Consider the following 71,597-nt stretch of genomic DNA (forward strand, 5'->3'; position numbering starts at 1 on the left):
AATTGCTATATATCTACACAAAAAAAAATAAAAAAAAAAATAAAGCAATTTAGACAAAAAAAAAAATATTTTTCATACAAATGAATTAGGATAGCAATTCATTCCTATAACTTGAGTTGCTAAAGAATGAGCACGTTTGCCTAATTTATAAAAATACTAAACAATGATAAATACAAGCTTCAAAGTTACAACAATGCATGCGTATATCTACACATTAGCTATTAATTTGAGCAATTATTTGTTTAAATTCAAGCAACGATAACATCAAAACATATAAACGATCCAAACTATATCTTCAATTGCACTATATAATATTTAATGTTCTAATTTAAATAATTATATATCAATCCAGATATTCTTAATATATTACAACAAATTCACGGGCGAAACCATATCTTTAATTGCACTATATAATATTTGAGTTATTACTGAAAAAAATCAATCTTTAATCACGGTTAATTGTATGTTACTTTTTTCCGAGTCACCCATCCTGATAGTCTGATAGTTTTAACTTTAGACGATGATGGATAAAATTTCGTTACTACTACCAATGTCGTCTAGTTATAAATAGATTTTCAATAATGTATAATTTAAGCCATTGATATTATGTTTTTTTTTTATATACAAAAATGACAAAATTGCTATATAGCTGATCTACATAGAAAATATATCTTCCATATAAATAATTTATATAACTGAGTTGCTAGACAACAAGCTAATTAGCCCAATTAATACAAATTATAAACACTGATACATAAAATCTCTAAAGTTGCAACACCGAATGCGTATATCTACACGTTAGCTATTAATTGGGCAATTATTTATTCGAATTCAAACATTGATAACATCAGAAAACATAATCGGTGCAACTCAATTCTTCAATTATATTATATAATATTCGATTTTATAATTTATACAATTGTATATCGATATAAATATTTTTAAAATTTTATAACAAATTTATTCCGTGCAACGCACGGGCGCAAATACTAGTTTTATCTAAAAAGCTTTTTGGACTTTGTTTTCTTTTCCTAGGGTTCCAAGCTCCAATCTTGGGTGGACTTTTCCGGTCAACGATTAGAAAAAGTGTATGTGCAGCAGTGCAGGCAGCTTCACCGTACCCTCCTCTTCCTCCTCCCTTTTTCCAACTAATACTCCTCAATGGTGATGTGGTCATATCCACCAACGCCGAAGCAACTCTCTCTCACACTCTGCGGTGTCGCACTCGGAATCTCCTTCATCTGCGCCGGCGCTTACCTCTCCTACGCCAACATTGGCCCTCAACAAGCCCGCACTAAGGCCCGCAAAGACTACCTCAAAGCCCGTCTCAGAAACCTCCTCCAAGATTGATTCATTGCTCTCTTGTTCTTACTCTCCAACTCTTTGGCTTTCTGGATTCGCTATCTTTTGACTGGTAATTTTTAATTTTTTTTTTATAATTTATTACTTTCTGCTGTTATCGGAGTCGGTGTTTATGCGTAATTATGATAGTTTGAAATGAAGGTTTCATATTTTTTTAAAAATTTTTTATTTTGGTTTGCCCCTTTAAATGTTTTCCCTTTCTGAAGTAGCGAAGAATAGATTTGCTGGTGTTTGGTATTGTTTATATTTGATCTTCTCTATTGGATTGAAATGTGTAAAGTAGTATGAATTCAAAATTACAATATGATGGAATTAAGATGATGACATTTCTAGTCTTTCCTGTTGATTAAATGCCTTCTGGTGGACATTGATTTCTTTTTGTTTTTCAAGTTGCAGATAGCTGTTCAATCTTTTAATACTAATATTTATTGTTACTTCTACTGAAGCAACTGTTTTGAGGGCTGAACTTTTGTTGTCAAAATTATCATACCTCCTTGAGTTTTTGTATTCCAATTGGTGCTTGTGGTTAAAGATTGCAGTGGTGCAGTCTTGTTGCTTTGTTCACTATCATAAGCTATTGTGACAATGTGACCTGATCGAGTTGTTTATGTATCTGTTAAGAGACCCACATTTGAAAAAATAATAATAATAAGAGAGAACATATGGGTTTATAAGGTCATGTGTTAAGACTAGCTAATTGATTAAAATTATAGCCTAGCAGAGTGACCTTGACCCAATCTTAGATTATAACAGTATCCTACTCAGTGTTGTAAAACCCGCCTAGGCGCCCCTAAGCCAAGGCAATTTCAGCCCTAGGCGGCTTTTAGTCGGCCGGCCGACTAATTCTCCGACTAGGCGCCGAGTTGGGCACCTAACTCGGCCAAGTGGTTTTTTTTGCCTGCTCAGCTACTCCTCTTTTATATTCTTCCAAACATGTACTCAACTAACCATCTAACATATGTAGTTGACTAGTTTGGAGATTATAACAGTAACAACTTACAGTCCTAAGTGGAAAAAGTGGAGACGATATACTCAGATTACTCTGCCGCCTAGGTGCTCTAGCGCCCGACTAGTACCTAGCGCCTTCTGCAACATTGATCCTACTTCACATATGCTAAAATATGAAGCTTGACATTTTTTCCTATTTGATTATGCTGGCTTACCCTCTTACCCAGCTTGTGAATGTTGCTTTGCTTTGCTATCTGATTGCACTTCACCAGTCTGTTTGTCATAAACCGATGATATCCATTTGTACCATGTACCAGTATTATAGGTCCGGACTAAATGATTCCTTGTTTTGGGCAGTCTTCAACAACAACCAATAATCATTTGAGGCCTTCGGCTTTAGATGGTAAGTTTCCTGATGATGAAATCTTCGTGTTGCTCAATTTGTGCTACTCTTAAACAATCCAGCATCTTACTCATATTTCATAACTAAACAACAGGGTATTCTGTGGAGAACACCCCGCAATCTGGTGTGCAAATCTCTCCTACTGTCAACCTCAGACGAGCTTATACTCTTGCTGTTCAGACCCCCTCCTTTGGTGAGATATGGACCAAGATTCACCAAGAAATCCCTTCTGAACAGAATGTGGACGTATCGGAAGTTGATGTCATTGAGGAACCTCTGCAATTAGAGGAAGTACTTAAACCAAGCCGGGAAGATGTAGAAGAAGCACTTTCTGATATTATTATAGAGGACACTTTCACCAAACAAGTTGTTAACTTCTTTAACCACAGTGAGGAGACTGCCCGGAAATGTCTGCTTCTCTCTGAAAGTGTGCACCGTGCTCGCCACTTGTATGCCCCGCTTCACAAACTTGTTGATATCCTTCCATTAGAGCGTGAGACCGTTGCAGATTCCCTTTCTCAAGATCAGTGCGATTTGGCTTTCAAAGTCTTTCTTCAATTTGACAAACTTGACAATCCGTTCCCTGGCATAGACTCCGACAGCAGCTTCAATGATATGCATGCTTGCTACTTCCGGCTGAAGGAGCAACTTGACCTCCGTATAGAACATTCCGGCTCAAAGGTCCACCTCCGTCATGCCACCAAAGTTTCCGCCATATGTTTGCTCGTAGCTGCTGTCGGAGTGGTCACATGTGCTATTCTCATAGCTACTCCCGCTCTCATTGTTCTGGTTGCTACCCCGGCAGCATGCCCTCCTTGCCTTCCTTTGAAGATAACGAAGAAGGAATCAGCTCATCTCGGGCAGCTTGATGATGCCTCAAGGGAAACTTTTGTCCTCGACAATCACCTCGAAACCCTTGATTGCCTGGTTGATCCTTTACGTAATTCGGTAGAGGGGTTTAAGCGTGAGGTTCGGTTTGTGCTTGAGAGAAGCAAGGACAGTTTTATCATCCAGGATGTATTGAAGCAACTGCGAAGAAAGAATCACAAATTCCTTGACCAGCTGACTCGTCTTGAGGAGCACTTGTGCCTCTGTTTTGCTGCAATAAATCGGGCTAGATCTATCCTCCTTAATTATTTACTAATTCATCAACTTCAATTTTCATAGCTGCTTATTGATCACTTCAAAGTTCCACAAAAGTTATCTTCCATCTTAACATATGCTTAGCACCTTCTTCCTTTGTTATTGTAACTGTTAGTTTAGATTCTCAAATATTGCAGTTTCACACACTCAAGGAGCAGCAAATAGGAATCTCTGTCTCACACACACAATAATGAAATGAAAATACATGCACATGGCCCCAGTGGTCCAGTGATTGAGAAGGTACATTTTTTTTTTTGGAATAAAACTAAGCATTCATTCAATAAGATCAAAAGTTAAAACATTACAAATGATAGGGGAGGGTGGGTGAACCACTCCAATTGATCAGGCGTAGAAACAGACTGCCTAGCTAACGCAGATTGTTTAGTGGAAGATTAAAACACATAGGTTTTTAATATCCCTAAGAATGAAGTGAAATGAAGAATCCCCTTTGGTAGAATTGATGCCTTGAACAACTTGGAGGGAATATGAACTTTGTCAAAACTATGTCTTTTAAGCCAACTAAGTGCCTCTCTCACTTGCTTCGATTCCCTAGGAGAAAAGACACATCTCCATTGAGTTTCTTTCGCTGCAACAAACTCTCCAAATTCGTTCCTAAGCACACGACCAAAACCCTTGTTGATAGCCGCATCTACATTTAATCTGAGAAGACAGTGATCATCACAATCGATCGACCTTCCTCGCTCTCAGATTGTCTTTGGTAGGTAAACGTAAGTTGCAAGCTAGCTTGCCATAGGAAAAATTTTTTACCTTTGGGGGAAGCTTCAGCTGCCAAAATTTGCTCCATCATATGCTTGACGTAGAGGGCTTTATAGCAACATTTAAATAATTTTATCTTGAGTGTTCCAGCATAGGGAAATGATATGTAGTAACCTGGAAGTTGTTGTCTGGTAACAATTTCTCCCTCCAAATATGAATTACGGATGATGTCATGTGTTTCAAGCAAGCTATTCCATATATATATATATATATATATATATATATATATATATATATATGATGGATTTGCCCCTCTTCTAGCTTCAAGGAAAGAAGAATGTGGATATATAGTATCTACCTTTATAGATTTTTGGAACAAGAGAATCAGGCTTTTGGATCAATCTCCACGGTTGTTGGCAAATTATGCCCGGACCCGTGTCCACATTGAATTGTGGACACGAGCCCAAAACGACGTCGTTTTTAAAAAAAAAAACGCGTCATTTAGTTAAAAAAAAAAAAATCGCGCGCGTTTTGCCGTTAACGGCGTTATTTTTTTTTTTGGATTATGAATGTACAGTTATGTCGTTATGAATGTACAGTTATGTCGTTATGAATATACAGTTATGCAATTATGAAATTATGAACACAGAGCTCTAACATTATGAACTTACAATTATGAACATATATAGTGATAAAATTATGACCATGGAGCTTTAAAATTGTGAATATAGAGCTTCGAAGATTATGAATGTACAGTTATGGAGTTATGAATGTACAGTTATAGAGTTATGAATCTACAGTTATGGAGTTATGAATCTACAGTTATGAGATTATGAATCTACAGTATGGAATTATGAATGTACAGTTATTGATCAAATTATGAACAAAGAGCTCTAACATTATGAACTTACAATTATGAACATATAGTGATAAAATTATGAACATAGAGCTCTAAAATTGTGAACATAGAGCTTCGAAAATTATGAATGTACAGTTATGGAGTTATGAATGTACAGTTATGGAGTTATGAATGTACAGTTATAGAGTTATGAACGTATAGTTATGGAGTTATGAATGTATAGTTATTAACATATAGTAATAAAATTATGAACATATACTCTTAAAATGAAGCGGTCTGAAATTTAAAAAAAAAAAAAAAAAAAAAAAAAAAAAAGGAGATAACAGTGCCTAACGGCACTGTTACCCGTGTCCAGCAAGCATGCTGGACACGGGTCCAACGCATAACGATTGACGGTTGTTTGCATAGGCCAAGCAATTTTTGGAAGCCCTAACCTCACCATTTTTTTGGGTAGACACAAATATTTCCAAGACTTCCAATGAATCCCCCTGTTAGTGTTTCCACCCCCTTTCCACCGGTATGAATCCATAACAGATTCAATATCCTTTAGGAATAAGGATCAACTAAGTCATCGAATTGCACACAATAATGTAATTAGGTTACTGAAGCAAAAAATAAAATAAAATAAAATAAAAATTATTAAAAAAAAAAAAAAAAAAAAAAAAAAAAAAAAAAAACTACAATTGAATTCCTAAACTAACCAATTTCATGCAATTAGTCCAATTTGTAGATTTTTCAAGTTTCTAGCAGGTCACTCTTGATTTAAAATATTTTTTAAAAATTATTATTTAAAATAATTATTAAAAAAATAAAAAAGCATCCCTGCCGGAGACGAAGAAAGTTTCTTCGTCTTCGGCCATGGAGACGAAGAAGGTTTCTTCGTCTCTATGGCTGGAAGTCTCCGGCGGAGACGATGCTTCCTCTTTTCTTGTTTTTTTTTTTTTTAATTTTAAATAATAATTTTTAAAAAATATTTTAAATTAAGGGTGATATGTTAGAAACCTGAAAAACTTACAAATTAGACTAATTGTATGAAATTTGTTAGTTTAGGGATCCAATTTTAGCTTTTTTAGGTTTTGTGACCTAATTGCATTATTGTGAACAGTTTGATAATCTATTTGATCTTTATTCCTATCCTTTATCCGGCCTTTTGGTAATAGAAATACCCACATGGCATAGGAAGGAAGTGCTTGCACAACCGTCTTTAACAAAATTTCCCTGCATGCTCTTGAAAGGAATCTTTGGTTCCACCCATGGATGCGGTTGATAATTCTTCTTTTGATAAAACTCATAATTTCCTTTCTATTTTTTCCAATAATCGTAGGCATTCCCAGATAGTTTCCTCCACCTCCATCCCTCCTTATTCCCAGGATTTCCCCCCTGTCACTTTCATCAACATTGCGACTGAAACACAAGGAGGACTTCTCAAGATTGATACACTGCCCAGATGCCTTTGCATAAGTCCTTGGGGGATGTTTGACATTAGTAGTCTCTTGGGGGTTGGCTTTGAAGAAAATATAACTATCATCTGCAAACAACAGATCACTGATTGAGGGGGCATTCTAGCCACTTTAATTCCATGCAATTTACCCTCTTGCTCATGATTTTTAAGCATAGCACTGCGACGCTCAGCTACACTGATAAAGAGATAAGGGGAAATAGGATTACCTTGCCTAGGGTCTCTTCTCGATTTATAGGACCTATTTAATCTCCTTTATTCAGCACAAAATACTCAACCGTGGTAACACATTTCATAACTAGATCAACCCATCTATCTGCAAATCCCAACTTTAGCAAGATTTCACGCAATAATGATAATTCCAATCTGTCATATGCTTTGCTAATGTCCAATTTTAAAGCCATATACTCATCTCTTCCATGTGTTTTCCTTTTCAAAAAATGTTGCATTTCATATGCAATCATAATATTGTCAATAATTAATCTCCCTGACACGAAATCACTCTGACTGTTCGAGATGATTTCATCAAGCAATATCTTTAGTCTGTTAGCTAGCGCTTTGGCAAGAATTTTATAGGCTACAATACATAGAGCAATAGGTCTAAGGTTTTTTAGGAATCAAAACAATTTGAGTTATGTTGAGTGTCACGGGGAGCTGCCCTGCTCTAATAAAATCATTACATAACTGCATAATGCTTTCCCCTATAAATCCCAATACGATTGAAAAAATTCAGGATTAAAACCATCAAAGTCAAGGCTCTTATTAGGGTGTATATCAAAAACAACCTTCCTAATTTCATTTCTGGTGAAATTCCGAAAGAGTGACATATTCTGTTTGTGAGTGATCTTAGGAGCTTTCACTGGTAGATTAGAAATTGGGCTCCTAGAGTAGACTATTCTTCTTGAGACCCACATATTGAAAGATATCTTAACAATCTTATCAATGATTCTTACATCAAAAGGTTTGAGTAGAAATTGAGAATCAATCTAGTAAAGTTTATACATATATTAGTGTGAAATTGACTTAAAGAAAAGTTTCTAAAATTATCCCTTTAAAGTGCTTCATTGTTGTGTGCTTGTAAGCCTGAGAACACGTCACTGGGCGACGAACAGGGCTTGAGGGGCAAGTAGGAGATTGGAAAGCAAGACATGGAATTAGGAAAGTAGCCAAAACATGCATTCCTGGCTGGAAGACGATGATCTCCCTATGGTTGCAAATGGACTAAGGTAAACAATGAAACAAAGCAAAAGGTTGAAGAGTTCTGGAGTTCTTCCTCTCCCAAATGTCATTAGACAATTTTCAGATTACAAAACAAATTATTTCCAGAAAATTCTAAACCAATAAATACCTAAGGCCAAAGCAAAAGGTTGAAGAGTTCTGGAGTTCTTCCTCTCCCAAATATCATTAGACAATTTTCAGATTACAAAACAGATTATTTCCAAAAAATTCTAAACCAATAAATACCTAAGGTCAACGGTAACTTTAACGTAAACTTCCACAAAATTAGGACACTCAAACAAACCTAACAACTTAATGAAAATAAACCGGAAAAGACTAATATAAATAGTTTAGCTTCTTATTACATGCGTCAGTGGTAAGTCCTCCCTTTTGAATGCATCATCACACCCCTCCAAGTCAACAAGCTTGTCCTCAAGCTTGAAATCCGAGAAAAGTAGCCCAAAATGGTCCAAGGGCTCCCCGGAAGCATCTTCAGGAACCGCGCCAACCCAATGGACTAAAACTTCCTTGACTCCTATGTTCAACCTGGATTTGGACACAAGGTGAGGTTAGAGCAAGACTCGACCATCGTGTAGTGGGGGCAATTCAGGAGCAACGTCCGGTGGGTTACCCTGATAAGGTTTCAGCAACGACATGTGAAAGACATCGTGAATCCGACTAGACGAAGGAAGCTCGAGCTGGTATGCGACGTCACCCAGGCGCTTAAGTACGCGAAAAGGACCAAAAAAACTTCGGCAAGAGCTTGTGGAACACTCGACGACTGACCGAGAGCTGACGATAGAGATGTAGACGAAGCCAAACCCATTGCCCCACCTCATATACAACCTCGTAGTGCGTGCGATTGTAGAACTTAGCCATACGTACTTGGGAAACCTGAAGGTGGTCCCGAACCAAGACCAAAAACGCATCCCTGAGTGCAATATCTACCGCGTCAAGGTTGGACACACCGATTCGTAGGACAAGAGACATGGAGGGTCGCGTCCCTAAACAACACGGAACGGTGTAGTCCGCAAAGCCGAGTGAAGGATGTGTTGTAACAGTATTCGACCCATGGAAGGCAGTCAATCCACTTCATCGGCCAGTCTCCAACCATGTAGCGTAGTTCAGGTTCCTCCATCTATAACCGAAAATGCCACATTTGCCCCACCCCGATCAGGTGGAAAGCCGCCAAACAAACATAATTGCCAGCTGGGGTGCCCTGCTCACAATGGTGTAGCCAAAGGGGTCCTCTTGCTCATCGAAACGGGGGAACTCCAGTCTAGTGAACTTCAGGGCAGTGGCAGTGGTGACAGGATAAGGTGGTACTAACACAACCTCCGAGAGGAGGCGGTGCGTTGTGATTGCTGGAAGCGACTACAAAACATCTATCAAAGCTCATCTTGGTCTACCTTCATAGCCTCAACAATAATCTAAAGGCTCTGGACGACATCGGTAAGAACGCGTCACTAGGCGACAAACATGGCTTGAGGGGCAAGCCAAGGGAATGGAGGAAGACTATGATCTCCCAAATGTCATTAGACATTTTTCAAATTAAATACCCAAGGCCAACGGTAACTTTAACGTAAACTTTCGCAAAATTAGGACAATCAAACAAACCTAACAACTTAATGAAATTAAACAGCAAAAGACTAATATATATAGCTTAGCTTCTTTTTGCTTGCATCAATGGTAAGTCCTCCCTATGAATGCATCATTAATCTTTGATTTTTAGGTGCTTATTATGGAGAGAAGACTTTGGAACAACCTGCCAATGAAACGAATTATGTAGGCTTGTGATTTTATTTACAAGGTGGCAGAGCCAATGCTGTCTGTAGTTACTTTTCACCATTTCCATTTTCCTTGCTTTCAACCTAACCTCTACTCCAACTTAGACATTATAGGAATAGGAATATTACTCTTCTCACACAACCAATACCAATGGAAAGACCAAAATTACAATATACCCAAATATGTAAACAATGTTGAACTTAAAATTGAATTAGCACATAAATTTATGATCAATCATATCCATCATAGCACTTAAAATTGAACTAAATCCCTTCCACAGCCCACAGGACACAATTGCATCAAGAATTAATATGATTGTACCACACCAGAAAATCAACTGAAATATCAGAATTCAGCTGATAAAGTAAAGAATGGATATTAATATTGGGAACTATAATACAATACCCATCAAGCACTAGCACAGCTAGATAGGCTATTTAATGTATAGTTCCCACCACAGGAAAATTATGGTTAACTTTCTCAGGAATTGATTCATGAAGAAATATTATAATTCAAGGCTAATTATGACAAGTTAAATGAAAATAGAAGATAAGAGGTATTCTTAATTTAGCAAAATCAAACAGTTCCACCATTCCACAAGCTACAGTATCTGAAAAATATAAAAATTCGCAATCAAATCTCAACTGTTGTCTAGATATTCAAAGCATCCTTGATTGTAGATTCCATCCACATGAATGAGTATAAAGAAGGAATCACAGCCTCCTTCCCCTTCTACCACCCTTTCTACGAGTACTGTCGGTGGGAATTGGTGTGACATCCTCTGCAAAACGAGATGAAAAAACTTGGGTTTTTAAATTGTTCAGAGTATTACACTGTAGTGCACCAAGTCCAATGCTAAGGAATAAAAGATCATAAGGATAGTTGCAATACAATACACTACATTGACATTAAACAGTAATGCATAGTGAATTCACCAAACACAGTCAATTATGTGAGATGCAAGTAAGAGCAGCTTTAAGGATTATCCTAGAAGCAAGGCAACCACTGCACGCATAAATTGAACAAAGGGAGTGAAAAAATATGGTAGAGTATAAGAAATTTATACCTATGCGGCCAATTTTCATGCCTGAACGAGCAAGGGCTCTCAGAGCAGACTGGGCACCGGGGCCAGGAGTCTTTGTTTTGTTCCCTCCTGTAGCACGAAGTTTGATGTGCAGTGCAGTAATTCCAAGCTCCTGACAATATTCAGATGTTTAATCAGATTGCAAGTTTATTTAAGCATAATAATAATAATAATTAAATATTAGTCAAAAAACTTCATATTTAGAAAGCCAAGCAAATAAAACTGACAAGGTAACTGAAAATTGAATGTTACAGGATACCTTGCATCGCTGAGACACATCTTGTGCCGCAAGCATAGCAGCATAAGGAGAAGATTCATCTCTGTCAGCCTTGACCTTCATGCCACCTGCAGACAATAGGTAGAAGTGCTCAACAAAATTGCACCATACAAACAATTAAAAAACAGAAGTACTAGGCCACTAAACAAACAAACAGAGCATATAAAACTAGAACTTTTTAGTTTACATAGCTATTGAGAGAAAATTAACCATGCATTTTACTTCCATAGCATAGATTCAACTCAGAATAACAGAAATAATTCTAAGTTTCTAACAAATAACTAAATAAAGAACTGCAGAATCACCAGCATGACTACAGACACACACTCAGATCAAAAATACAGAAACAAACTATTAACTATTAAAACATACCAGTAATACGGACCAGTGTTTCTCTTCCAGACAAATCCGTAACATGCTGAAGAAAAAAAAAAAAAAAAAAAAAGTAGCAGGTCATAAGCATAACAAAATTCTTATTTGTTTCAGTTTTTTTCTAAAAATTAACAAATGCGTCAGAAAACTTACAATGAACGTATCATTGAATGAGGCAAAAATGTGAGCAACACCAAACACCAACTCCCCTTCTCTTATGGCTGGTCCGAGAGTGACATTCTCCTCCTTGGGCTCCCTGGTCTTTCTCCTCGACTACAAACCCAATAAGACCAAACGACATCACCAATCGGATAGCAATAACGAAGAACAAATTCATAAGTTCTCAAAAAAGTCTACCTAGAATGAAAATCTCAGCAAAGTAGTTGAAAAGGTGAAATTTCGCGGGTAGAGATACAGATTCAAATTACAGATCAACGACAGAAGTAATAATTTTGCAGCGAAAGTGAAATCTAAATAACAGAAAAACATTTCATGCGGATCGAAATGGCAAGAGGGGAAAGAGTTACCATGGCTATGGCTTTGGGTGATGAAGAAAGAGCTGAGCTGCGACTTAAAGCTTGGAAAAACCCTAGAGCTGATTCCAAGTGACAAGGCTCGGCGTTTATATATCTAGGGTTGTAGAAGATATACTATTCCTGGGTCCGTATTACGGGTTATATAAAAAGAAACCTCATAAAAAAAGTCGCATAATTCCTCTACTTCCAGAATGTACGTGGGCTGAGCCCATTAACTTTCCATTGTTATATGGGCTAGCTCCAAATCTATTACGCACGCTGTTTGGATACCCTTAATTCGAACAATTGTGGATTATAGTGCACACAAGTTTTGTATAGACCATATTTTGTATACTGTAAAATATATAATATTGGAGTTAATACTTATTTTGATCCTCTGACTATTAGGGCAAATTATGTTGTGGATCTGTATGCACCATGCATGGTGCATACAGATCCACACGACGTCGTTTTAGCCTAATGACGCGGGGTTTTATAAAAAAAAAAAAAAAATTCCGTTAACGGCGTTTACTTCCAAATTCCTTTTGAGTTTGTTTCCAAGTTTCAAACTCGATCGTTGGCAGTTGTTCGCTGTGGTATTGGCATTCGATATCACCGGAATCGCGATCGCAATCTCAATCGCATTCGCAAATCGCAATCGCAAATCGAAATCGGGAATTACAAAGTGATTGATAGATGGAGGATGGAACAGAGCAGACGAATTCCGCAGTTGATGATTGGCATTCGATTCAAGGTGATCTTGTTATTGTTTTTGCAATCGTTCCTTTTGGTTTTTTGTATGATTATGTGATTAGCAGTGATGTTTGTGTCTAGAATCTGCAAATAGTTGTGCAAAATCACGTAAGTAATTTCCATAATTGTGTAACAACAATTTCAGAATTTGAAAACAATAATTCCATAATTTCATAACTATATTTCCAGAATTGCATGTCTATATATTCAGAATTAGGGGTACTCTGTTTTGGCAGTTTGTTGCAACTGTGTATCCAGAATTGTATAACTATATTTCCATAATCATATAACTATATATACAGAATCTGTAGACACTCTGTTTTTTCTGTTTGATGAACTGTTTGAATTATTGTTCACCATGTCTATATAATGTAGTTAGTGAAGGCATTGTGGATGGTTCAGTAGATGTTGATGGATCTTCATCAATTACAGGTTTATTCATAGTGGTTTACCTTTTAATTAGCAAATTATGGTTAGGAATTATGTGTTAATGGAAATGGTTATTATTGTGTTATATTTGCAGTTGATCAAGATTTGGTTGGTTTGGTAGTAAGTAATGCTGATGAGGCTTTTGAGGTGTATAACAGTTATGCATATACACTTGGTTTTAGTGTGAGGAAGGGTCATCAACGATACAAGGGATCTTCGAACACAATTCAAATGAAGAAATTTTGTTGTTCTAAGGCTGGTTACAAGGCTAACAGTGGGGTTAAGGCTTATTCCAAAATTGACACAAGGACAGGGTGTGGAGCGTTTGTTCAATTTGACGTGGGTGATGATGGGTTGTGGACAGTTACGAAACACGAGAAAGTGCACAATCACGAGTTATGTGTGTTCAACAAGAGTCATCTACTTCGTTCACATAGGAGTGTCGGAGATAATCAGCTCTTATATTTACAAGGTTTGAAGGACAGTGGTGTTGCATTGGCAGATGGTATTAGGTTCCTAAAACACCAATCGGGGGGTCCCCTTTAGTTGGTTTCACCAGTAGAGATGCTTATAATTCAATGGCTGCGGATACTGTCAAGCGATTGGATGGAACGGATTCTAACTCTTTAATTGAAATTTTTAGGAGGAGGCAGTCTACCGAGACTGATTTTTTCTTTGATTTTGAACTTGACTTGGATGCAAGGTTGTGCAGTTTTTTTTGGAGGGATGGTCAAATGAGACGAGATTACGAGGTGTTTGGGGACTTGTTAGTGCATGATACGACATATCGCACAAACAAATACGATATGATTTGTGCCCCTTTCGTAGGGATGAATCACCATTGCATGAATGTAATGTTTGGATGCGGGTTTTTGATGAACGAGAGGATAGAATCGTTTGTGTGGTTGTTTAAAGTGTTTTCAAGATCAATGGGTGGCAAGTCTCCACAGACTATTATGACAGATCAATGTGCAGCTATGGCTGCTGCTATATCTAAAGTGTTTCCAACATCACGTCATCGTCTTTGCATATGGCATATCGGTGAGAATTCAAAGAAGCATATCAAGACGTTAAGGAGCAATAAGGATTTCTTGGATATGTTTAACTACGTGTTGAAATACACAGAGACCGAAGCTGAATTTCAATTCTATTGGACAAGGTATGTTAGTAATTAATCGTTTTTATTGCATTACGTTTGTAATTATGGATGTATAGTGCATCAATTATGGATATATAGTATTTCGATTATGGATATATAGCAGTGGTGGTGTCTGGAAATGTAGTATATGGATTATGGATATATAGTATTCCGATTATGGATATATAGTATACCGATTATGGATATATAGCAGTTGAACTTACTGGTAGTGTCTGGAAATGTAGTAGTATGGATTATGGATATATAGTCTATCAATTATGGACATATAGTATTCCAATTATGTATATAGAGCAATAGAAATTCTGAGTATGTGTTAGATGTGGTGATGCTGCTTGTTAATATTCTGCTTCATAATCATTTGGGATTTTGTCTTACCATTTTCAGGTTGGTGACTAACTATAAATGTCACAAGAATACTTGGTTAGAAAAGCTATATGACTGTAGGGAGAAGTGGTGTCCAGCATTTAACAAGGACTATTTTTCTGGGGGCATTCTATCATCACAAAGGAGTGAAACTACAAATCATTCGATTTCTAGAAGGTTGTCCAAGACAGCGGGTCTTTGTGATTTCTATTCATCGTTTGTAAGCGTAATTTCTGAATGGAGAAGTAAAGAGAACGGTGAAGACTTTCGGTGTGCTCAAGGGGTACCCGCTATGATGATGGAGCATGTGAAACTTCTTTCACATGCTAGAGAGGTATACACGATTGAGATATATTTTCTGTTTGAGGAACAATTCATGAAAGGCAGTGCGTGTCATCAAGAGATGGTGTTGAATGATGGCCGTCAACAGAAGTATCACGTGTGGCGGCCAGATATAGATATTATAAGGCATGAGGTTAGTTTTAACGCAGCCAACTTGGACATTTCTTGTAGTTGCAAGTTGATGTCTGAGTTGGGAATTCTATGTTGTCATTGTATACGCATTCTTCACGTACATTGTGTTTCTAGTATTCCCGACAAATATATACTTAAAAGATGGACTAAAAAGGTTATTGATGGTAGGAATGTCAACATTGATTCTATGGTTTATAATGTTGGTGTTCCTCCATCAATTTGGGTGTTCGATATTAGTAGAAAATTTCAAAGATTAGCTGTGTCTAGTCAAGATAGCAGCGTAGCGAGGAAACTGTGTGACGAGGCTGTTGATGATGTAAAGAAAAAGGTTGAAGCCGAGGTTGGGCATGTGCATATTGAAGAGTGTGGTGTTTCATCTTCAAGTGGTGGTGTTCAAAATCCTTCAAGTCGGAGATTGAAAGGTGAGCGTAACAAAAGGAGGAGTGGTGTTATTGAAAAGAAGTACAGTCTTGCAAGGGGGAGAAGGAGTGCTGCAAATAAAGCTGCATTGAGTACAAAGGGTGCTGTTCAGTCTTTGGTGTTGGAAAACATATCCAAGCTTGCTGGGGATGGATACCTTGTACATCCAAGTTCTTCAAGTTCAGATTTTGTTCAGTTTAGTAAGGGTTTAGATGACAATGTAGGTGTAGATTGAGAAATACAAGTTGTTATCATTGATTTTATGCAATTATACAGTTTTAGTTTTGTAATTCTGGATATGTAGTTTTGCAATTTTGGAACTGTAGTTATGAAATTATGGAATTATAGTTATACAATTATGGAATTGTAGTCATGCAATTATGAAAGGTATGCAATTATGAAATTATAGTCATTCAATTATGAAAATATAGTTATGCATTTATGCATGTGTAGTCCCCATTGTGATGGAATTTGTAGTTATGAAATTGTGGTGTATAGTTATGCAAGTATGGATGTATAGTTTTGCAATTATGGTATTATTGTTACGCAATTATGGAACTATAGTTATGCAATTGTGGAATTGTTTATATACAATTATGGAATTATAATTATGAAATTATGGAATTATAGTTATGCAATTATGGAACTATAGTTTTGCAATTCTGGATTTATAGTAGTCATGCAATTATAGATTTGATACATGAAAACAAAAACAAAAACAAAAAAAAAAAAAAAAGTAAAGAAAAGAAAAGAAGAGAAAAGAGAAACAGGTGCATAGATCAGATGTAAATTGTTATTTAGCTATTAACATCATGCATCTACATTCACAAAATACAAGTCACATTGTCAATGTAGTTCACAAAAACTTTCTAATTGTTTAGAATTCAGTCAACATGTTGAAGAATATTCATTCAATTCTTCTTCGAAACTCTTTTGGCCGCTTGCAGAACCTCCCCCCTGACTTCATTCATTCTCCACTTTATGAGGTTCGCAGCATATTTCGCTCGCAATTCACACATGAAGCTTGCCTATAAACAAAGAACATTAAGTAATTAGTCATTCGCAGTTTTATTTATTTTTTAATGTATTTTGAAACTATAAAATGTATGGTAGTCTTACATTCAAGCGCATATTTTTCTTGAATCCTGGCTGCCAGTCTTGTAGAGTCCCTCGGAATGTCTCCATATGACGGAGTACATAGATCCCGCAATCAGTGACGTTTTCAGTGTTTGCCCAGTCCAACTTAAGGTACTTTATATCAACTTTTTGCAATTTCACATACAAGGAGTGGCACTCGGCCTTAAGGTAACCACTGAATGCTTCAATCTGGTCAGAAAAGTTAGTTTAGTGTTGATAATGCTTTTATGTCAATAGATAGGTAATGGTAAGAATGTCAAGTTTTTTTTTATCAAAATTACCAATAAGTGTGGGCAGTTGCCATATTTGTCCTTCTCCGAAACACCAGCTGGTAACTCCTTGTTGTCAATGACCTGTACTTTATGTTCTTTCACATTGAAGCAGACCAAGAAGTAGTGACCATGGCGATGAACTGCGAAAAATATCTAATTCCAATTCAAAGTTAAAGCAATGTTAGTATTTTTTTGGACATGATAAAGTCAAATTGGACATGGGTAATAGAACTTACCAGATCTGCATCACTGATGTCTAGGTTCCCGAAGCTGGTTATTTCATAGCTCAATCTCTCATTGAAATTCTTCATTTTTATGTGAGTTGGGAGATCCTTCATCCACTGATCATTGAGATCAATTTGAAGCTGCACATACAAATGCAGGAATGGGTAGTCATAATCCAAATAATATTTGTTGAAAATGTTAAAGTTATACATACAGAGTTATATATATATACATTTCCAGAATTGTACAACTATAGTTCCATAATTGGATAACTATAATTCCATAATTTCATATCAATAATTCCATAATTGCATATAACCAAATCCATAATTGCATAAGTATAGTTCTATAATTGCATAACTATAATTCCAGAATTACAAAATTATAAAACCAGGGGTTCACAGGTACACATCCAGAACTGAATAACTACATATCCATAATCTAAAAACTATATATTCATAATTTGTGAACACTTACATGTACTAGGGTGGAGAAGTAGACCCGCTTTGTCTCCCCAACCGCACGGGGCATGTTCAGCAATGTAAAACGTAGGGACCAGACATCTAGGAAGCTGCTCAGTAGCTCACCGTTGCACATAGTTGCAAAATCATCCCTTGTGAAGTAGTAATCACCATATTTGAACAATGTCTCTCTACAATACAGTAAATAAATAAATATAAGAACATAAATTAATGAATAAAATTTAAGTAAAATTGGTGGATGGAAACATACCCTCCCGGGTGCTCACTTGAGGCTTCCAAAAATGCGTAGTTTGAAAAAACCTTTTCTTTGGGAGTTGCATTATTGATGGAGCCTTTGTTCTTATTCCAATATGGTGACCTCAAATGAAGCGGGATGTTCCTGAATTTGCGCACAGGTCTCTTTCTCACAGTAACATCCTCAACATCAGATTCACTTTCATCCATAGCCCTGTTGTCCAGAAAAAAACAGAGGCAGTTCATAACCCCACAAGTATAATTCCAGAATTGTATAACTACATTTCTATAATCTATAAACTATATGTCCATAATTTGAGAAATACATATCCATAATTGTAAAGAAATCAACGTCACTAGTTGAATAAGAATATATTCATATAATCAAACTTAATATTCATAATTATTGATGAATTGAAAACCATATTTATAGTCTAAATCTGCATAAGAAAGCAGTAACCTACTTATCAAATTCATCAATCTCAGCAGCAGTTTGGGCAGCAGGGGTAGTAGGAGTGGTGGACTTTTCGAATGGCACTCTGATTAGCAATGGAGTTGCTTCCTTCTCTGTTGATACTCCTGCACTCCTCACAATGTTATCCACCAAGGTGTCCAAAGGCTGCTGTTGAGATGGTGGTGGGGTTGGTGTAGAGCGTCCAAGTAGCTCAAATGATGGGACTTCTATTTCCATTTCCTTTCTTGTTTTTTCAAAAGCTGCTACCAGAGAATCAACTGCTGATGTGAAGCTCTCACTTCCGAAGAAGATGTCATCCAATTGCGAGGCAGTTGGGCTAGGAGTCGGTTGAATTGTGCTTGCAGCACTCAGCATTGTTGATATTCCTGAAAAAGCCCTCTTCATGATTTCAACCGGGACCCCTTGCTTGCCAATGTCAGACATGACCTGACCGAACTCAAGGACATCTGCTGTAAGCCGTTGAAGCACATTTGTTACTCGGTCAACATTTGTCAGAGGCACAGATGGAGCTGGAATAGTTGGTGTAGCAGCAGGGCTGGACACTGGCCTTGGTATTGCAGCAGGAGGAGGTGCAGGTCGGGGTGATGATGTAGATGCAATGGCAGTAGGTCTCTGAAATCGAGGGATAACTTTGCCCTTACCAAAACCCCCTGATTTTATCTCAGCCGATACTCGCTTGCGTACAAGGCTTTTTGTCCAAGCTTTTATTGCTGGGAATGTGCGGTTGACGGTCATGCCTCTGAACTGTACTCGGTCAAAGTAGAAGAGCTTCAAGAAGTACAGAAGAGTATGTTAAGGAATTGAATAACTACATATTCAGAATTGCATATCTATAATTCCATAATTGCATAACTATAATTCCATAATTATAAAACTAGATATCCAGAATTGCATATCTATAATTCCATAATTGCATAACTATAATTCCATAATTGGATGACTATAATTCCATAATCCATAAAGTACACATCTATAATTGATTAACTATAATTCCATAATTGTAAAACTATTATTCCATAATTGGAAAACCACAATTCCACAATTACAAAACTACACATCCATAAGGGCATAACCACACATACAGAATTGCATATCTATGATTCCATAATTGCATGAATATAATTACATAATTAGAACATTTTATGTATAATGGGATATTACCAGGATGAATACCATTGGACCTCCAAAGGATCTGGTAGGAGAGTCTTTGTAAATGTCATACGAATCAATTAAAGAATTGTACGTGTACTTGCACCAATTAAGTCTTGAGATTGACCGGATGTTGAGCAATGACTTGATAACTCGATAGTTGGCATATCTTCCTGTATTTCCCCGGAGCAGAGATGAGACAGCAAACACCACAAAGTCTCTCTTGAAGGCATCTCCATGGTCACCTCTCCTGATTATTTCATCAGGCATCTTTGTTGTTATGGGTGACCCTGACCTGACATTCCATCTTTTCCTCCACTCAGTCAGGACCTTATTATATGCAGCTGTAGAATTTTCCTCACTCTTTGTACCTTCCTCAACATCTCTCTTCCCCCGGGGGAGTCCCAAGATGTATTCAACATCCTCTTCACCAACATGTAGATGGTCACCATCCAATATGAAGTCTGATTTGAAAACATCAAACCTTTGCAGGAGATACTCAACAAGTTGTGAGTAATTGCTTGAAAATTGTAGGTGCAGCAGCCCTCCAAAACCCATATCAATCACAGCATCCTTTTGGTCATGTGTTAGACGCTGGACAAGGTCATACATTTGCTTGGGACCCATTCGTGTACTGAAGTAGTTCACATCAGGGTCCCGTACTCTCTCTTGCTTTTGTGGTGGTGCCCTCTTTCTTTTTACAGCTGCTGGTTGTTGCCTTGTCGAAGGCTCTGCTTGATCTTCCTGGGCAGGGGTGAGTTCAGCAGCTTGTGAGCTCAATACTGCTCTGGTTGTTCTCTTTTTTACAGACTTCACAAATTGACCAAGTGTAGAATCATCTGCCACACCTGACTGATCCATTTCTGCAAATAAAAAACATCAAGTGAGGTTAACAGAGTACTATATCCAAAACTTCATAACTACAATTCCATAAACACACAACTATACTTCCAGAATTGTAAAACTACAATTCCATAATCTCATAAGTATACCACAAGGCAAGTTATGCTAAAAAGGATTTGAATGCAATTTGGTGCACAGAGTAAGGTTCACAGAGTAATACATCCAAAACTGTATAACTATAATTCCATAAACGCACAATTATACTTCCAAAATTGTACAATTACAATTCCATAAGCATACCTACAAGGCAAATTATGCTAAAAAGGCATTGATGCAGTTTGGTGCACAGAGTAAGGTTCACAGAGTACTACATCCAAAACTCTATAACTACAATTCCATAAACGCACAACTATATTTCCAAAATTGTAAAACTACAATTCCATAAGTATACGCACAAAGCAAATTATATTAAGAAGGCATGAATGCAGTTTGGTGCACAGAGTAAGGTTAACAGAGTACTACACCCAAAACTGTATGTCTACAATTCCATAAATGTACAACTATACTTCCAAAATTGTAAAACTACAGTTCCATAAACTTATAAATATACTCATAAACCCATAATCATAACCATGCACGTTAATAATCAAATAACTATACATTCATACAAGATTAAACAGTATAAAACCCTAGTTTAAAATTTCATAAATATATACTCAAAATGAATGCTTGTTTTGTGTAAATGCATTATGTATCAACGTAAAATGCATTTATACCTGTTATAGGATGATGATGAGCTCTGGTTTACAGAGAAAACGCTGTTGAATTCGCAATGATCGGACGCCGGCGACAATAGCGACGACGAGTGTGTTTGAAAGCTAGAAAATTCTAAAGAAATGGTAAGGAAATGGAGATGATTGAAGCGTTTACGGAGGGTATCGTGTTGGAGAAGGAATGGAGTGCGGGAAGTGAAATGCAGTGGAGAAGAAACGAAGGAGCATTGTTTTATTTAAAAAAAAAAAAAATCTGATTGGTGGAGTGAAACGGTGCCACTAACGGCACCGTTACTCCCTAAACGACGTCGTGTGGATCCGGATGCACCAAGTACGGTGCAACCGGATGCACAGCATAACGTCTCGACTATTAGTTAATACTCGATTTAGTCTCAAAGTATTAAAAGTATCCAATTTAATCTTTTAACTTTTAAAACATTGCCCAATGTGATCCTCCGTTAAAATTGTTTATTTTAAAGGGCATAAGCGTCATTTTAGTTGATAATGCACATTATCCTCATCTTCCTCATCGGTGTCCCATCTGGTGCCACTCCGGCAGACTGACTCTGCCCCTCCAACAGAGCAGGCGCAGCCTCCTGGAGCGAAGCAGAGACCAGTCCACCATACTCAACACCTCCAGTCCTCAAATTTCCCCGACTCAGCTTCAATTAGCACCATCGTAGGACCTTTGATCCAACAATCCTCTCTGCCGCCCCCTCCTCCTCCGGAGGTCTTCGACTGTTGTTATATGGGTAAAGCCAAGGTCGAGGTATTTGTGTTCTGAAGTGGAGGAGCAGCGGCGACCGTCACCATTATCCTCCCGTTGGATCAAGGAGAACCTGGAGATCCTGTCCCTTCCGAAGCCTGCGACTGCACCTCTTCGGCTCTTCGTCGTCTTCCATCATCAAAGCCGTATCTATATCCGCCGGAGGTAAAGACTATCGCCGATCTGATGATTGGTTGTCGAGAGAGAGAGATAAAGAGAGAGAATGGTATTGGCGTAGCCTGTGACGGGCCTGAGATAAACAAGGGTTTAGTTTGCTCGCCGGAAATTAGTGTAGCTTTGGCAATGGACCTTTGATCAATCAACGCTGGGAGCCAAGAAGTGACTTAAATTAATTATTATTTATATTACACATTTTTAAATAGATAAAATGAAAGTTTGAATTCGAACAAACTCCTGGAGCGAAGCAGAGATCAGTCCACCATGCTCAACACATTCGATAGTCCACGATCGCCGGAGGGGCCTCCAACAATGTTGACCAGAGGAAGAAACAGGTTTGGATCAAGTAAAATGACTTTTTTGCCCTAAAAATAACAGTGGATAAACGACAATTGTAACGGAGGACCATATTTGGTGTGATTTTAAAAGTTAGAGGACTAAATTGAGTACTTTTAATAATTTGGGACTAAATCGAGTATTAGCTAATAGTCGGAGGACTAAAATAGGTATTAACTTTATAATATTGTTATGATTCACATAACACGGTGTGAACCATGATCCACACAATAATTTGTCTAATTCAAGTTAATACCAAATTTATGGGGTGTTTGGTTGGCATTGAATTGCAATTCATAGGTCCTCTATGAATTGCAATTCGGACTTATGAATTGCAATTCATCCATACAAAGAAAAGGGAAAAGAAAAGAAATGACATATTTGTCCTTGAATGTTATTATTAATATTATTACATGAGGGTATTTTAGTCTTTATATTACTTCTCCCATTTCTATTCTGGATAATTCTATTCTTCCCTACCAAACAATATAATTTTAATTCATACTTTATTCCCACCTTTTTTTTTTTTGAAAGCAAACCAAACTGGTAGAATATATTAAAGGTACTAGTTCTTTTACGCACTTTGCGCGAATTGAATAATACCCAATAATTATTTTTAAATAAGCATTTCAAAGTATATCAATGCAATATTATATCGGAGATGTTCATGCATAGGTAAATAAATATTGAATTTGTTTATTTAAATGGGTAATTTAAAGTATATAAATTCAAAATATAATATATGAGAGATTGATTATATTGTCACTAAAATAAATGTTTGCAACTTTGTAATAACGCTAGTCTAAATACTTAGTCTGAAAACGATAGTCTAAATAAATACTAATTTTGGTTTAAATTTCTCTAATTCTTCTTAATTCTCTTTCGGGTAGTATTGTCATTATCTTCATCTTCAGTACATGTCTTTTTTTTTTTTTTTTGATTGTGTGTCATGTTCAATTGGGTTACTGGTGATAACATAGATGGATTCATCGTGCAATGAGATTATGGTGTAGGAAGCTTTAGATTTGCCTTGTTGTGTATATGATGAGATCTTAGTTGTACTATTAACTTTTTATCTTACAAGCACCTATTATTGATATTTCGTAGTGGTAATTTTTTTCTACATGTTTCATGCGTTGTGAGATGTGTGTCGTAGGTTATCATGTGAAAGTACTGGACAAAATATTTATTATATTTGTATAAAATACTTGGTAAATAAATATATATAACATATTTTGTATTATAACTTTGATATTTAATTACAAGATAATGTAAAAAGAAGATAATGGACAATGTAGTGAATATAATAAATTAATAAATTTGAAGGTAATGAATCTTTGAATTGTAGAAAATAAAGATAATATAACTAATGAAATTATATCTCTTTTTAAATCTTTTTATAATGAATAATTTTTTTTTTAAATAAAGGCATTATAGATATCTAATTCTAAATTAATTAAATACATATGTATTATTTTTTGTTGTAGCTACTAATTTATTTAATTTAATAAGAGTAATAAAGTGGCGTATATACTTTTCATCAACAATAATGAAATCATTGATTTTTTTTTACATTCATTGTTGAGACAAATTGTTTTGAGAGTTTGTCAATGATAATTGTTACAATTCCTGTTAATGGAGGATGATAATAAGTAATTCAAAATATATAGTTACAATATATATTGTTATAATGATATAGTAAAAATTAACTTACAAATTTCTTTAGAAATTTTCATACATTGATAAAATTTTGATATGCAAACTTGTTCAATTGGAACCAGTGGGATGTCAACATTGTCAATTCATTGGAAAACGGTCCTACCGTTTTAGAGTCTAGGTGTAATTGTATTTATGATCAACAACTTTGTAGATAGGTCGCGCAGGTATGACAATGATGTAAGAACAATTTTGTCCAATAAAAAAATAATAGTATAATATTTGTAAAGTAATATACAATTGTACCATTATAAAAATACATACAAAAAATATTAATACCATAACCATCTAAATCATACGAATAATGAGCAAAAGTGGCTAAAATAGATCTACACTCATCAATAGTGAAACCAACATACGAGCGAAACGAAACACTTATTCCCACTTTATTCTTTTCCTACCGAATTACAATTCATTTTCCTCTTAATTCCTTCCTTCCAACCAAACACCCTGTTAGTCTTTAACGGGGTAAATTATTGTGTGAAACATAACAAAAAGTACATTTTTAATATACTAAAAGTATATTATTCGTATACTTAATGTAAATTATACAAAATAATATACTTTTAGTACTTAAATAATGTCACAATATACATTTTTAATATACTAAAAGTCTAAAAGTACATTATTTGTGTACTGAATGTACATTATTTGATAATATGGTCCACAAAATAATGATTGGTCTTTGACTATATTGATTTTTCTTGATTTAGTCTTTTTTTTAAAAAATAATAATAATTATTATACACGTCTGATGGCACTCGAACCCACAATCGTCTATGTGTTTAATTAGGTCCTTGACTTCGATAATTTTATCCAATTGAATCTTCAATTGTTAGAATCCATGACTAATTTGAGAAAAATCACTATACTCGAAAATTAATTAAATTAAATTAAATAAAGCCACTATAGTCGAAAACTAACTTAGATAAAACTATTATAGTCGATGATTAAATTGAGTATTAATAGAAGTGAATAATTACTAAGCTATCGGAGGATTCAATTGAGTAAAACCATCAAAGTCGAGATCTAATTAACCATAAAAAAAAAAAAAAAAACTCTTTTAAAACTAAATAAAAAAATTACTATAGTGACTAAATTATGTACTAATTCTTTGGAATAAGGGTCAAATAAGCCACTCAACTGGAACAACAAACTACAATTAGACCATCGAACTAAAAAATAATGCAATTAGGTCCCTGAACAATACAAAATCAGGCAATTAGGTCCAAAGTGACATGTTTACCTGAAAGAGCATGTTACTAATTTAAAAAATAATTTTTAAAATAATTTAAAATAAAATAATTAAAAAAAAAAACTAATTACCGGAGGTTCATTTCCATGGTTGCAAACCTCCAGTGGTGAATTAGGTTCGTCTCCATAGCATTAAACTTTAAGAATACATTATAAACCATCAAAGTCGAGGATCTAATTAAACATTAAAGAAAAAAAAAACTCTTTTAAAACTAAATAATTTTTTTTTTTTTACTATAGTGACTAAATTAGGTATTAATTCTTTTAGGGATGTGCATGGACTGAGCCCAGTAAGCTTTTTGAAGCCACTACGCGCGCCGTACATGGGCTCAGCCCAATAGTCATTAAAGAATAGGCATAATGCAGTGTAAAAATGTACAAAAAAATTGACAGCTGTGGGATTTGAACCCACGCCCTTTCGGACCAGAGCCTAAATCTGGCGCCTTAGACCACTCGGCCAAACTGTCTTGTTGTTGCATTGTTGGTGAATATAATAGATATATATTTAATTCTTTTGTATGGATAAATAGGAAGGAACCAACCATTATGAAAGCTTATATTTAAAAAAGCCCGATGATGGGTTGCTAGCTGGGCAGCTTCTGAGGGCATCAGCTTGTGTTGGGAACTGGCAGTTGAACACTGTGCAGATATTGTTTGGTGGATCTACATTAATGTAGAGATGAAGTCATTAACTTTTTTTGCAGGTAGGTGGAAGCTTGAAGAAGAAGACCCCCTTGTGTACTTTGCTATAAGAGCTTCCGACCCCCTTTTGTGTGGATATCTTGTATCTTAGGGCAAAAACTGACTTTAGAAGATATTCTTAGGTGGTTTTAGCTTTGGAAGCCCATTCTGGCTTGTGCTATGAATGGGGGGTCTTGATAGGCTCCAAGTATGGCATACACTCGGAGTTGGGAGTGCTTTTAGCTTGAGGGGATTCATAGGTTTAAAAGAAAATGAGAGAAATGTAAGGAAATTTGGAGGAGGGCGAAACAAGGGGAAAATGAGGAAAAGGCAAGAAAAGAAGTGGATTTGAAAAAGCAAAAGAAAAGGAATTTTGATAAGAAAAGAGAAGGGAGGGGTGAGATAGTGGATACCCATTGCTTAGGTCGGGGCCGTAAAGGCTCCCCGGGCCTAAAATACGGTACGCCGTGCCGTGGGAGTCGGCCTTTGGCCTAAGGGTGGTGGGGAAGGGATCCATTGCTCCTGTCGGGACCTCAAAAGCTTCCCCGGATAAAACATAGTGCGCTATGCCGAGGGAGGTTGGTCTTGGGCACGAGGGTGGAAGGAGGTGAGTGCTACCGCTTAAGCCGGGACCCGTGAAATTCCCCTGAGATTAAAACACGGTACGCCGTGTTGGTGGGGATGGGTCTTTGACTCGAGGGTAGTAGGGATAGGATAGGATAGTTGGATCTCCATGAGCTTAGGCATCGTTCCCATCACTGTGGAGCCTTTTACAGACGAGGTGTGTGGATGTGTTGGTGAGGGTTGGGCTTTCAAGGCTTGAATTTACCTTTTGATCTCTTTTGTGAGCCATTTTGGCCTTTGATTTTGATATAGTAGACTTAGATGGTTGGGAGCTCTACACTTTGATTGGGGGGTCACTTTTGGGCCACCTCTTGTATATATTTAGATAGTTGTTTTGTTTTGTTATGGCCGAAATGGCCAAGGACTTGATTTGAGCTATAGTCCACTTTTGGGGCTATGGCGTATGCTTGTAGACTCTTAGTTTTGAAATAGAATAAATGCACAGTTGATTTAAAAAAAAAAAAAAAAAAACTATAATACCACCATTATGATAAAAGGGCATTCAGAGTCAAGTTATTAGTGTACAATACCCAGGTAGTATAATCTAATGACACATTCCCATTTTGAAGGTACAATTCAACTTTAAAGTAGTAATTCCATTGAAATAAATTAAGATACAACACAATGATTCTCTATTTCCTAATCAAATGAATTTATTCGAGGATCATGCTCGCTTGCCATCACCATCCCAATGCAAAGGCACAATCGCTTGTATATGTCATTCAAGTTTCTATGTTTTTTTTTTTTTTTTTTTTTATAACAAGCAACGTTAAGGGTTTACGTGGTTCGTTGGGCAAAACAGCAATCAAGCAAAAGCTAAATCGAATTGAGGGGTGAGGACGTTGTAGATAGAGGTCATTTCTCATCCTACTTTGCCTTTTTTCAAAGAGAGTGGGAATGTGACGGTCAGGAAAGAGAAAAAGGAAATTGAGAGATTTTTTATTATTTTTTTATGAGAAGTTTCTATGTTTTCCTTATAAAAATTTATAATTGTAAATTTATATTAATAAATGATTACTGTAAATTTTTATTAATACAATGTAATAGAGTTAGTAGTATTCTAAAAAAAACGATTATTAAGATAAGTATAATTTATTTTATATTGTGGATACATTATTTTTATTAATTTTGATTTAATAATATTATACCTTAATTATAAAAAATCTACATAATAATTTTAGTATTAAATGTCATACAATAATTACCATAAACAATGTTTAATAATTGACATATTCTATTAGGCAATAAAAATAACTATTATAAAATCTTTTGTAATATGGACACATTATTTTTAATTATTTCAGTTTAATAATATTATATCTTATGTATAAAAATTTGAAATAATACTTTTAGTACTATTGAATATTGATTGACTAACAATTATTTTAATTAGTAAGACAATTAATAGGTATTTAGCTATAAAAAGTTTTCAAATATATGAATTATACATATTAACATGGAATCCATTATTAAGACAATTATATATTTTTTTTTGAGGAAAATTAAGACAATTATATTAGGTAATCTAATTAATAATTTACTTTTTAAATTATATCATCATTTTAATAATGAATATTTTCTTAAAGTATATACATAGAGTATGGTTATCAATATAAAATTAAAAGTGTGTGTGTGTGTGTGTGTGTGTGTGTGTATATATATATATATATATATATATATATATATATATATATATATAAATTACCATAATAATTACACCGAAAAAAGGTAACAATACATAATTATTAGGCAATGATATTAATAATTAATTATTAAGACAAGTATAATTTATTTTGTACTAATAATATTATTATACTTGTCTTAATAATTAGTACAAAATATATATATATATAATACTATTAGTACAAAATAAATTATACTTGTCTTAATAATTAATTATTAATATCATTGCCTAATAATTATGTATTGTTACCTTTTTTCGGTGTAATTATTATGGTAATTTATATATATATATATATATATATATATATATATATATATATATATATATATATATATATATATATATATATATATATATATATATATATATATATAATTGTATAATTCATATTAGGGAAAATGGCACTTTTTCCCCCTATGTTATATGCTTATAGCACTTTTTCCCCCTGAGTTATTCATGCATCCACATTTGCCCCCTCAATTATTATAAAAGTGGCAATTTTTCCCCCTGATAATATTAAATAGACATTTTTACCCTTAAATACATATTTTATTTATTTCTCTTGTTCAACAAATTATTGTTTATACGTAGGGATGGTCACGGTTCGGTTCGAACTGAACCGAACACTATAGCAATCAAATAAAAAAAAAATTCGGTTATGATTCATAACATAACCCAATATTTGGGTTTCCGTTTATTAAAATTGTGAAGTGGAAAAAAATAGATTCTGAACCGTGAACCAGAGGTTCAAATCGGAACAACTACTAGCAATAGCTTAAAATTAGAATTATAATATTTGCAAATAGTGTATGTTTTTTTCGCATTTATATTGACTCTCACATATAAGTATATATAATCGCGATTTGGTTTTTATTTTGAATCGTTGTTTCACAATTTCGGATCCAATTTGAACTGTTGGTTCAAACATTATTTTAAAATTTTATTTTTTTATTTTTAAAGTATTCTAAATTCAACAATTAATGTATTTTATTTTTTCAAATTGTGGTTATAATTTGTTGGAGAAGTAAAATAAAGGAAATATTTATTTTAAGGGTAAATATGTCCATTTAATATATCAGGGGGGAAAATTGCCACTTAAATAATATAGGGGGAAAAAGTGCTATAAGTATATAACACAGGGGGAAAAAGTGCCATTTTCCCTTCATATTAATATTATTGAGGTAAGAATTATAGAAATGATAATTTACTAAATATAACTATGGTAACATTTTAATTAAAACCTAAATGATTTCAAACTTACCATTGAAGGATGTAAGAAAAAATATTGTGTATGCATGTACATGGTAATAATAATGTGGAAAGATAACAGAAGTTATAACGGCAGGGATATTTTTGTCCAAAAAATTATGTAGTATAACTTTTATAACACAAGGTACAAAAAAAATTAACGAAAAATATGAACATAAACCAGGGGTATAACCTGGATTGAAGCTTATTATGTTTATATATATATATATATATATATATATATATATATATATATATATATATATATATATATATATATATATATATATATACAATTTTAATAAGAGCGAATAATGTTAGGCCCTTAACTGGAACAAAAAAATGTCGGTACTAATTGTTTCTTAAAATGAATGGTTCATATTATTTTGATTTTGAACAAGTTTACACATCAAAATTTTATCAATGAAAACTTCTAAAGAAATTTGTAAGTTAATTTTTAATATATCATTATATTAATATCTATTATAACCATATATTTTGATTTATTTATTATCATCATCTATTAACAGCAATTGTAGCAATTGTAATGGACAAACTTTCAAATTAAAACAATTTGTCTAAACAAGGAATGAAAATTTAAAAAAAAAATCACTGAATTTCATTATTGTTGAAGAAAAGTATGTACGACACTTTATTACTCTTATTAATTAAATAAATTAGTAGCTACAACAAAAAATAATACATATGCATTTAATTAATTTAGAACTAGATGTCTATAATGCTTTATTTATTAAAAAAAATTATTCATTATAAAAAACTTAAAAGAAATATAATTTCATTAGTTATATTATCTTTATTTTCTACCATTCAAAGATTCCTTACTTTCAAATTTATTAATTTATTATATTCACAACATTGTTCATTGTCTTCTTTTTTACATTATCTTGTAATTAAATATCAAAGTTATAATACAAAACATGTTATATGTATGTATGTATATATATATATATATATATATATATATATATATATATATATATATATATATATATATATATTTATCTATTTATTTATTTATTTACCAAGTATTTTATACAAATATAATAAATATTAATATTTTGTTCAATACTTTCACATGATAACCTACGACACAAATCTCACAACACATGAAACATGTAGGGAAAAAACTACCACTACTAAATATCAATAGGTGTTTGTACGCTAAAGAGTTCATATTACAACTAAAATCTCAGTCATATACACAGCAAGACAAATCTAAAACTTTCTACACCATAATCTCATTGCATGATGAATCCCTCTATGCTGCTACCAGTAACCTAATTGCACATGACACACTACCAATAAAAAAAAGGACATGTACTGAAGATGAAAGCAATAACAATGCTACCCAAAAGAGAATTAAGAAGAATTAGAGAAATTTAAACCAAAAGTAGTATTTATTTAGACTATCGTTTTAAGACTAAGTATTTAAACTAGCGTTATTACAAACTTGCAAACATTTATTTTAGTGACAATTATAATCAATCTCTTATATATTACCTTGCATTTATATACTTTAAATTACCGATTTAAATAAACAAATTCAACATTTATTTACCTATGCATGAACATCTCCTATATAATATTGCATTGATATACTTTGAAATACTTATTTAAAAATAATTATTGGGCATTATCTCATTCGCGCAAAGCGCGTAAAAAAACTAGTATACTAATAAGAGCCCAAGAGAGTTAGGCCTATAATGGGTAGAAAAAATGGCGATCAATTTTTTTAATCAAATGAATGGCTCAGATTGATCAGATTGTAATTTTTTTCTTGAGATTTCCTAATTTATCCTTAATGAATATGATTATCCGTTAACTTTTCCGTTAAATATTATATTTTCTGTTAGTTCACCGTTAACTTACTCATTGATTTTAACAAGAAAATCTCAGGTTCGAACCTCATCCCAATCAAATTAAAGTTGGCATAATTAATACTCTATTTTACTCTTATTAAATTAATTAATAATTTAGTAGCTACAACAAAAAATAATACATATGCATTTCTTTAATTTAGAATTATGTGTGTACAATGTCTTTATTCAAAAACAATTATTCATTATCAATAAATTAAATAAGAGAAATAAATATTTCAAAAAAAAATAAAAAAAAATAAGAGAAATAATTTCATTAGTTATATTGTCTTTATTTTCTCCAATTGAAAAAATTATTTACATTCAAATGAATCAATTAATTATATTCACTACATTGTCTATTATCTTTTTTTTGTGCATTATTTTTAATTAAATATCAACGTTATAATACAAAATAATGCTATATATTTATTTACCAAGTATCTAACTCTATAATAAAGCAAGAAGTTTTTGGCAATACTTTTTCCCGCCCATTTGATACTACGACGTTTTGATATTGTATCATAGATAAATATCCAGCTATTTTTTTGCACGTGTAATGACATTATACATTGGGAATCTGCCTAGCCGTTTTGATATACAAAACCATTCGTATTCAACGAGCATACAATCCTTGCTTCGCAAGGAGTTCATTTAATGTAGAACTCTTGGTAGTCTAAACTAAATCATTATCATCATCGGATAACAAAAGCCTAACTAAAGAGATGCATGCAGTATGTATATATATATATATATATATATATATATATATATATATATATATATATATATATATATATATATACACACACACACACACACATAGAGAATACGTAGAGTTTAAATCTGCATCTTAAACATTGAATGAGATCTTATATTTCCCATAAAGTGACTCCTGGTCATATCCTTGCAATGTTCAAATCTTCACACTCTATAAATAATCGGCTTCTTGATGCAAAAAACCCTTCTGAAAATCAGTTTACTGTCCTACCATTTCAAATCAGTTTGGGTTGAACAAAATGCCTTCAATGTTCATTGCTGTGAAAAACATCAAACCTGAACACCAGCTAAGGGCAATCAGGTGAGAGCAGTACGGGTATACGAAGTGCTTGAGAAAAGGGGAGAGGGTCAGACCAGTAAGAGTATGGAAGTGTTGTTCCATGATGAAGAGGTACTGTTATTTTTTTTTTCAATGCTATCATATTAATGTTATCTACTAATCTAAGCCTATTTCAAATCCTCCTAAATTATGTTTTTTTTTTTTATTGGTAGGGAGACTACATTCATGCCACCATTCTGAAAAAAGATATTGTCAAATATAGAGAAATATTACAAGAGGGCAAACTGTTTGAAATTAAAAACTTCATGGCTGCCACAAATTACTATGTCTACAAGATTACACAACATGAGTTCATGATAAAATTCAACTATAAAACACAAGTGAAGGAGATACATTCTATAGGCTTTCCTTTAAAAATGTTTCGCTTAAAGAGTTTCATTTCTTTGGAAGATCCTGCCGATGTTAATGACAAGGAACTTATTGGTACTATCTGTACTTTTGTTAAGTTTTTTACTATCTTAATAAACTTAACTGCTAACATCTTACTGTATTTATTTCTAAATTAGCAGATGTTATTGGTCGGCTCATTGAGATCTATAATCCTATGGATAAGATTATAGGTGGAAAGGCAACAAGACTTATTGACTTTCAAATTGAAGACAATGCGTAAGTTTTACAAAAATCTACTTTGATTCAATTTGAACTGATTACTGAATTTAGTATTTACTACAATTTTTTTTTATTGATTGGATGTCAGTGAGAACACCCTGACATGTACACTGTGGAATGGACATGTATCTTCTCTTATGCCTTATTACAATAGTGATTCGAAAGAACCACTTATTGTAGTCATTCAGTGCTGTCGGGCTAAAGTGGTTAGTGGTGAGTTTCTCTATACTGTTCAGTCTAATGTTTATTACTTAGTCCAGATGTGAGACTAATATATGTATGATTTTTTTTTTTTTTAAGGTGAGGTGAGAATCACCAGCTCATATGATGCTACCAAGCTTTGGTTCAATGAGGATTTTGAGGAATTCCTAGAGTTCAAGTCAAAGTAAGTAGACCTAATTTAAGTCCTATTATTGATATTCATCTACTGTAATTGGTCAAATAAAAAACATTTTAGAAGGCTCTATACTGTAATATAGATTTTATATAAAAAACATATTTTTATCTAAATTTTAGATATACTGTAATCTACTGTAATAAACATTTTAGATAACAAACATTTTAGATAGGTCTATACTGCAAAAGAAATAAGCCAAATAGGATTTTTGACACAAATGTTTTATAAATTCAGTAAATTTTTGGCATCAGAGTCTATTTTCATCACATGCCATTTTCTGAAAAGAAAAATGTTACTAACAGTCTATTTATACTGTAATACTGTAACAGTTACAAGCAATTAGTTAGAAAAAAAATTTAGAAAGCTCTATACTGCAAAAGAAATAAGCAATAGAGGCATTTGCTTAAATGTTTTATAAATTTAGTAAATTTTTGGCATCAGAGTCTATTTTCATCACATGTCATTTTCTGAAAAGAAAAATGTTACTAACAGGCTGTATACTTTAATAATGTAACCGTTAAAAGCAATTAGTTAGGATTTTTTTTAAAAAGCTCTATACTGCAAAACAAAAAAAAAAAAAAAACAAAAAAAAAAAAGAAGCAATAGAGGCATTGTAGTCAAGTACTGGCATCAGAGTCTATTTTCATCACATGCCATTATCTGGGAAAAAAATTTACTAACAGGCTATACACTGTAATTCTGTAACAACTATAACCAATTAGTTAGAAAAAAAAAAAATTAGATGGCTCTATACTGCAAAGGAAATAAGCCAAATAGGTTGTTTAGACCCAAATGTTGTATGCTTTTAGTCAAGTATGTGCATTAGAGTCTATTTTCATCACATGTCATTTGTTTTAAAAAAAATGTTAAGTATGTTGCAAAAGAAGTAAGGCATATAGGCAATTTAGTCACAAATATTTTATGAGTTTAGTCAAGTTTGGGCATCAGAGATTATTTTCATCACATGCCAGTTTCTGAAAAATAAATGTTAGTATAAAGATTTATAATAATTCTTATTCTGCATCAATTTTTATGAAGGTTGAAATTTGAAAATACTCTAATGAGAAGTCTTAGTACTGACACTCTGCACTCACACTCTACAGGTATTAGTGACTTTAAAAATGCTTCTGTCATTGTCACTAACTGCTATGATCTTAAGAAGATTCAAGAGGTAATCAAAAAACTTGGCTAGCTGCTCGTACTTAAATTATATCTCACTTCTTCGGTTAATTTATATAACTGTTAATAAATCTATGTGTATATTATAGGATGGGGAATACTATGTGGCTGCAGAGATTTTGGGGTTAGATTGTGAGGATGGGTGGTACTATGTATCATGCATGTCACCTGACTGTAATAAGAAACTTAAAGAAGATGGAGGATCACTCATTTGTACTAAGTGTCACAAGCCTTATACTCAGGGTACAGTTAGGTATAAAGTGGTTGTAATTGCTCTAGACAAGAGTGGAGATGTTCCACTATTACTTTGGGATAGAGAAGTGGCAGAACTTGTGGGTATCCCTGCTTCGATTTTGTATCAAAAATACAAGGAGGTAATTTTTTTTTAATCCTATACAAACTTTATTCTAGAGGGTGTAATGTTGTTAAGAAGTTATTAATTTACAAACTACATAAACAGGTTGATGTTGAAGTACCACCTGAGTTGGATGCTATTGTGGGAATGAAAATGTTGTTTAAAATAGGTTTTAAACAGGCTCTAAAGAGGGGTAATAATTATCCATTCAATGTGTTGAGGCTGGTCAAGGAAGAACAATTGCTGAAAACCTATAGTGACAGATTTGTCGAGCATCAAGAGCAGGATTTAATGTCAAGAATGATTGAGGAGGAAACTAACACTAATGCAAATTCTGAAGTAAGAATTTCAAACTAAACGTCTTAATAAGTTTAGTTTAGTTTTTTTTTTTTTTTTTTTTTTTTTTTTTTTTTTTTTTTTTTCATTATGTGGCTGTTTAAAATTGATAATCCTTTTGTTAATAACAAAAAGACTCGATGGGAGAGGAGGTTAATAGTCCTGCATCTGTGCATCCCTCTCAAAAGGAAGTGGATGACACTGCTGACAATTCTAGAACTATTAAAAGGTCACTTTTGGATGAGTTTTCATCATCCAAAAGTAGGAAGAAGTTGAAGGAATCCAACATCAAGAAGGAAAAAATGTAGTACTGTTGTTCCCCTTTTATGATCTAGACATTTTAGTATTATGTATTTTTATAATCATGTGTTGTCCTACTTATGAAACTGTTGTTTTTATATTATTTTCTAAGGTTAGATTGCTTTTTTGATAATATTGTATAACTGTTTATCACAATTTTATATTAACTACTGCTATTAGAACATGTCTTTCAGTTTTCTTAATTTTTATTTCAGGTGATTTTCACACAAGGATGATCAGGGAACAAGATATTAGAATGAAGACATCTGTTACAAGTATTGGCAAGGAAGGAACACTATGTATATGTAGTTTTGTAAAAGTTAATTGCCTAAATAATATACTTCTCCTATTTTGTAACATGAAACAACAAAGCAAAAAAATAAATCCCCTGAGAAAGTGTTAAAACTAAGTAGATATAGCCTGAAAAATATATCTAACTTCATCCAAGATAACTATGCTAGGTTTCAACTATATCACTTATGAAAGCTATTTTTACTGTTAGGATACTAACCTTAGAAAACTTTTCAAACTCTATTTGTACCAGTCCAATGCACATTATGTCCATGTTGATTTCCCTGTGAAAATATAAATGTCCAGAACACCACAACCATCAATATAAGTTATAAACCAATCTTTGGAAGTTAAGTATTTGGAAATATATTGCACTAAATAACTAAATAATAAATCTACTCACCCTTACTTCATAAAATCCCTTACTTCTGAAGAATACCAAGCATAAATTGACTATTATAAATACATTCTTGAAAACCTGTTTACACAAAACAAGTGTAGATAAACGGACAAATGAATTCATTGATAAAAATAATACTGAATTAATAGTTTAAAATTAATGTTGCAATATACAATTAACTCAAACACATCGAATTCCATTTGAGTAAAAAAATATTTGGATCCCAAAGCAATTAATTTAGATTGCTTAGCACATTTTTTAAAGAAATCTTATGTTGCATAACAAGTAAAAGTTGTAAACCGAAAAATATAAACAAAGTCTAAAAAAGTCCATCAAATTAAGTACAAAACCAATCTCTTAACCTAAAGTAATTGAAAGTATATTACACTAAGAGGTTAGTAAAAAGTTCTCAAGTTTTGTAAAATGTGGAACATTAACATGAGAATATTAGGTACTAAAGAATGGTGAATCTTCTAAAAAATCAGATTAAGTAATGTCAATGGGATTAAGTAAAAAAGATTGCAACCCAAAGCAATTAATTTAGATTGTTTAGAAGAGTTGAACTCATTTTAAAACACTGTGAATGAATAACTATTGGCAATACTTAGCACAATCTCAAGCAATACAGCCAACCAAATATATCATGCAAAATTATGTGAATTGGAAGTGAATGCAACCCAAAAAATTCAAATAAGCAATGAATCCCACATAAATTATTTTTATTTTGTATTCATCCCACAATCAGTTCCACTGCAAATCTCAAAACCCAAAAACAGTAAAATAGTCTAAAATGAGCACAATTACTGAAAACTATTCTATTCAATTCAAATAGGCTAAAACCAAACATATTGTATCATCTAAAGCCCAGCCAAAGAAAAAATTCAATGATAATTTTTCTAAGTATTGCCTTACACAGTGCAATGAAGCAAATTACAAACTCTACCATTATAGGCATAAAAAGGAAACAAAATTCAGAAAATAAAGGTCAAATCGTAACCTAATCTCTTAGATGACAGAGCTGCCTTCGTTATCTTCTACATGCTTGCTTAGGAATTATTGTTTGCAGAGCTTAGATCTATGAAAATACAAACAACACCTAATCAAGATCGATGTGCATGCATATTGTTAAAAAACTCATAAGATTAAATCGAGAAAATTTTAACTAATTTTAAATTGATAACAGTGATACCTAAAAAATGTTGGTGATAATGAACAAAAAATCGATTTAATATCGTAAAATAATATTTATATATACACACACAAGTATATAAAATATTATTTGATATATATATATATATCACCATGCTTATATGCATGAATATCTACGGAAAAGATATATACATATCAACCAAATGGAACTTATAATCCACAGATTATAATTCCAACCAAACTATATCAAAAGGAGAGGATTTTTGCTTAGAAGCATAATCCAAAACCGAAAGAAGGAAAAGATGGCTCGTGAGTCAAGAGACCACTCTTTCCTTAAAACCTTATTTGCCACCTCCCAAAAGTGCTAGGAGCGTCGTGGCCTAGGTTTCCCAGGATAAAACGCGCTACGGTTCGACGTTTAAGCACCCAAACGACCGAACCCGGCGAACTAGAGCAAAGCCTTGAACACAGTTAGGCTTAAGAAAGGAGTAGAAGCAGAAGGATTTTGAAGCTTGAAAACAAAATTTCGTGTGTTGTGTGCTTGTTCACTCCATTGCTTAAATTCTGTTTTCCTACTCCCTTCTTATATAGGGTATGAAGGATTCAATAGCATCATTATGGCATTAAAACTGATATTAAATCAGTCTTGGTAACACCTGAAACAGCCAGCCCCATTATCATAGAGTTAAATTCAGATTTAAAGTTGGAATTAATTAAAAATTAATTCCGCAAGTGATGAATTTAATCTCACACTAGACGGGTTGCAGAAACCGAACATAAGCACAACTCTCGTGCTAGCTCCTTTCGGCCAAGGCTGAACCACGGCTGGTGCCTCCTTTCGACCAAGGTCGAACCATGGTTCGTGTGGTGTTACTTTCGGCCTCTCAAGGCCCTGAACTCACACGAGAGTTCGGTTCCAGCGAGCTGCTCTCTTTCGTGCAGCATTTAAGTGACTTTGGAAAAATGACACCGAACTTAGCCCGCAAGGCCAGCCAATTTCCGGACGACATTCGTGCCCGCAAGCGCCGGCGCACACGAGCTCGAGCTTGAATCAAGCCTTTTCGATCTCGTTTCTAGTTGCAATTTGATTTACACCCCCCCCCCCCCCAGCGCGAGAGAGCCTCTATGCTATACAATTCTACAAGCTCCAAAAGAGCTCTTGTATAAAAGGGGGGTCAAATCCTCTTTCCAAACCAATGTGGGACAAAGCTCACTTTTCCCTTCATTTTTCCAACTCAATGGGTCCACTTTGAGAATCAATATCTCATTCACCCATTATCCATTTTGAGCATACAATATATCAATCTCTTCGTCTCACTACGAAGAACCCGAATCCACTTTGACCCGACCTAAATCGGAAGTGGACCCCACCAATAATTGTACCACAAAATAGCCACTTAAAATGTCATTTTAATGCTATTTTTCCAACAATCCCCCACATGAATGAAAAATTGATTTTCAGGTTATTTTGAAATCGGAAACAACTGTGTTCAAACGGTCGATCCCTGCATAGGATAGGTAGGGAGTCAATATACCCTTTGAACCTTCCCTTGTGAAGACATGTTTACTCTACTGGCTGTACGGTAGACTGCGATGTCTTTGAACCGACTGTCGTTTGTGTAGACGATGACATATCTCACACAGGAACCTCCCAACCATGCTCTGTTCTCATGAGTGTGCCCATTTTGGTCGTGGGTCACCGTTCCTGGTTCTGCGAGAGTTTCTAAAGAATTGTGCCCAACAATTCTCCTTTGAAGCGACCCTCACTTCTCTCTTACATAGGCGATTCTTTCTCGAGTATCCCGCATACTCAAGAATCATTAAAGCATCAACATGCTAGCCTCGTGCGGGAGTCACTGTTTCTAACAAGGAGTGGTAGGGAGTCCGAGACCCCCACAGTGACACGCTCCGTTCCATAATTTAGTTATCCCATTGAACCTAGGTATCAGCTAGGTTGGATATCCACTATAGAACTTTTAGTCCAAGGGCTTTAGACCCATTCCTCGTTCCAATTTCTCAACAACCATTTGCTTACCCTCGGGTTAGTGAGTTAGCGACCGCTACGTTATCTTTTGACATCACGTAGTCAATAGAGATAACCCTCGTTGTGAGAAATTGTTTAATGGTATTATGTCTACGACTTATAAGTCTAGACTTACCATTCCATATCTAACTCTGTACTTAACCAATTTTGGCTTGACTATTGCAATGCACACAAATTGGAGGTACGAGTTTATCTCTAGGAACATTCCCGAAAAAATGGCATAGCCATTCGGCCTACTCGTTCGCGACACGAGTCTAAGGCTCTCAGCTTAGATCCCGTCGGATCTTAGCTATCACAAATCATTTCGAGAATTTCCATATAACCAACTGCACTGGCCTACGTAAACACATAGCCTTTAATGGACTTAGCGTCCTTTGATATCCGTGCTACACTTTCCAAGTGCAACTAGATATCCCACGTAGTGCAGTCCAAAGTCACGAGCATACCTTGAGTATCTCATAACTCTCACTATTGCCTTCTAGTGCGTAACACTAGGGTTACTCGTATGTCTACCGAGTTTGTTAACCGCTAAGGCAATATCCGGCTTAGTACAACCCATTTGATACAATTATACTACCAATAATCTGTATGTATTCTCAGTGAGAAATACAATTTTCGTGATTATAGGCTAGTTGTACGTTAGTATCTAACGGTGTCCAAGCCACTTGATTATCATCCTTGCAAGGATTCAATCAACTCGGTGAGATTGGCTAACCACGAGACCATACGATCTTCTCACGATTTTAATCTCGAAGATTAAATCTGCCAAACTCACACCTCTCATGTCAAATCTCAAATTTAACATGTTTCTGGTAGAATTGATCATTTGATCGTTACTACCCACGATGAGTTTATCGTGTATAAACAAACAGTGATATCACCGTCTATCGTACGCAATACGTAGACCCACTTGTCACTTTTATTTATGCTAAACTCGTTGGTCATCATTGCATGATCCATGCCAAATACTAAGGCAATTGTTTCAAACCATACAATGATCTCACCAATTACACACTTTCTTTTCACATCGTGGAACCACAAACCCTCAGGTCGTTCCATGTCTACTAAGAAAGCGATACATCCATTTCGATGAACTTCCAAGTCTCGTTAGACGGCTATGGCAAGTATCATTCCAATGGATTCCATTCTCATCACAAGAGAACATATATCGAAGTAATCGTGGCACTCGCGTCGCATGTAATCTAAAAGTACAAGCCTGGCCATTTTACTTCAATATAACCAATCGGTTTTATCTTCCGACTAGTGATCCACTTAGGATCCCGAGGTTTTACAACCTGGAGGAAGAACATCCAGTTCCAAGTATGATTTCCTAAGATAGAATCTACTTTACTCTCGGTAGCCTCTCTCGGGTTGGTCCATCTATAGAAGTCACCGCTTCTACATACGTTCGAGGCTCGTTTTCTAACAATCATGTCAGAAAATCCAATTTATTTTCTAGTAAACAAGTTAGAATATGCGCATCACATTCTAACATGTACATCAGAAAATATGGACCAAAGGATTTTTCAATCCTAGCTCTCTTGCTACGTCTAGCTTTGAGCTCGGGTTCTCTTTCACACGCTTCAACCATAGCTACGCCGAAAGTTCCTTTCAACGTGCTAGGTCCTTTATTGAACCTTCACAAAAATACATCTTCAAAGAACGATGAATTTCTTGATTCAATTTATTATGTTCTTATGTACATCCAAACTATAGGACTCGTGTACTAGGAATCAATACGCACCTTTGGCAAGACACCCCCACATTTCAGGTATTAGTAGGAAAACTTCCTACGTACTTATAATTCGTAAGAATTTCATGTGGGTAACCTTATTTAAAAGGTACTTACTTGTCCAAAGCATTGTCTCACCCCACATATCTTGAGGTAGACCCGAACTTATCAACGTCTTGATATTTATGTTCGGCAACAACGTTCGATTGAGGTGAATACCGTACCGTACGCTCGAGTACGACACTAACGCTTGCGCCGAAATCACCAATATGTGTTTCATATTCACTACATCAATCGTTAGTAACCGCATTAATCCACAATTAATTTGGTTATCCTTTTATATATTCTTATAAAGAATAAACATGTGCTACATGTTAGCACATCTCGTAGGTGCGAACAGATCGGCACTTACGAATCCATTCGGGATTGACCGAAAGGCCACAAACCCGATTTAGTGCTTCCAAAATTGAAGCAGGAATCAGTGCTTAGTAATGAAGCACGAAACATGCTATACAAAGCATGAATCATTGCTGTCAAACTAACGCACCGATTCAAAAGCAATCTCTATTGCTTTAAATTATAAACTCACAGCAACATTCGGTTGCTTAATTTATAACTTCAGTGCTACCTAGCACTAGGATTATTAGTTAATTACACAATTAACCAAACCTCCTTTCGTGCTAATCACATAGCACTTTTTATAATGCTAAATTTAATTAGCCACATACGAAAGGATTATGCTAAGTAGATTAGCATTAAGACCAATCATAATCCAGCACCTTTATTGCTATTACCAAAGCACCAAATGCTTAAGGTTTCAACACTTAAAGGTGCAGCCACCAAGTGGCCGAAAGTGCCTAATTAAGCACTCTACCTAGTGCTTAATAGCACTGTTACAGTGTTTTAACTTTAACTTGCACTTCAAAGTGCTAAATTAAATTACACTTTCCATTAGTGCTACAAAAGCACTATTCACCAAAACACAATTTGTCTCAAATTAAATATACTAGTATAATTTGGAATTTTTGATCAAGTTAATTATAACACAATTAACGAGAACAAATCAACCAAATTTTCCGACTAGTTGAATTAAGCTTATATAATCATTATCAAAATATTAATTAAAATATTCAACACTTGAGCTGTGACGCTCACGATTATATAGCTATCCCAATTTTTGACAAATTGATCCTTGAAATCCTTATGGTTTTACATGAACCAGAACCGAAGTTCTCTACAGGATTTCAACCATGTAACACGCTTGTTACATTTTGTTCTGGCCGTTAAGCCATTTAGGCATTTTCCAAATAATGCTACGCGATGCACTACGCACCCATGTTGAATCATTTTATACATTTGACATTATTCTAGCAAATAATTCGTATGTACTATGATTCAATAGCTCAATGGAACAATTAATTTTTTTTATTCGACAATAAAAAAAATGTATCCCAAGGATACTACAAAATTTATTTAACAAATAAATAAATAGGAAAAATTACATTAGAAACCAATTTCCATTATTCCTATGTAGTAGTCCTTCGAACCCGTGTGCCTTGTTCCATTCTCAACCGTCCACTCTACAAAGGGTGGTCCATAGCGCACATCGGGGGTACCTCGGTTGTGACCTCACTCGTCCAACCATCCACACGTTTTAAACATAGCGAAATTATCCTTAACCTTTTCACCAGGATGACGGTTCGCTTCATAGTGACATTTCTCCTTCTTCTCATAATCTTCTTGAAAGCTAAGCTTCCGCTTAAGTTTCCTTTGATTACGGTTGAAGTCATTGGTCACACTACCATAGTCCTCAGACCATGTAGTGGTCACACCATCATAGGATCCTTCGTGGCTTTTAGCTGATCCACTAGGCAACACAATAGGTACCAATTGTGGGCCATTAGCTACAGGTCTACCGGTTCGTGAACCAACGTTCTCTGGAGTACCATGTGTGTCTTTGCAACTCCCATGGAAATATCATTTCCAACATTGCTGCTATCAACTGGCATCACGGAATGTGCAACATCATTGCCGTTCCGACCACTTGAATGTGCACCACGAGCAACATTCACGGATCCAATACTCTTGGAATCCATCGATTTGTTCATTATAAAAAATAATAAAGTTTTAAGATTGTTGGGGATAATGAACCAAAAATTGATTTAATATCGTAAAATAATATTTATATATACACACACAAGTATATAAAATATTATTTGATATATATATCCGAAATATATATATATATATATATATATATATATATATATATATATATATATATATATAGATATATATATATATATATATATATATATATATATATATATATATATATATATATATATATATATATATATATATATCAGATCACCATGGTTATATGCATGAATATCCACGGAAAAGATATATACATATCAACCAAATGGAACTTATAATCCACAGATTATAATTCCAACCAAACTATATCAAAAGGAGAGGATTTTTGCTTAGAAGCATAATCCAAAACCGAAAGAAGGAAAAGATGGCTCGTGTATAGGTATAGGGTTTTTAGCGTGAGTCAAGAGATCACTTTTTCCTTAAAACCTTATTTGCCACCTCCCAAAAGTGCTAGGAGCGTCGTGGCCTAGGTTTCCAGGATAAAACGCGCTACGGTTCGACGTTTAAGCACCCAAACGACCGAACCCGGCGAACTAGAGCAAAGCCTTGAACACAGTTAGGCTTAAGAAAGGAGTAGAAGCAGAAGGATTTTGAAGCTTGAAAAAAAAATTTCGTGTGTTGTGTGCTTGTTCACTCCATTGCTTAAATTCTGCTGTCCTACTCCCTTCTTATATAGGGTATGAAGGATTCAACAACATCATTATGGCATTAAAGCTGATATTAAATCAGTCTTTGTAACACTTGAAACAGCCAGCCCCATTATCATAGAGTTAAATTCATATTTAAAGTTGGAATTAATTAAAAATTAATCCCGCAAGTGATGAATTTAATCTCACACTGGACTGGTTGCAGAAACCGAACAGAAGCACAACTCTCGTGTTAGCTCCTTTCGCCAAGGCCGAACCATGGCTCGTGCCTCCTTTCGACCAAGGCTGAACCATGGTTCGTCGCCAAGGCCGAACCATGGTTCGTGGAAAAATGACACCGAAAGTTGGCATAACTTAGCCCGCAAGGCCAGCCATTCGTGCCCGCAGGTTGAATCAAGCCTTTTCGATCTCGTTTCTAGTTGGAATTTGATTTGCACCCCGCCCCCCGCGCGAGAGAGCCTCTATGCTATACAATTCTACAAGCTCCAAAAGAGCTCTTGTATAAAAGGGGGGTCAAATCCTCTTTCCAAACCAATGTGGGACAAAGCTCACTTTTCCCTTCATTTTTCCAACTCAATGGGTCCACTTTGAGAATCAATATCTCATTCACCCATTATCCGTTTTGAGCGTATAATATATCAATCTCTTCGTCTCACTACGAAGAACCCGAATCCACTTTAACCCGACCCAAATCGGAAGTGGAACCCACCGATAATTGTACCACAAAATAGCCACTTAAAATGCCATTTTAATGCTATTTTTCCAACAAAAAACCCTAAATTAAAGTAACAAATTAAGATCATACTAACCTTGAACGAGAACACTAGCTTCACTTTAGTAAGATTTCAGCCTCAAAATGAGAGACATAGCAACGATCTTGGCCAGAAATGAAAGAGATTAAGATGAAGTCGTGATAGACGGATCATAAGGATCTAGACCCGATTTCCTAATCTTTGCAATAGTGTAATAACAAGAGATGAAGCCGAGACAGAGATAGCAAAATGGTCTAGATCCATGCTTGTGATTGTGTTCTAGATTGAGAGAGATAGGTTAGGAAGTACGAGAGCGTTTCCACCGCTGAGAGCATCTCTTGCATTTCATTTATGAAATAAATAAACATTATATATATATATATATATATATATATATATATATATATATATATATATATATATATATATATATTTAGTTCATTTATATAATAAATATAGATAAATATTTAAATAAATATTGAAATATAGTGCTAGATGTTTTATATAATATATCAATTTTTTCTTAAATGATCTTTTATTAATGTGTGGTCTATGGTCCACCAAATAATTTATCTTATAATGTTAGCGTAATTACAAATTTATGTTGTACAATAGTCAAATTAATTATGTTATGTGTACTTAATTGATAAGATTGTTACTTATGATATTTCATTTTTAATTATAATGTTATTCATGGTCCACACAACTTTGTGGTCCATGGTCCACCAAATAATTTGTCTTGTAATGTTAGCCTTATTTATAGCAATTACAAATTTATGTTGTACAATAGTCAAATTAATTATGTTATGTGTACTTAATTGATAAGATTGTTACTTATGATATTTTATTTTTAATTATAATGTTATTCAGGGTCCACAAAATTTTGTGGTCCATCGTCCACCAAATAATTTGTGGACTAAAATGTTACCCTTATTTATAGCAATTACAAATTTATGTTCTATCTTAACCTAATTAATGATGTTATGTGTACTTAATTGATAAGATTGTTACTTATGTAATTTTATTTGTAATTATAATGTTATTCATGGTCAACACATTGCCTAGGCCCATGATCCACCAAATAATTTGTCTTATAATGTTACCCTTATTTATAGCAATTACAATTTTATATTGTACAATAGTCAAATTAATTATGTTATGTGTACTTAATTGATAAGATTGTTAATTATGTTTTTTTTTTAAAATTATAATGTTATTAAGGGTCCACAAGATTTTGTGGTCCATGGTCCACTAAATAATTTGTGGACTAAAATGTTACCCTTATTTATAGCAATTACAAATTTATGTTCTACCTTAACCTAATTAATGATATGTGTACTTAATTGATAAGATTGTTACTTATGTTATTTTATTTGTAATTATAATGTTATTCATGGTCAACACATTGCCTAGGTCCATGGTCCACCAAATAATTTGTCTTATAATGTTACCCTTATTTATAGCAATTAAAATTTTATGTTGTACAATAGTCAAATTAATTATGTTATGTGTACTTAATTGATAAGATTGTTAATTATGTTTTTTTTTTAAAAAAAAATTATAATGTTATATTGTATATCACAGAAAATTCTTCCTCCAATTCATCATCAACAAATAATGATGCTCAAGGTACAGAGCAAACTACGACAAGTATTCGTACATGATGTTCTATTGGAGGGTGTTTGACACAGAATATTACACCAATGAGTAACATCACTAACGGTAAATCTCCTACAATGTAGTGATATACATTCATTGTGTCTTTAAATATCCTTATAGTTTTAATTCGTATAAAATGTTTGTCAAATGAATTTTTTGTATTATAGTGGACTAAGATATCTGTATGTTAAAATATTATGTATGTTTACAGTAGGTTCTTCCAAGACACACATAAGCTCAAGCAATTGCCAGCGCTTTATTTTTAGAGAGTTCCAAAAACCAATATCAACCATAACAACGTCTTGCTTAACGGGTAACTTCCTATACTCATATGTTATATAATTTTTAATATTATAAAGTCAAATATAATTTTTAATTTTATTATTGTGTTCAATATAGGTTGTAGCTCCCAAGATAAAGTAGCAATGCGTCAACCATTACATAACTCTCCAATTGAAGACGATCATGTAATAAAAAGAGTCTATCCCTTTACTTATTGAAGCACCCAATAATGGCATAACAGGTAATAATAGGAACTGTTTCTTTTACAAACGAATGCTAGCAAAGTAAGATTGAAGACCTTGCCCAATTAATATTAATTTATATTAATTTTAGTCAATTCAGATTTTGATATAGCGATTGATGATGTAAGGCAGAACTCCGATATTGGAACATCCTCTGGTGAAGCACATGGTATGTATCAAAGTTTCATACCTAATATGGTTTTCCACATTTTATGGACGCCTATTAAAATACCAATTTGTTTGCAGATGAGTATTGTGATTTGGGTGATGCAACCAATATTTGCGTCCATTGTGGGGCGTTGTTTTGGTTCGAAGAAAGGAAGAAAAATTATTCCACTAAAGGTTCACCGATGTTTTCGTTGTGCTGCAACAATGGGAAGATTAAGTTGCCGGCGAATACGTTGCCATCAAAAGGTATATTTGATCTATTTTTCGGCAATGACGAATTATCAAAAAAATTTCTCCAGAACATCAGAACCTACAACAACATGTTCTGCTTCACATCAATGGGCGGTAAAATAGACACGAGCGTGAACAAGGGAGGCGCACCACTTGTTTTCCGATTAAGTGGACAAAACTATCACCTAATGGGCAGTCTCCTTCCAGAAGAAGGCAAAGCACCGCATTTTGCCCAGTTGTACATATACGACACGGCAAATGAAAAGAACAACCGTGTAAATGCTGTGAGGTAAACAAGCTGCCGTTACTACACTTAACCTACGATTTTTTATTTACATACTTATCAGTGCAAAGTTTTCATTCGTGTAGGGGTAGGGGTGAGCAAGATGACATTCATGTAGAATAGTGAATGTCATTCAGAAGGAGCTCAATAAAAATAATGTTTTGGTTAAGTCATTTCGGATGGCTATGTCTGAGCTTGATAGTAACCCATGCGCTGAAGTCAAAATAAAGTTATTGGGAAAACGCACTAAAGATGCAAGGACATACAATCTGCCGCAAGTGTCCGAAGTAGCATTGGAGATCTGGATACTAGTATTGGTGAGCGTGATATTGTGGTTCAAGCTAAGGGTGGGCAATTGCAGAGAATCATTGAATTAAATCCTTCATACCTGCCACTGCAATACCAACTGTTGTTTCCATATGGTGAAGATGATTATCGGGAAGACATTGCATTCTCGAACGTACTCGGCAACCGTTTCGCTGGTGGTAGACAGAGGATTAGCCCCAGGGAGTTTTTTTGCTATCGCATTCAGACTAGAGATTCAACTCCGAGTACCATTCTATTTGCAAAGCGGTTGTTCCAACAGTTCGTTGTCGATGGATACACAATGGTTGAGTCAGGAAGACTCATTTATATTAGGACACACCAAAAAAGCCTAAGGTGTGAAACATACAGTGGGTTGACTGACGCTTTAACAAGGGGTGAAGTCAACCCCGCAGCACAAGGTCGAAGAATAATACTACCTTCAAGTTTTACAGGCGATGCTCGATACATGATACAAAACTACCAGGATGCCATGGTAATATGTAGATGGATTGGATACCCAGATTTATTTATAACATTTACATGCAACCCAAAGTGGCCAGAGGTCCAACGTTTTTTAAAAGATCGAAGGTTGAAAGCAGAAGACCGACTTGACATAATTTGCCATTTATTCAATATGAAGTTGGATTCCTTGATAGCTGATTGTCGAAAGAATAAACTTTTTGGCTCTGTGGCGGGAGGTAATCTTTTTGTTTAATTTTACATCAATGTCTTTACAATTAGCATAAATTAACTTCCCTTTATCTGGTTATTGCTATTATGTTGCAGTTATATATACAATTGAATTCCAAAAGCGAGGTCTTCCGCATGCTCATATATTTCTTTTTTTGGAGAAAAATAAAGAAGTTAGTCAAGTGGTTACTCTAGACAAAATATTTTCTGCAGAGATACCAGATGAAAAGACAGATGTAGAATATTACAAAGCGGTAGAGGAATTTATGATGCATGGTCCATGTGGAAAAGCAAGGAGCAATTCTCCATGTATGGTAAATGCACGATGCTCAAAACATTTTCCTAAGAGATTTGTTGAGAGTTCTACATTTGATGACGATGGTTACCCGGTATATAGAAGGAGAGACAATGGCAGTATAGTTACAAAGAACGGGATCGCGTTGGACAACAGGTATGTGGTACCGCACAATAGACATTTATTGCTTAAGTACAAGGCTCATGTAAATGTCGAGTGGTGCAACTAGTCACGCTCAATCAAGTACAGTTCAAGTATGTTAACAAGGGTCATGATCGGGTAACAGCCGAATTCTACAAAACAAGCAATGATAAAGGAAATGGGAAAGCCATAGATGAGATTAATATGTACTATGACTGTAGGTACATATCCCCATGTGAAGCGGTCTGGAGTTTGTTTGGTTTTGATATACAGCTTAGGGCTCCTTCAGTGGAAAGGTTAAGCTTTCACCTTCCTAATCAACAGAGTGTGGTATTTGCAGATGATGATCCTGTTGAGAACATTGTTAATAGACCCACTATAGCACAGATCATGTTCTTGGAATGGTTTGAGGCGAATAAGACATTCCCAGATGCAAGAGAGCTTACTTATGTTGAGATGCCAACGAGATTTGTTTGGAAGAAAGACCTTAGAAAATGGCAGCCACGGAAAAAAAGGTTCTCAATCGGAAGGATATTCTATGTCCCGCCAGCTACTGGAGAAATCTTTTATTTGAGGTGTTTGTTGAATAAAATACGTGGCCCTACAAGTTATGCAGATATCAGGACTGTAAATGGTGTCCACTATGTCTCATTTCGAGATGCGTGTTATGCAAGAGGTTTAGTTGATGATGATAACGAATATGTTGATGCAATAGATGAAGCCAGTCATTGGGCGTCAGCAGATCAATTGAGGAGATTATTTGTTACATTGCTAATGAGCAGTTGCATGGGTAAACCGGAAATAGTTTGGTATGCTGTGTGGCCACATTTGTCAGATGATGCACAATTCTAGGTCCACACAATTGCACAATAGAGGTACACATACATTCTACAAATTATTTTTGTTATATTGCTAACACAATATAAAGTAAAATTTAACGTAGGCATCTTAATTAGTATATGTTATATAACTTATGCAGATTTTGTGTTGACCGAATCTCACAAGATGAACTTTGCTTTAGTGGAGATTGAAAAACTATTATCTATTCATGGTAAGAGTTTGAAGGACTATCCTGAAATGCCTACGGCAAATTTTGCGGCCTTAAACGTTATATCAAACAGGTTAATACAAGAAGAATTAGCATATGACTGTATGGAACAGGAGAAAGAGAACCAGGAATTGGTAAGGCAATTAACCGAAGAGCAAAAGGTCATATACAATGAGGTGTTAACCGATATTGATCGCCAAACTGGCGGGTTATTCTTCGTTTATGGTTATGGAGGGACTGGTAAGACGTTTTTGTGGCGAGCATTGTCCTCCGCGTTAAGGTCTCAGAGTGAAATAGTGTTAAATGTTGCATCTAGCGGCATAACTTCGCTTTTATAACCAAATGGCAGAACTGCACATTCTCGGTTTGCCATACCGATATCTATTAATGAAGATTCCACTTGCAACATAAGTCACGGCAGTCAACTAGCAGAGCTTATTGTGCAAAGCAAGTTGATAATATGGGATGAAGCTCCAATGATGCACAAATTTTGTTTTGAAGCCCTAGACCGAACTATGAGGGATTTGTTGCGCTTCAAAAATCCAAGGAGTTATGATATGACATTTGGTGGTAAAACAGTTGTTTTCGGTGGTGATTTGAGGCAGATTTTACCAGTAATTCCGAAGAGTACCAGACAAGATATTGTCCGGGCAAGCATTAGCTCCTCATATCTTTGGAAATTCTGCAAAGTATTTAGGCTAACTAAGAATCTACGCCTGAGAAATGTACAATCACAAATCGAGGGTAAAGAGATCGAGGAGTTTGCAAAATGGATAGCTAATATAGGTAACGGAACTGTTGGTAATCAACGTGATGGTGAGTCAGATATTACAGTTCCAGAACATTTATTGCTGAGGTGCGAGGATTACCCTATTGCTACAATTGTTGATAGCACCTTCCCTAATTTTAGACTAGGGATTGGCGATCTGTCATATCTTAATGATAGTGCAATTTTGGCTCCAACACTGGATGTGGTAGATAGCATTAACCAATACATGAATGATCATAATCCGGCAGAGGGTAAGACTTACTTGAGTTGTGATTCTGTTTGTAAGTCAGATTCAAATGTTGACATGTTAGCAGATTTTCACACTCCCGAATTCTTGAATGGCCTGAGATGTTCTGGAGTACCACATCATGCTTTGACATTGAAAGTTGGGTCACCCGTTATGCTCTTGAGAAATATTGATCACACACTAGGACTATGCAACGGTACAAGGTTGATTGTTACTAGGTTAGCTGATCACGTGTTGGAAGGCAAGATCATGTGCGGTACAAATGCAGGAACACGAGTATTAATTCCTAGAATGTCACTTACACCGTCAGATCCAAGATTGCCTTTCAAATTTCAACGGAAGCAATTCCCGTTGATGCTATCCTATGCCATGACAATCAACAAAAGTCAAGGACAAACACTTTCTAAAGTGGGATTGCTGTTGAAAAAACCTGTCTTTAACCATGGACAATTGTACGTAGCTGTTTCAAGAGTTAGTAGCCCAAGGAGTTTGAAAAGTACCATGTCTTAGTACGACTAAAAATGTTGTGTACAATGAAGTCTTCAACAATGTCTAATAACATTCCACAATTTATTATTTAAAATTTAGTAAGCTTTGAAATGGTATATTTCTTCTTCTTATTATATTATACGGAATTTTCTATGTACTATATAGGTAGCCGTGCATCGCTGTGGGTTCAACAAAGAGAGTACTCAACAATGTCTAATAAAATTTATAAATTCATCATTTCAATTTTATTAATTTTTCAAAATGTATATTTTTTCATCTAATTATATTATACTGAATATAATGTAGAGTATATATATAGCTGTGCATCGCACGGGTGCAACTACTAGTTTTATTAATACAATGAAAAAATTAAAAATTAAAAAAAAAACATAATTAATAAAGCCAGTCATATTAACTACTTGAGGAATTTGTTGACAAAGAGAGTATTCAAACTCACACAACAAATTGAAGTGAGAATTAAATCACAATGTCCTTGTTTGATAATCAGTAGTTAGCGATTAGCGTTAGCGGATTTGACCAGCGAATTATATCACGATTGGTAAAAAGATATTTGAAAAAATTAACCGTTTAGATTAACATGTAAAATGACCTAAGGGTATACATAATAATAATAATAATAATAATAATAATAATAATAATAATAATAATAATGTACGTAAATATTAATGTGTTTGTTCAAGGAGAATTACAAGAGCATTTATACAGGAAACGTAGCTGGGAACAACCCACACTAACCTCTAACTACACCAATATCTCTAATAGCCTAATACTCCCCTTCAAGCTGACGAGGGACATGAGACCACGCCAAGATTGAACTGTAGATCACCAAAGCGAGTAAAAGAGAGCGGTTTGGTGAAGATGTCTGCGAGCTGATCATTAGTGGACACGAAGTTGACCTTTAGGCTGCCGGATGACACTTTGTCCCGGACGAAGTGATAATCCACCTCAACGTGTTTGGTTCGGGCATGAAAAACTGGGTTAGCGCACAGGTACGTAGCCCCTAAGTTGTCGCACCAAAGAACGGGGACTGTTTGGGGTTGTAAACCCAACTCACGCAGTAGAGACTATATCCAGGCCACCTCCGCTGCAATATCCGCAAGTGCTTTGTATTCAGCCTCGGTGGAGGAACGAGCTACGATCCGTTGTTTCCTAGAAACCCAAGACACAAGATTTGGGCCTAAAAACACGGCACAACCTGCAGTAGACTTGCGATCAATGGTGCAACCAGCCCAATCGAAGTCAGAGAAGGCATAGACAACCGGCGAAGCTGACGGAGTAAGACGCAACCCTAGGGTGAGTGTACCTTGCACATAGCGTAACACCCGTAAATATTAATGTGTTTGTTCAAGGAGAATTACAAGAGCATTTATACATAAAATGTAGCTGGGAAATAGTTAACGACCCACACTAACCTCTAACTACACCAATATATCTCTAATAATAATAATAATAACAATAAGAATAACAATAACAATAACAATAACAATAACAATAATAATAATAATAATAATTATTATTATTATTATTATTGTTATAAAAAAATAAAAAATGTATAATTAAGCCAATCATATTAACTACTTGGGAGATTTATTGACAAAAAGAGTATTCAAATCACACAACAAATTGAAGTGAGAAACTATCTCGCAATGTCCTTGTTTGGCAATCAGCAGTTAGCTCTTCAATATTAGTATATATTTAATATTTTATGTCCTAATTTTTATTTGCTCTCCCTTATTTCCTGTATTTGGTTTCAACCATACCCATACAATTATTTTATTGGCAATTATAATCAATCTTGACTATATTATCTTGCATTTGTAAACTTAGAATTACCTATTTAAATACGCAAATTCAATATTAAATTATCTATGCATGAACAATTCCAATATAATCTTGCATTGATATATTTTATAGTACTTATTTAAAAAAATATTTGGCATTATCTCAATCGCGCAATGCACGTAAAAAAAAAAAAAAAAAAAAAAAAAAACTAGTACTATTAATAAAAGTAAAATCCTCCTTTTCAATATTCCCGCCCAAATTAATATGAATATTAATTAATTAGTAAAAAATTAATAAAGCTTAATTGGTAACAATAATATTTCTAATTGAGTAACTGACTAATTGACTAAAATGAAAAAAAGAAATTGTGAGATCATTGCATTTTAATTAAAATTGGAACAAAAAATAAAAATTAGACAGAAATATTACAATAATAATATTCTACATCATCAATAGTAAATGTATATTTCAAACAATATAAATGTAAATTAAAAATATAATGGGAATATTTCAATAAAAATATTATACATCATCAATTAAAAATGGAACGGAAATTAGGTAAAAATATCTCTGCATCTAATATTCTAATTGACTGAAATTAAAAAAAAAAATAATAATTGGCTGAAAATGAATCCGATATTACTAATTGACTGAAATATAAAAGGATCACTAATTGACTGATATTCTACCATTATATATTTTCACCCGAGTCACCCATCATGATGGACTGAAGGTGTTAGCTCTAGACGAAGATGGACAAGATTGTGTTGGTACTACCAATGTTGTCTACAAAGATGTTTCAATAATGTGCAATACATTCAGTGATATTGTGTTTTTTAAATGACAAAATTACTATATATGTAGACAAAAAATATATTTTCCATACAAGTGAATTAGGATATCAATTCATTCTTATAACTAAGTTGCTAGAAAACGAGCACATTTGCCTAATTTATAAAAAATACAAACAATGATAAATAAAATCTCCAAAGCTACAGCACCGCATGCATACATCTACACATTAGCTATTAATTTGATCAATTATTTGCTCAAATTAAAACAATGACAACATCAAAACACATAAATTATCCAAACCACATATTCAATTGCACTATATAATATTTAATGTTCTAATTTAAATAATTATATATCAATCCAAATATTCTTAATATATTACAACAAATTCATTCCGTGCATCGCACAGGCGAATACTAGTTATTATTAATATTATTACATAATGGTATTTTAGTCTTTATATCACTTCTCTCATTTCTATTCCGAATAATTCTATTCATCCATACCAAACAATGTAATTTTAATTCTTACTTTATTCCCACATCTTTTTTTCTTTTTTTTTTTGAAGCAAACCATACCGATAGAATATATTAAAGGTAAATCAAAATAAAATCAGGCGCGATAGAATCCCAGTACAAAGTACCAGGCTGAGCAAAAGCTTGAGAAGTTAAAATATGAGCTAAAAGATTAGCTAATTTAGGAACAAAATTAACAGAATAATGAGCAAAAGTGGCCAAAATAGATCTACATCATCAATGAAACTAACATATGAGCGAAACGAAACACTTATTCCCAACTTATTTTTTTTCCACCGAATTACAATTTATTTTTCTCTTACTTTCTTCCTTTCAACTAAATGTCCTGTTAATCTTTAACGGGGTAAATTATTGTGTGAAACATAACAAAAAGTACATTTTTAATATATTAAAAGTATATTATTCGTATATTGAATGCACATTATACAAAATAATATACTTTCAGTATTTAAATAATGTCACAATATACATTTTTAATATACTAAAAATCTAAAAGTATATTATTTGTGTACTGAATGTTATTTGATAATATGGTCCACACAATAATGATTGGTCTTTGACTATATTGATTTTTCTTGATTTAGTCTTTTTTGAAAAAAAAAAAGAAATTAATTATACACTTCTGATGGCACTCGAACCCACAATCGTCTATGTGCTTAATTAGGTCATCGACTTCGATAATTTTATCCAATTGAATCCTCAATTATTAGAATCCATGACTAATTTGAGAAAAATCACTATAGTCAAAAATTAAATTAAATAAAGTCACTATAGTCGAAAACTAACTTAGATAAAACTATTATAGTCGATGACTAAATTAAATATTAATAGAAGTGAAATTACTAAGCTATTTTAAAGGAGGATTCAACTGAGTAAAATCATCAAAGTCGAGGATCTAATTAACCATAAAAATAAAATTACTATAGTGACTAAATTAGGTATTAATTCTTTTAGGGATGTGCATGGACTGAGCCCAGTAAGCTTTTTGAAGCCACTACGCGCGCCGTACATGGGCTCAGCCCAATAGTCATTAAAGAATAGGCATAATGCAGTGTAAAAATGTACAAAAACATTGACAGCTGTGAGATTTGAACCCACGCCCTTTCAGACCAGAGCCTAAATCTGGCGCCTTAGACCACTCGGCCAAACTGTCTTGTTGGTGCATTGTTGGTGAATATGATACATTATATTTAATCCTTTTGTATGGATAAATAGGAAGGAACCAACCATTATGAAAGCTTATATTTGAACTATAATACCACCATTATGATAAAAGGGCATTCAGAGTCAAGTTATTAGTGTACAATACCCAGGTAGTATAATCTAATGACACATTCCCATTTTGAAGGTACAATTCAACTTTAAAGTAGTAATTCCATTGAAATAAATTAAGATACAACACAATGATTCTCTATTTCCTAATCAAATGGATTTATTCGAGGATCATGCTCGCTTGCCATCACCATCCCAGTGCAAAGGCACGTCGGGCACATCACCTTGTCAGTAAAAACAACAATCTATCAGTGTACGGGGTTAGCTAAATTGTGGAACCTACAACATTTTGAGGCAATATAAAAATTGTAACATCTTCGATGCATAGGACCTGGCAATGGAAGGTAGAGAAAGCAAAGCGTGCGGAAAATTGATTCATATAAAAAAAAAAAAAAATGTAAAATGCAAGGCACTGGCATATATATATGTGAGAGCTACCATGAACCAGTTAGGCTCCTAATGGAGTTAATTCCAGCAATAGTCCTCCGATTATATTGATTTTTTTAAAATTAGTCATCGACTTTTAATTTGGACACTTTACATCCCTTGATTTTCAATTTCTTTCCAATTGAGGTCCTTCTGTCAAATTATGGTAAATTGGACTTTAAATGAAATGATAAAGTAGTCGTTTCATCTGCCTAATGTATAATTTTTTCGTATTTCTCCCTTGTATGCGCGATTTCAGACATCGGATTTACTTAATTGCTTAATCCCTAAATCCACTCGAAGAACAAAATTCCATTGGGGATTAAGCAATTAAGTGAATCTGATATCCGAAGTCGCGTATACAAGGAAGAAATACGAAGAATTATACATTAAGCAGATGAAATGACTACTTTACTCATTCATTTAAAGTCCACTTTACCGTAATCTAACAAAAGGACCTCAATTGGAAAGAAATTGAAAGTCAAGGGACGTAAAGTGTCCAAATTAAAAGTCGGGGACTAATTTTGGAAAATCAATATAGTCAAATGACTATTGCTGGAATTAACTCGCTCCTAATGTGTACATGTGCTTGTATAGGCTCAAATGCTCAAGCAGAGTGGCAGACCAAGTCTTGTGTTGCACTGATACAAATAAATCGAGCAACCTTGAGGCCCAAAGGGACAGAGGACCTTCATCACTATCATATATGACATGTCGCTAAGAATGCAATTTGGGTTGTGTTTGTCATTATTATATTATGGGTGTGCGTGTAATCAAATGAATAGCAAAGAAGTTATATGTGGATTATAATGTATTATTACGCATTCATGAAAGGAATTTTTTCTTTCTTTCTTTTGGAGCCGGGCTGAGTTTCTGACAGTAAAGTTTGCATTTTCAAGACCTCATCCCTGCGGGTTATCTGAACCCATAACAGAAAGATTCAATTTTGACAGAAATCTATGAAAGTAGAGGATATTACACATACCTTTCCTGCCCCAGAGCAATTAAGACATCTTTGAAGTGTTGGAGCCCGTAATGGCTTGTTAGAAGCACTGTTTACTGAGATGGGCTCAATGTACAAGCATTTACCACTTGCAGAACAACGTGCACATGCCAAGTATCCTGCTTACGTAACCATGTAAACAGATAAACGCCGAGTGTTATAGAGAATTCGTACTACCCTGAAACTATACACCATAGGATAAGGAATTGACTGTTTCGGGAGGAACATACCACTTCCATTGCAATATTTGCACCTTTTCTTCTCTTGTTGCACAACATTGTTAGCTTCAATTAGCATCAAACATGAAATAACTCCGACTGCCCCACCCGAAAACGAGGCCACTATGGGGTCGACCTGACTGCAAATAGCATAAAAAGTAGATAACAACAAATCTATATGAACTATCTTAGATCATTTGTTCATCGCTCCATATCAATGTGTAAAAAAATGCCAAAAGTTTCATCATATACCTTAGTTGCATAGGCAAATGCAAGTTGCGTATGAAATCTTCATAAGAGGTCCCACCTAACCCTAATTTCAGCTCAAGCTGTCATGCCAAAAAAGAGGTTTAGTAGTTTGAAGTCTTCATAATCACAAGAGCAGATATACAACATCCCATTTTTTAGCAGAATTCATTACCATCAGTGCCATAAATATCATTCCAGGTTTAGTTTCTTTCAATGGGTAAACTTGTAAAAGCACAAGTTGTCTACGCCTTAATAAGGATAAGAAAAACTATTGAAGAATAAAAATATCATAATTATTTCTCAAGCTCATTAACTTACAATTGGTGCTAGTAACCCTCCAAATACAATAATTCCAGATATGAACGAAAAGCTTGTAAGGTAAAGCTGCTTCAATGTCTTCGGCGTCTATGTCAAACAACAATGAACCACTTAGTACCAAAGCAAAACCTGAATAAGCAGAGATTGAATGAAATAGTTTGGACACCATGAATTCTTAGAGAGTTTCACTGACAAATGAATATAGTTTGGACACCGTGGTAGTTCGGGAGTAAAAGGAAAAGTAGATAGTCTGTAATTATTTTTAGTAACTTTATGAAGCACTCAAGGCAAAAGATATCGATCTATCATCGGTCAATATAAACAGACACCATAACTACTAACAAGTGTTCTACTTTTCAATTAGGTAACCAAAGTGCCAAAATGAAATGCGAGTTCATCCATAAATCCCTGAAAAGTTGAAAATATCTATAATATACATCCCCAGACATACCAAGAAAATGGGATTAAGATAAAAGCTCTCAGTTGGTTCTTGAGTGGTAGAGTGTGGGCAAGAACACAGTATCGAGCCCGGCAACTGCAATATGGGAGTTACACCCAATGTGGTGGGCCACTCAATCGTTATGCCATGGAACCGTGTTCACCATCCATGGTGAACACGGTCCTAAACGGTAACGGTGCCTACGGGCACCGTTATCTTCCACCAATTTTATTTTTTTAATTAACAGCGCGACTTTTCTTCTTCATATTCACATTTTGCGGTTTGACTTCCTCTTCGCGCAAGTTTCTTCAACACTCATAAATTATGAATTTGCAGGCATGGATTTATGAATGTGCAGTTATGAAATTATGAATTTTCTTTTATGAGATTATGAATTTTCTGTTATGAGATTATGAATGTGCAGAAAATTCATAATTACATAACTGTAAATTCATAATCTCCTAACAGAAAATTCATAATTTAATAAATGTAAATTCATAATCTGAACATAGAATGCAAAACGTCAACAGCACATTAACTAATTTTTTTTTTCGGTAAAAACGATGCCGTTTGGGACCGTGTTCACCAAGCATGGTGAACACGTTTCCACAGCATAATTTGCTTCCCACTTATTGGGCCGTTGAGTCCCCCTACTATCCTGTCAGGTCAGGGTGTGAGAGTTTGGGGTCGAGGGAATTTCGCCGCTTGTGGCAACAAAATGGGATTAAGATAAAAGCTGATCAATGAATTTATGGTTTTAGGTCAAAGTCACAAGTGTTAATATCTATATTCTATTGAATTCTACCTTTTCTAATTCATTGGAGGCAAATCAAATGAATGGTCAAATCTAAAGTATTTACTTGTTAATGTGTAGACATATATGTGAAATGGGCAGTAATTACCATGTTGGGAAGAAAAGGAATTGTAGATGGGATATCTGGCATCTCATTTTCTTCTTCACCAGTCTCATCATTAACTTTCAAGCCCTTTATGCGCTGCTGTATTCTTAGTCTCCTCACCTAAATTTATCACAAAACTCAAACGTTGTCCAACTGGAAAAAAGGGCAGAAGGCAATGGAAACTGTAAATGCATCAAATAGTAACTCACCTCTTCCATTAGGAGAAATATCTTATTGCGCCTACTCCTAATATTATCTTGGATTTCCTGCATCTGCATCTGAACAAAATCCTGAACAGTCTCTGGCCCTTCAATAATGCAGAAATTACTGCAACAACAAAATTTCTCATAAATTATACAACAAACACAATAGACCCAACAGCCAAATTATACACAGATTGTCTTTTCGCTAAAATTAGCAGAGAAATGTTCAAACCCCATAGCATAAAGCGAAAGAAAAGGGAGAAAGTTGTAGAGCTGACCTGGGATTACTGTCTGCAGAGGGGTTAGAATTGGGGGCGGGTTTTGAAGAAGAACAAACCCATAGAGATATGCGTTTCGGGTTTGTTCCACTGGAAGATGGGGTACAGAGGAAGGGAAGGGGAGTTCGGCAAGAATGGAGCTTTGAAGTTTGGGGCGATGAAAGGTGAAAGCTGATGGCGATAGAACTCATCTCTCCCAGTCTCCCTATCCTCTTCTGCCCATCCCAGTTAGTTAAAGAGGGATGGTGGTGGACTGGTGGGACAAACCGACCGTTCTATTATTAAAGTCGGTTATTGTTAACGTTTTTTTTTTTTTTTTTTGAAAATAGTTAAATACACTGTAACTTTATAGAAAATTGTAATTAAATCTTTAAATTTTAAAAATGTGTAATTAAGTACTCCAACTTTATAAAATCAATAAAATAAGTCAATTTAGCCGATAACTAATAGGTTACTCTGATAACTATTACATTGTTAACTTCCATCCTAGATAATAATTTGAAAAAAATGACAATCTGCGACCAAAGTCGCCTTCTTTTTGTAAAAGAAGGCGACGCGACGTTTGGTCGCCTCCTTCTCCAGAAAGAAGTTGCCTTCTTCCTTAGTTGGAAAAAGGCGACCATTCGCCTTCTTCCTGGAGAAGAAGGTGACTGGCGTCACATTCTAACTCAATTGAAGAAAGCGAATGGTCACCTTCTTCACCTGAGAAGAAGGCGACGCTAGTTGCCTTCTTCGATTGATACGTTTATGTGTTTAATTAAACTTTTTTAAAGTTCGAAGGCCTAATTGCACTTCCGTATAATGTGTAGGGGTTTATTTGATCATTTTTTCATTTTTTTTGGATGACGGCCCCGCAACTCTTTCGGGTGTAGCTAAATGTGACAACTCAAAATTTAACTTTATAAATTCGGTTTTAAGAAAATTTTAAAATAGCCATTTATCACTCCATAAAAAATTTTGCGATGAAATCGGTGTTGAATAAATTATTTTGAGCCATTTTAAATAAATTCAACACCAAGACTTGATTTTAAAACCAACATCCTAAAATTTCGGGTACTTCGTGTACCAAGTTTTGAACTGAGAAACCTATCTGAGTGAAACCGGGAGAATTTTGAGAAATCTAAATCAAGTGTTTATCTAGAAATCATTTTGGGAAAATTCTTTTTTCAACCCCAAACTATTTTAAATAGCAAATCTAGCCTTTGGTTCATGGAGCATGGTGAACCACAAGATATCCAAACTTTGTCTGATAACAAGTCCCCGGGAAAGGTTACTCCCGATATCTCCACGGGCAAGCCTTCCAAGATGTCTTTGCAATCAACCAATCTTCCCGAGGCTAGCCGGATACTCATATTCCTTTGACTGGTAGGCTTCCATCCCAACTCGTCTACCATCACCGAGGATATGAAAGAATTGGTAGCTCCAGAGTCAAAAAACACTACTGCAGGTACGTGATTCACCAGAAATGTCCCCATGACTAGCTCCACTGGTATGGCGGGATCCAAATGGGTGGTAAGCACTCTCCCTTGTGCTCATTTTTCTTCGGTCACTCCATGGGGTGATTGGTTGCGTTGACTCTTGACAATCTCTTTCCTTCGCCCCGACCGGTTCTTCCACTTCTTGATTCCCCCTTGAATTGACAAGCCAAGGGTGCACTTTCTGCTAGGAGGTGACTCATCCCCGTAGGGCCGTCTCGGTGGCATTTCACCACCCTTCAACGCGAAAGAAAGGAAACAAGGTTAGAGCTCCTAAGAGTTAACTGTCTCTAGCTTTCCTATCCCTAAGGCAAAGCTCACAACAATAAGGCACATAAAGCAAGTAAAGGCATCTCTTCTCATCTACTTCAACAACTTAACAAGAACAACTTCCCTTCTAAGCTTTAACTTTCAAACTCTTGGTTTTTTTCTTTCAACTTCTCTCTTTACTTCCAAAAGATAAGCAAAAGCACTTTAATTGAAGCATGTGCTCCATCTCAACTAAAAGCCTAAGCTGATAGTTGGATTGCACATTAATGGCTATATGCTCAACACGCCCCTCTCACGTGTGCGGTGGGTTCCAAGCAACACGTGGACCGTAGTCGCAACACGCCCGCCTCACGTGTGCGGTGGGTTCCAAGCAACACGTGGTTGGATTGCACATTAATGGCTATATGCTCAACACGCCCCCCCTCACGTGTGCGGTGGGTTCCAAGCAACACGTGGACCGTAGTCGCTTATAAGTGGCGTTGAGATTTGTACCCATGACCTTTGGTCTAACTCTGATACCAAATTGAAGCATGTGCTCCATCTCAACTAAAAGCCTAAGCTGATAGTTGGATTGCACATTAATGGTTATATGCAACAAAACACATTGATAAAGCACAAAAACAGATAAGCAAACGCAAGGAAACTCACGACCTCACCGCGTTCCTAACTGATACTTAGAGTTTCTCTTAACTCTGATTCTCATACTTAATCACTGAACTCGAAGCTTTCTCTTCTTAATTCATCAATTAGGGCTCTTTCCCTAATCTTATCCTTGTTAGGATTTCAACTTAATGTTCTCTTCTTATCTTGTCTTTCTTAAGACTTCAACTTAGAGATCTTTCCTCAACTTGTCCTTCCTAGGACTTTTACTTAGAGTTTCTATACTCAATGTTAAGGATCAAGCATCCTAAGTCTCCCGCGGTTCGTACCGCTTTGATACCAATTTGTAACACCCCACTTTTCTATCTCTTAATCACAACTCTAATCCAAACATTAACATAAACTAAGCAGCAGAAATAATAAATAAAAATGGTAACTAGTGGGAATGTCACCGCCACAACCACCACTCTGTGGTGATTGCACAGGCTAAGGGGTAGAACTAGAAATAAAATAAATATCTGGCATCCATAACAAATACTAAAAACATAAGGGGGAAAAGTCACCCCAAAAGTCTACATCATCATCATCAAAACCATAATAACAACCATGAGTCTAAAATCCGAAAACAAAGTCATCAACATATCTAGAGTTTAGACATCTCAAACTACGAGACTAATCTAACTCGATCTCTTCTCACTGCTCGGCCCACCTGAAAGGGGTTTTGCAAGCAACACATAGACAAATAGGAAAACACCCGTTAGCACGAAGCTAAGTATAACCACACTCAACCCTGTAAAGCATTATAGATATACTTTGAAAACATTTGATTTCTTTTGGAAACAACAACAAACTTATCTCTAATCATCTTTAGATCTAACACATACTTTCTAAATGCTTGCAACCAATAATATCAACTAGCATGCTTATTGATGGACAATTTTAATTAGTCCTCGCAAGTGCACGAGTCATTGTAGCAGTAGTGTGCAAAAGCAAGGGTCGATCACACAAGGAATTGATACAAAGCAATTTAATAATTTAAAATTAAAATGACAAACTTGACAAATTAACGGTTCAAAGCTAATTAAGAGTCAAAATGTACTTAACCGAATGAGACTGCGGGTAGAAAATATAGGTATGGAAGATAATAACAACGAAATGAAATAGCATCAATGGAATGTCAAATTAAAATAACGATCTTGACAATTTAAAGCGCTCAGAGACAAGGACCAATAACTAAGATCAATATAAATACAAAGTAATTGAATCAAAACAAAGAAAAGTAAACGCGGAATTACTAACAACCAGACTATTAAATTAACAATAAAATTGGACAAAGCCTAGGAACGTGAAATTAAAAGGTGTAGTGTTTACTCAATATTTCTCTCAAACAAACTAATAAGAATTAAATTGGCCAAATTCAACTTAATTAATCTCAATTCAAAACCTTAAGATAAAACTTAATTAATTGACAAATTAAACGTAAATCAATCTGCAAAACTCATGGTAATTTAGTCATATTCCTTAACAATGATTTAGCAAATCATAAAGGACTTAGCTACAAGTAGCTCACTCAGCTTCATCATACAAATGATAATTACGAGATAATTAGACAAAAGTAAAATAATGAAGAGAAGGGAAAAAAGGAGTTGTCGTAATTAATTGCTCCTGTAGAAATTAACACCAAGCTGGCAAGCTCATAAATTAATTGCCGAACTGATTGAAGAGAGCCGCCGAAATTCCTGTACCGCGCCGGAGATCGCTGTACCAGCACAGACTGCATCGCCGAATCACGCCACCGGAATTGGTCCGGGACGAAAATTGGTGATTCTTCTTCATCACAAAAGCCTTCCATTTATATTGCTTCTTTAACTGAACTCCACCGTAATTTTTATTTTGAATCTCTGGTCATAGCCGATGAAGGACCTCTTCTCTCGCAGTGTTGTTGACAGCTTCGGTTGAATCGCCGCACAAAGAGCTTCGACCGAAACTCAAAAGTAATTATTCTTTAACTTAAATCAATTATAATTAGTCTATGTTTATTAAAACTCCTATTATACTACTAAGACTATTATTATTATTATTAAATTAGGACCAAGGAATTATTAGACTTATAGAAGTCAAATAATAAAATAAAATTAATACAAACAACCTACAAATGAATAATATTAACAAAGTTAATTATAATCAAATAATAAATAAAATAGATATAAAATTAATCAATTATTGAAAATTAACTATAAAAATATCATTAAAAATAACACTAAAAATAATGTTTATCACTTATATACATTTAAGACTGAACACTTAGATACTTCAACATATAAACACTTCAATTACATTAACAAGCAACTCATGCTTACAGATAGGATCATACTAATAAACCATATAACAGGTATTCTTATGCTCTCACATTCTCATCACATAACCTTGATATACAAGGCTTCAAATATAACAAAATAATCATGCTCAATGAACAATCTTAAATCAACATTCTCATTATGTAATCTCATGCGATATTCTACTCAAATGCAATCTTGTGCAACACTATTCATCATACTCATATGCAATCTTGTGCAATGCTATACATCATACTCATATGGAATCTCGTGCAATACTATAATCATACTCATATGTAATCTCGTGCAATACTATAATCATATGCAATCATGTACAACTCTATATTCATATGCAATCTCGTGCAATACTATATATATATATATATATATATATATATATATATATATATATATATATATATATATATATATATATATATATATATATATACTCATACACTCTTTATAAAAATATAGTACTTTCTGTGGAGGTCTCTTTCTTTCTTTCTTACTTTTTTACTTTTGAGTCTCTCTTGACTCGCTTTCTTTCTCTTGAGTCTCTCTTGACTCACTTTCTTTCTCTTGAGTCTCTCTTGACTCATTTTCTTTCTTTTGAGTCTCTATTGACTCACTTTCTTTTCTTCTCGCTCGTAGACGGCTCAGGGTTTCACCGAAGCGTGAATTGCCCCATCGGGAACGGCGTAAGTCCGACCCAATATATCCTACCGTCTACGGAACCAATCTCGTGGTTCTCGCACTGTGGAATCAGGTATCGAACTTTAAGTGTGCACACCCCTTAACCAGGATTCCAAGCCTGGCGGGCAGTTTCCAACCTCGTAACGTGGGAATACGCCGTGTTACATATACTGGGACCGCAATGTCCATAAATATCTCCCGAGAGGACATAGTCCAACTGGTATCCTCCAAAACCTCACCAATATAGATAATACATAGATATATCTCTCATGCATGCAACAACTCTACTACTTCTCAATGCATCAAAGAATGATATACCACATGCTTATGGTTTTTGAAAATATTTCTTGGGCTCACGTTGGCCCCTTATGCATTTTTGAAATATGACATATGTGAGATGCCAAATACTCTATAACATACTTCTAAACCATGTATAAAATAACATGAAGTACTCAAGAATATAACATCATGCTCGGTTTGCAATATAGCAAATTCTATACATTTCTAACAACAAAATATGCTTCAAATCTCATTGATCAAATATCATAATCTAGTCATGCTTTCATAATAAATCATATTCTCAAAGGATCATGCTTCTCTACTCAACACAAAAATATCAGCAGATCACATTATCAAGAATTTCTTATACACAGTGAACTTAGCCAAAATTATACTGTGTAGCAAATTCTTCACAATTCCTACATAACTTACTCATTTTTTATCCAAATTCCATGAAATCAAAGCCAAAACGTGCGTCGAGACGATCCCGAAGAGCCGAGCCACAAGGGCCCGTAACACTCGGCCCGAAACAACACGTAGCTGAGCCACAAGGGCTCGGCCACTGCACAAAATCTCCTCAGATCAATACTCAGGGACCTGGGGCGGGACTTCTCAAGAGCCGCCCCATGTGCCCCGTTACACCATCGGGTCTAGGCGGCCGCCCTCCTCTAGGGCCGTGCCTTAGACCCGTGTAACCACGGCTCTAGCTGGCGGCCCTCCTGATGGGCCGCTGGTCTGATCTGGTGCACTCTGTGTGTGCACTAGATGACATTTTCACCTGCAAACTCAATTCAAACAAGTCCAAAACATTCTCAACATCTCAAAGACAAATACTAAATCAATTTCAAGCATAAACACAACAAAATCCCATAATTTCTACTCATTTCTACTCAATAAAGAGGCTTCACAGAGCCAAATCTAAGAGGGAGTCCATGGGGTTATACCTCTTGTAGTTTCTTCTTTTAGTGTGGATCTCAGCCTCCTTTTCCCTCAACTTCCACCACCTTCTTTACCACCTAAACACCCCAAATCACAACAATAAACTAAGCCTAAGGAAACTCAAAGAATGTAGGCAAAGAAGGCACCAAAACAAAGGGAGGAGATGAATGGTGGAGAATGGAACTTACTGTGTATGCTTCTTCTTTCTAGCAGATAAAGATTGGGAGAGGCAAGGGAATGAGATCAGGGATTCAATGAGGGAAAGGTGTGGTTTTATGGGTGCAAAACCCTAGGAGATTCTCTCTTGATTGGTGGAGGGCAAAATGGTAATTTGGTGATAGTTCTAGAAAAGATCAGACAAAGAGAATGCCTCTTTGGTCCACCTTGAAACATGAACCATAGACTAGAAATGCTATTTTAAATACTTTGGGGTTGAAAATGAATTTTCTCAAAAAGCTATTTAGATGGACCTTGTTTAAAGTTTTTTTGAATTCTCCCGGTCTCACTCATATAAATTTCTCGATTTAAAACTTGGTATGCGAAGTACCCGAAAATTAGGAATTTCGAATTAAATAGGTTTTGGTGTCAAATTAATTTAAAATGTGACAAAAATAATTTATTCAAACACCAATTGATCGCAAAATTTTTTTAATGGAGTGAAAATGGCTATTTTCGGAATTTCTTAAATTTGGATTTATAAAATAAAATTTTGTGTTGTTACAAGCCGTGGCCCTGAGCCGTGGAGGGGCGGAGCTAGAAGGCGGGCCATCCCAAGCCCCGCCAAGTAGAACCTGTGTAGTGGCCGGGCCCTTGTGGCTTAGCTACGTGTCGTTTCGCGCCAGGAGTCGCGGGCCCTTGTGGCTCGGAACCTCGAGACCGTCTTGACGCACGTTTTGGCTTTGATTTCGTTGAATTTGGTTAAGAGATGAGCTCTTTGTGCTAGTTTTTGTAAAGAAAATCCCTACAGAAGTTGTTCCAGTGAATGAATTTGAGAAGCATCAGACTTTGATTTATCTATTTGATGAGCTTGATATTATCTGATTGTTAATTAGACAAGCATGAACATTAATTGTCAAGTTTAGCTAAGAAGAGCATACCCAAATTGTCTTTTATGATTTATTGAGAATCTTGCCATTTCTAAGTATGAAAGTGTACAGAGCTTGCCTATCTTGATTTTGAGTTTACAGTAAATGAGCTTGAGTTGAGTATTTTGAGTTCCAAGTGCATGCTAAATACTTGCTAAGTGTTTATTGAGAAGATTTGTCAAGTTATGATTAACAAACATGCTTTGTTGAATTATTGAGATTTCACTGTGAATAGAAATGGAAGCATGTTTTAGAGTGAGTCGCATTTTGAGCATATCATGTTTTAAAAATGCATAAGTGGCCAACGTGAGCCTAAGTATTATTTTCCAAAAACTCATATCCATTTTGGAAAGTCATTATCTTGTCATATTGAGAATGTGTTGAGAAGTTATGTGCATATTTGCATAAGATAAATGTTTCATGATTCGAGTTGCATGAGTGATATCTATATATATCTATTGTGAGGAAAATCTTGTTTTGGAGGACCCGTTTGGACTATGTCCTTTCGGAGTAAAAGAGAAAGAAACGGACATTGCGATCCGATATCATGTAACGTGGCGTATTCCCACATTACGAGGTTGGAAACTGCCCGCCAGGCTTGGAATCCTAGTCAGGGGGTGTGCACATTGATAGTTCGATACCTGATTCCATAGAGTTTGAGTTTTGGAACCACGAGATTGGTTCTGTGGGTGTTGAGATGATTTATTTATTTTATTTACTATGCTTTTATTATTTGCTTTTATTGTATGTCTGTTAGTATCCCTAGGGTTTATTGTATGTCTGTTAGGGTCTTTTAGCTTTCCTTTCACTGCATATATATTGTGGTCAGTTCTTTTAAGTAGCGTTACTGTTCATCCGATACTTAAAATTCCAATACAGCTTTTCATTCAAAGTTTTCACAAGATGACGACCCATCGCCAGTCTGGAAGGTCTGGCGACTCCAGCTGTCGAAGCCCCGTCGCAAACCGCCGCCGCACGCGCGACCTCACGCACCGCCTCTCGCCGTCACACGCCGGCGCGTGAGACTTCCTCCGGCGAGTTTTTCCGGCGAAACTTTCCAGATTTGATTTCGACCCTCTTCTGGCTTTCCTGGTAATATTATTCCTTTTTTTTATCAACCATGTCTTCAACCGGAACTGAGGAAACTTCTGGCAATGTTGAACATGTTATTTCTTGCTCAGTTTTTGTGCCTAATTTATCTGGAAATCCTGTTATTACCTCTGAAAAATTATGTGGGTCACAAAACTATCACTCTTGGTCGGATGCCGTTGAAATGTGGTTTATGGGCCAAGGTGTTATTGACCATTTGGAACAAGGGGTAGGAGATGTTCCAGAAAATGTGAAGGCAATTTGGAAAAAGGGTGGATGCACAACTTTGTAGTCTCCTATGGCAATCCCTTTCACCTGAGTTAATTCAACTGTTTAGAGTTTTTAAAACATGTGTTATGTATGGAATCAAGCCAAATCCTTGTACACTAATGATATTTCACAATGTTACACAGTTGTTGATAATTTGGTTAACTTAAAATAGGATGGTCTGAGTATGGAAGCCTTCCTTGGGAAAACTCAAAGTTTATTAACAGAGTTTAATAAGCTTTTACCAATTGGAGGGACACCTACTGAACAGGCTGCCCAACGGGAAAAATTCTTTGTTATTCTTGTTTTGTCTAAATTAGGCCCCTAGTTTGAGAATACTCGAAACCAGATTTTTGGGGATAAGGTTGTGCCAGGGATCCAAGAATTGTTCAAACGCCTTCTTCAAGTGACTTCTTTTCCTGGTGAGACTACTGCACCCACCACAGAACAATCCGCTCTTGTGATCCAAGGAGGTCGAGGTAACAATATGGGCAATCGGAATAAAGATCATGTAAGATTTTCTCTTATAATATATATTGTATATTATATATTAGGGTCTTAATTAAGTGGTGCAAGTTGACTAGGCTTATTAAGTGGTCTGGTTGGACTTAATAACTAGTAGTTGTTAGTCAACCAAACTCTGTGCCTAATATAACCTGGATTGATGGGATACAGGATTATGGATTAGATAGCACATTCAGTTACGGTACTCAGACCGCTCAGTAGATACCGATACACCATCTAGGGTTCTGAGTCAGGTCTGAGACAAAACATGGCTAACAGTCTACCGTTAAGAGGCAACACAACAGGAACATCAACTATGGCTGGAGATCAACACGGCTACGCTTCCGCTATCATACGAGGTTAGGTTTCTCGTATACTATGGTTCATATAGTTAGACTATTTTAGATCTAACATTTGATATCAGAGCCTTTATAATCTTTGTCTGGTTGATTGTTTTGCCTAAAACAATATTAAGTTAAAGCTTTCATATACATCAAGTTTTTGTATATGTTTCATATATTAATTCGTTGAAATATGCATACAAAATATATCTATTCAGTCATGATATAATTAAGTAATTTAGTATGTATGTTTTGAGTGAATTAATTAGTATTGATACTCTCTTAATTAATCTTAAGAGCCTAAAGCATAGTTTTGAAATTATTTTCAAAATTATTATTTTTTCTCTACTGCCATGTTTTATCATTCGGCACTGCTTCATCGCTGCTGATTCTCACGGCAGATAGGTGCTTTAGGCTAATTAACGTGAAGAAGATGATGATGGGTCATGAGGGTTGGGACGGGTCAGGCCCATTGGGCAGACCTGGTCCAACACTAAAAAAAAAATAATAAAAAAAATCTTGGGCCTGATTTTGGTTTTGGGCTGGATTTAGTTGATCCATTATCATATTTAGACTTCTTCTAGCTTAATTGTTCAGTTTAATCCCTCCTTAATTAATTATTAAATTATCATTCAATTTGGGGCAAATATTAAGTTTTAATTTGCTACTTGAATTTTAATTTAATGTTAAGGTGCAAATTAAATTGCCTCAAGTGTTGCAATTTATTTAGTATATATGGGTTAATAATGTATTAATTTGCACATCCAAGCATGCTACATATATTTATAAATTATTGTTATAATTATATATTCATAATAGCATGCATTAAGGTTGGATTTAGCATATTATTAACTCATAAATTCATTATTAAAATATCATTCAATTTTGGATCCTTAGGTCAATTTTAGGTATTATGACATACTAAATCAGCTTGTTTGGTTTCCTCTTAATTTTGAGCACATTTTAGTTTTATGTGTCTCAGGGGCTTTAGAACCTATTTTGAACAAGCGATTTGAGACCTATCTTCGGTCATTAAAGTATGGATGTCATTATTTTGATTGATATTTAAATAATAATTATAACTCCTTATAACATGCTTATTAAGTTATAATTATTACTAACTACCATATTTTGGTATTCATCGCTGGTAATAATATTAAGTTTTGGGTCTATTTCAGTACTAGATCACATTTATCATTCATGTTATAATTCACTTGGGCCATTGAGGTTTATGAGCCTAATTTGAGTAATTAAGTGCTA

General features: G+C 34.8%; 7 protein-coding genes and 2 non-coding genes across 10 annotated transcripts; 4 read left to right on the top strand and 5 right to left on the bottom strand.

The window, feature by feature from the left end:
- Positions 1-1,049: 1,049 nt before the first annotated feature.
- LOC109189591 (UPF0496 protein At3g19330-like) lies at positions 1,050-3,999 on the top strand. Of its 2 annotated transcripts, XM_019340202.1 has the most exons (3): positions 1,050-1,414; positions 2,628-2,713; positions 2,808-3,999. In XM_019340202.1, exons 2-3 carry the CDS (start codon positions 2,647-2,649, stop codon positions 3,878-3,880), a joined length of 1,140 nt encoding a protein of 379 aa, XP_019195747.1. In that variant the 5' UTR covers positions 1,050-1,414; positions 2,628-2,646; the 3' UTR covers positions 3,881-3,999. The 2 variants fall into 2 exon arrangements, with proteins under 2 accessions (XP_019195747.1, XP_019195748.1); XM_019340203.1 differs by lacking the exon at positions 1,050-1,414 and having other exon boundaries at positions 2,124-2,713.
- Positions 4,000-10,437: 6,438 nt separating this feature from the next.
- LOC109189593 (40S ribosomal protein S14) lies at positions 10,438-12,280 on the bottom strand. Its single transcript, XM_019340204.1, has 6 exons — positions 12,158-12,280; positions 11,784-11,903; positions 11,631-11,676; positions 11,241-11,326; positions 10,964-11,093; positions 10,438-10,678 (listed from the first exon to the last, which is right to left on the bottom strand). Exons 1-6 carry the CDS (start codon positions 12,158-12,160, stop codon positions 10,611-10,613), a joined length of 453 nt encoding a protein of 150 aa, XP_019195749.1. The 5' UTR covers positions 12,161-12,280; the 3' UTR covers positions 10,438-10,610.
- Positions 12,281-12,841: 561 nt separating this feature from the next.
- Positions 12,842-15,978, top strand: LOC109189532 (protein FAR1-RELATED SEQUENCE 7-like). Its single transcript, XM_019340140.1, has 6 exons — positions 12,842-12,899; positions 13,274-13,330; positions 13,422-13,839; positions 13,971-14,368; positions 14,453-14,486; positions 14,871-15,978. The coding sequence occupies exons 1-6, from the start codon at positions 12,842-12,844 to the stop codon at positions 15,976-15,978; spliced, it is 2,073 nt and encodes a 690-aa protein (XP_019195685.1).
- Positions 15,979-17,322: 1,344 nt separating this feature from the next.
- Positions 17,323-20,578, bottom strand: LOC109189533. Its single transcript, XM_019340141.1, has 5 exons — positions 19,730-20,578; positions 18,558-19,336; positions 18,110-18,307; positions 17,855-18,029; positions 17,323-17,517 (listed from the first exon to the last, which is right to left on the bottom strand). Exons 1-5 carry the CDS (start codon positions 20,576-20,578, stop codon positions 17,323-17,325), a joined length of 2,196 nt encoding a protein of 731 aa, XP_019195686.1.
- A 5,391-nt stretch (positions 20,579-25,969) lies between these two features.
- Positions 25,970-26,049, bottom strand: TRNAL-UAG. The gene has a single exon. It is a non-coding gene; the product is annotated as a tRNA-Leu (tRNA).
- A 6,791-nt stretch (positions 26,050-32,840) lies between these two features.
- On the top strand, positions 32,841-35,713 carry LOC109189534 (replication factor A protein 1-like). The gene is made up of 8 exons (XM_019340142.1): positions 32,841-32,867; positions 32,969-33,239; positions 33,326-33,422; positions 33,514-33,638; positions 33,726-33,810; positions 34,861-34,993; positions 35,091-35,375; positions 35,462-35,713. Exons 1-8 carry the CDS (start codon positions 32,841-32,843, stop codon positions 35,711-35,713), a joined length of 1,275 nt encoding a protein of 424 aa, XP_019195687.1.
- Positions 35,714-35,832: 119 nt separating this feature from the next.
- Positions 35,833-52,911, top strand: LOC109189535. The gene is made up of 11 exons (XM_019340143.1): positions 35,833-35,953; positions 36,208-36,267; positions 47,451-47,519; positions 47,597-48,038; positions 48,285-48,831; positions 48,979-49,036; positions 49,125-49,479; positions 49,686-50,254; positions 50,444-50,792; positions 50,862-51,804; positions 52,801-52,911. Exons 1-11 carry the CDS (start codon positions 35,833-35,835, stop codon positions 52,909-52,911), a joined length of 3,624 nt encoding a protein of 1,207 aa, XP_019195688.1.
- Positions 52,912-56,224: 3,313 nt separating this feature from the next.
- On the bottom strand, positions 56,225-56,304 carry TRNAL-UAG. Its single transcript has one exon. It is a non-coding gene; the product is annotated as a tRNA-Leu (tRNA).
- An 89-nt stretch (positions 56,305-56,393) lies between these two features.
- Positions 56,394-60,721, bottom strand: LOC109189511 (protein ORANGE-LIKE, chloroplastic). Its single transcript, XM_019340125.1, has 8 exons — positions 60,457-60,721; positions 60,185-60,302; positions 59,979-60,095; positions 58,638-58,724; positions 58,323-58,399; positions 58,083-58,210; positions 57,835-57,971; positions 56,394-56,647 (listed from the first exon to the last, which is right to left on the bottom strand). The coding sequence occupies exons 1-8, from the start codon at positions 60,645-60,647 to the stop codon at positions 56,570-56,572; spliced, it is 933 nt and encodes a 310-aa protein (XP_019195670.1). The 5' UTR covers positions 60,648-60,721; the 3' UTR covers positions 56,394-56,569.
- Positions 60,722-71,597: the final 10,876 nt, after the last annotated feature.

The sequence above is a fragment of the Ipomoea nil genome, unplaced genomic scaffold (genome assembly GCF_001879475.1).
Source record: "Ipomoea nil cultivar Tokyo-kokei standard unplaced genomic scaffold, Asagao_1.1 scaffold1558, whole genome shotgun sequence".
Lineage (NCBI taxonomy): Eukaryota > Viridiplantae > Streptophyta > Magnoliopsida > Solanales > Convolvulaceae > Ipomoea > Ipomoea nil.

What these genes read in the sequence shown, in the direction of transcription:
- LOC109189591 (XM_019340202.1), top strand. Translation starts at nt 2,647, where the DNA reads ATGATTCCTTGTTTTGGGCAGTCTTCAACAACAACCAATAATCATTTG. An exon ending in GAGGCCTTCGGCTTTAGATG is followed by an intron (nt 2,714 to 2,807) that starts GTAAGTTTCCTG and finishes ACTAAACAACAG; the next exon opens with GGTATTCTGTGGAGAACACC.
- LOC109189534 (XM_019340142.1), top strand. Translation starts at nt 32,841, where the DNA reads ATGGAAGTGTTGTTCCATGATGAAGAG. An exon ending in TAATGACAAGGAACTTATTG is followed by an intron (nt 33,240 to 33,325) that starts GTACTATCTGTA and finishes CTAAATTAGCAG; the next exon opens with ATGTTATTGGTCGGCTCATT. An exon ending in TTTCAAATTGAAGACAATGC is followed by an intron (nt 33,423 to 33,513) that starts GTAAGTTTTACA and finishes ATTGGATGTCAG; the next exon opens with TGAGAACACCCTGACATGTA.
- LOC109189535 (XM_019340143.1), top strand. Translation starts at nt 35,833, where the DNA reads ATGGGAGAGGAGGTTAATAGTCCTGCATCTGTGCATCCCTCTCAAAAG. An exon ending in ATCCTCTGGTGAAGCACATG is followed by an intron (nt 47,520 to 47,596) that starts GTATGTATCAAA and finishes ATTTGTTTGCAG; the next exon opens with ATGAGTATTGTGATTTGGGT. An exon ending in GTACAAATGCAGGAACACGA is followed by an intron (nt 51,805 to 52,800) that starts GTATTAATTCCT and finishes TATCTCTAATAG; the next exon opens with CCTAATACTCCCCTTCAAGC.
- LOC109189511 (XM_019340125.1), bottom strand. Translation starts at nt 60,647, where the DNA reads ATGAGTTCTATCGCCATCAGCTTTCACCTTTCATCGCCCCAAACTTCA. An exon ending in TTCCTTTTCTTCCCAACATG is followed by an intron (nt 58,725 to 59,978) that starts GTAATTACTGCC and finishes TGTTTGACATAG; the next exon opens with ACGCCGAAGACATTGAAGCA. An exon ending in GAGGGTTACTAGCACCAATT is followed by an intron (nt 58,400 to 58,637) that starts GTAAGTTAATGA and finishes TTGGCATGACAG; the next exon opens with CTTGAGCTGAAATTAGGGTT.
- LOC109189593 (XM_019340204.1), bottom strand. An exon ending in CATTCAATGATACGTTCATT is followed by an intron (nt 11,677 to 11,783) that starts GTAAGTTTTCTG and finishes TTTTTTCTTCAG; the next exon opens with CATGTTACGGATTTGTCTGG. An exon ending in AACACTGGTCCGTATTACTG is followed by an intron (nt 11,327 to 11,630) that starts GTATGTTTTAAT and finishes TATTGTCTGCAG; the next exon opens with GTGGCATGAAGGTCAAGGCT.
- LOC109189533 (XM_019340141.1), bottom strand. Translation starts at nt 20,578, where the DNA reads ATGGATCAGTCAGGTGTGGCAGATGATTCTACACTTGGTCAATTTGTG. An exon ending in GTCCAATGGTATTCATCCTG is followed by an intron (nt 19,337 to 19,729) that starts GTAATATCCCAT and finishes TACTTCTTGAAG; the next exon opens with CTCTTCTACTTTGACCGAGT. An exon ending in GAGATTGATGAATTTGATAA is followed by an intron (nt 18,308 to 18,557) that starts GTAGGTTACTGC and finishes TCTGGACAACAG; the next exon opens with GGCTATGGATGAAAGTGAAT.
- LOC109189532 (XM_019340140.1), top strand. Translation starts at nt 12,842, where the DNA reads ATGGAGGATGGAACAGAGCAGACGAATTCCGCAGTTGATGATTGGCAT. An exon ending in TGGATCTTCATCAATTACAG is followed by an intron (nt 13,331 to 13,421) that starts GTTTATTCATAG and finishes TTATATTTGCAG; the next exon opens with TTGATCAAGATTTGGTTGGT. An exon ending in TCTTTGCATATGGCATATCG is followed by an intron (nt 14,369 to 14,452) that starts GTGAGAATTCAA and finishes TGAAATACACAG; the next exon opens with AGACCGAAGCTGAATTTCAA.